The 72,089-nt window shown below is 34.3% G+C and overlaps 1 protein-coding gene across 5 annotated transcripts; it reads right to left on the bottom strand.

Moving 5' to 3' along the window:
• Positions 1–19,424: 19,424 nt before the first annotated feature.
• On the bottom strand, positions 19,425–47,793 carry LOC125646617 (homeobox protein Hox-D5-like). Of its 5 annotated transcripts, none has more exons than XM_048873024.2 (4): positions 47,436–47,793; positions 30,461–30,566; positions 29,093–29,747; positions 19,425–20,502 (listed from the first exon to the last, which is right to left on the bottom strand). In XM_048873024.2, the coding sequence occupies exons 3-4, from the start codon at positions 29,625–29,627 to the stop codon at positions 20,213–20,215; spliced, it is 825 nt and encodes a 274-aa protein (XP_048728981.1). In that variant the 5' UTR covers positions 29,628–29,747; positions 30,461–30,566; positions 47,436–47,793; the 3' UTR covers positions 19,425–20,212. The 5 variants fall into 5 exon arrangements, with proteins under 5 accessions (XP_048728981.1, XP_048728980.1, XP_055998406.1 ...); XM_048873023.2 differs by lacking the exon at positions 47,436–47,793 and adding an exon at positions 35,137–35,263; XM_056142431.1 differs by lacking the exon at positions 47,436–47,793 and adding an exon at positions 34,142–34,602.
• Positions 47,794–72,089: the final 24,296 nt, after the last annotated feature.

Genomic DNA, 72,089 nt, shown 5'->3' with positions numbered 1-72,089 from the left:
TTCATGGAACATGGCACTCGCAAAATACTTTGTGTTGTGACAATGGACAAACGGATGACCGGAGGAAAAAGGGCAGTTCTGGAGAAAACATGTTTTGAGAAAGGCCTCCAGTTTCTACTGCAGAAAAGCATGCAAGTAGTGGAATTAATTACAGATGCTTATTCATATTGAAGCTAATGAGTAAGTGCACAGGTACCGGTCTGTGAAAATAATGTTAAATATGAAAAGTTATTTATAAAAACATTGTTTAAACAAACATTGTTATACACAATTTTCTTCGTGTGCAGAAAAAGAATACCCTCATATCAAACATTCATTTGGCATGGCTCGAAAAATCTTGGGGGAAATTGATACAGGTAAGATTATATAATGTTTTACATAATTGCAATCATTTGTTTACCTATATCACATACTGTTTTTATTGAAATCTTCATTTTCAAAGGCTGTGCTAGAGAAAACTAAGAGTTCGCTGCTACTATGGACCTGGGAAGTTGTAAACCATTTTTGGTTTTGCTCCGCCACAGCAAAAACAGACGATGAATTTATTGCAAGTCAATGAATTGAATAAATCAATATAAGGAAATACTTATATGGGTGTTATGATTATAGTATACATTTAACATGTTTGAAATAACATACCTAGTGTAAATTGTATTGACTATTGCTACCGGTATGTTGAAAAATTCACAGGGTATGTGGCTAGGTGTCATTCATCATGTCGTGAACCAACATGATTGGGTCATACCATACAGACGAGGAGCAAATTGTTCCTGTATGCATGGCCCACTGACAGAAGAACGTGAGGGGGGTTGGCTAGAAGCTGGGTCACCAGACCGTGCTGCTTTGAGGGATATACATGTAGTAGAACAGGGATAGACATTAACTTTTCATCTCACTTGCCTTTCGGGCAAGTAACCACAAAGTTTTACTTGTCCGAATGAAAAACTTAGTTGTCCGAAATATTTTAGACTCTAATAAGCCTGTCAAACAGTAATTCTAATTATCTCTCTCTGTCAATTAATTGTCAATTGGTGATAAAGTATGATCTACTAGAATGGGCCTTTGCTATAATCTGACGGTTCGTTAGACAACAACTCTATATGAAGTTGGGTTTTACTTTCTAATATTTTATATTCATCAAGCTTAACGCAATTATTATAATAATAATCACATCTCCTACTTAAATTATAAGTTTCACTTGTCCGAACTGGGTTTTCACTTGCCTCGGGCAATCGGACAACCGTTAATGTCGATCCCTGTAAAAGACAAGAGACTGCTCAAGATAATTCCATGTTACTTAATTGGAGGTATGTGCATCAATGAAAATAGGGTATAGTGGGGGAAACATGAAACTATTTACAGTATGTTCTATTGATTAAAACAATCTAATTATAGGAGCACAGCTGCATTAGATAACTTTCAGATTTTAATTCTGAAATATGCCGCAAAGCAACAAGCATACACTCCACCTGCGTACAAGGCCAGGAACATTATTGCAGCACTAGAACACAATGAAAGAAGGATTTGATTTGATATTGTTTAACGTCCCACAAGAGACTGTTTCACTCATATGGAGACGTCACCACTGCAGGTGAAGGACGGCAAAATTTCGGCGTATGCTCGGCGCTTACGGCCTTTGAGGAGGGAGGGATCTTTATCGTGCCACACCTGCTGTGACATGGGACCTCGGTTTTTTCATCCGAAGGACCGCCCTATTTAGTCGCCTCTTACGACATGCAAGTGTGTATTGAGGACCTATTCTAATCGGGATCCCCACGGGCTGGTTCAGAAAGGTATGGCTGAAATGTTTCTTTGGGGTGGAGAATATGTTGTGAGCTTTTCTATTCGAAGATCTATCGTCCACTTGTTAGGCATTTTCACCTACATAAGTAGAGTTTTGATTATATTTAATCAATATCTTATCAAATATGCTTGACCTTAGTAACTCGGATTTCAATGACAGTATATGTTTATACATGTAAATGTCAGCCTAAACATTGGGACATATCTGTGATAAACATCATACGTATTGTTGCTGAAGATGGAAACATAAAATCCAGATAACACCTGTGATTTTATTGTCAAAATATTTTAAAATTGTGCATCACCTTTCTTGTTTTATTGAATTATTTTGAACTATTTTAACTACATCCAGGTTACCGATAAGACCTGTTGGCCTCTTGTAGGATATATATGCATATTCAATTATTTATCTCTTTGTTTAGATACTAACGTTACTACAGTAAGAAGTGCCTTGAAAATAGACAAATAGATTTTGTCGGGATGACCAGCCAACAGCTTTGAGTGCAGATGATCCTAGAAGGGTGTCCTCGGTTTTGGCATCAGTTCCTCCACCTCCTACAGTTGTCCTTGTTGCAGAAAAGAAATCAAGATTTTGGGAGATTTGAATTCACTTGTTTTATTTTTCTAAGAGTTATTTCCTAAAACTTCTCCTAATATCCCTTCAAGATATCCGACATGTTCTCCTGATGGTTCTGGGTATTTTTCTCTGATCCTCCACAGACAGCAGCTTGGAATAACCTTGCGAACTCCTGTCCCCAATCTTCCAAATATCCACAACACACACTGGCGATATGGTGTGCGTCAGTACGATCTGTTGTAGTTTTCATCCCTCTGCTGGGCCAACACGTCGTGGTATTGCATGGCTACCCCAAACACTAATTAATCAAGAACTGTTTGGAGGTCCTTAGAGAAATAAAATGTTTAATATAGAAGTAATTTACATTGTATTTTGTGTAAAATATTTGAAATGAGGTTAATACTACAGTAAAAGTTGGTTATAAGGAAGTCACTGGAACCTCCAAAGTTTGTTCCTTATAATAGAAATTCTTTGTATCCATATGGGTATCAGTGTAAATTCTTCATAAGCAAGTATTTTAATAATTATGTTTTACTGTACAAAGTGTGTGGGCATGCTTAAACCTAATTTAGAGTGACAACTCTGATGTGACATGTCGCAGCACACTCTCTCCCTCTGTATGGGCATCTCCCTACAATTGGAGCATGTGCACCAGCTGGGGCTGTACGACTTGACTGTGGTTGCTCTGGATGCCCTGGAATGAGGACTGTCTGGAGGATTTACTGATAGGTCGGACCAAAACAAACTCGGACTACAAAAAGTCGGACCATAACAAACTCGGACCATAACAAACTCGGACTATACTTATAATTGTGAATGTAAATTGAAATTAACAAATTAACTCATTTAAGTTTTCTTCTCTTTTACATTTCGGCGATATCATGAACTTGAAAGTGACAGATTTACCTGTAGATGCGACATTTACAGGATCCAGCGAGGTGAAGGGGGAGGGGGTGTTGGAATTTCACAGTTTTTCTGTTGGGGGACCTGTAAGTTTACTCTACTTGGAATTTAAGCAGGAAAAAAAACAACGGTTTCGATATAGAATTCTGAACACAATTTTAGCTTCAAACTCATACTTATTCTAAATCGAAATTATGTACATTCTGCCAGAAACAATTGAACATTTGTTTTGGGGATGTGCTAGTGTTCAGCATTTCTTCAGAGAATTTGAAGGTTATTCAAATATCAATAGCAAAAAATAATTTTATGAAATTCAGAAACATAAACATATTGCATATAAAAATGATGAAAAAGATATATACATATATACAGTACCTTCAGTAGCTTGTTATAAACATTATGTAATGTACAAGTTTCTTTGCAGAATGTACTGTATGTATATAAAAAAAGAAATAAATATATATAAAAAAAAAAAAGGTTTTCTATTAGAATCTATATACTTGCACCCCCACAGTGTGACACCCCTCCCCCCCTCCATTGGAAAATTAACCTGGATTCGCCCTTGTGATTGATTGTTTATACGACTGATGAAAAAATAGATTATTATATGCCTAAACTATTATTTACTAGATTGCTATATGCGTAAATGATGTTTTAGAATGAGAAATGGCCAACATATGTTTTCAAAATAAATATTTTATTTTCCATGGTTTTAAGAATATAGTGTGATATTATACAAGACAGTCATAGAGATAAAAAGATATCAGGCTTTCAATCAAGCACATCACAGTATTATACACAAAGTTCAGAGAGTAACACAATGAAATTCAATGTATTGGCATATCACACACACGGACACATCAGGGATTATCAGTCACTGTTTGGCCCATAGATTCCTCCACACTCCCGCAAAAGCTGCGATACTGTCAGGAATTGCTGCCACTCATACCACCCAGGATGATGGAAACATCAAACTCCCCGTACATTGTGGTGTTGTGTCCAAAGACTCTATGTGAGTTGAATCCCTTGGACCACTGTAGGAAAGGAATATATATATATTTATTATATACTTTCAATTTCATCTCTTCGTTTTTCTTTAAAAGTTTGCGGGCATATAACACACGATATATGCCCGGAAACATTCCGGCCCGCAAACATTACGTCACAATCAAATTTCTACGCCGTTAATTTTCAAATTTTTCGTGTTTTTCATCTTTTACTCAGTTAAACTGATAAAGTTATTGTTAAAAATAAAATTATTGTTAGTTTCTAAATGAAATTGAAAGTATATAATAAAAAGGTTATAGACTTTGTATGGGAAATATGACGACCTCGTTTTTTGTCGCGGACGGACCTCGCAAGCTCGGTCCGTCTACGCGCCAAAAAACTCGGTCGTCATATTTTCCCATACAAAGTCTATAACCTATAAATATCCAAAGTCTCTATTTTGTATATTGTGACGTCATAATACGTTGTTCAACGTTAGTTGCTAAGCATTTTAATAAACACGACTGATGAAGGCTGGTGAAACGGCTGAAATATTTCGAAAAGTATTTTAATGTTTTTTTAGTATATATATATATATATATATATATATATATATATATATATATATAATAAAATAGTACCATCATGTAAAATCAGCCCTCGAATGTATACAAGATTTATCGATAAGTATAAAAAAAGATATGATATATGATGTGGATTTTAGTATGTAATATTCTCTATATATAACTCAAAAATTTTGCGCATATTGCACGTTTTATTTCATACGACTTTTAAAATATTACCCAAGTTTTAAATTCCATACCTGATTGTTTCTTCTTGGCTTCTCTTGCATCTGGTGCAGGTGAAGTGAATTGTAACATCTGACCTGATCATCTCTCTGTACTCACGCACAGAAATTCTATAATATAAATTAAAGTATTATTTCATGAATTAGCTCTACGAATGATTGATTTTGAAATAGTTATTCAATTTCAATTAACATAATACGATTACGGCAAGGTATGCCATTCAATGTGGACTCCGTAGATTTGTAACGTTTTGAACGCCAAATTATCATTGTGACACATAGCTATGCATTCGATACCATCGTAACTTTGACAATAAACTACATGCGGTGTTAAAATTTTGTTCAAAAAACCTATTTCTAAAATCGTTTTAATTTAACAACGACCATTAACTTAATATAACCAAAAACTATATTAACAGGCATTTTAGAATTGTGACACATAATCTAACTAGCATAACCGCAATCCACATAGCAAACACCTATGCTACAATATTCATAGAGTTGTTAAAAACTCGTTTGACAGTCTGTCATTTGGACTAACTGACAAGTGAAATATTCCAGTCAAAATAAGTAAGGCAGTCCGAATAGAAAAGACTTGGCAATTTTCTTTAGTAATAGTTTAATATCAACAAAATAGGTCCTTTTAAAGAGATAGATTTATCATTTTCGTAAATATTCATTTCTGAGTGGTATAAATTTTCATAATGCCGATGGTCTTAAAAATCTGTGAACTTAAATACCAGTGGTCTTGATATCAACTATAATAAATTCTTGTTTTAATTTAAGAGGGATTTTGTGCAAACAGTGGTGCTCATTGAATATATTGAATTGATTTACTGATAGGTCGGACCAAAACAAAGTCGGACTATACTGTTACTTCAATAACTTGTGTTGTAACGAGTTTGTTATGGTCCGACTTTGTTTTGGTCGACTTATCTGAAAGCCAGTCTCAAAGGTGGCAGGGGACAGTTTCTTTGGTTTTGAAACATGTGGATAGGGGGTATACACCAAAGTCAGATTAAGACAGACTAATGAAAAATCATATTTCCCTTTTATGTCCATACTTGTATTTCATATTAGTGTAGTTAATAAATTATGACCCTAAATTACATGTAATCTATAAATACTGGTGCTGGTGCACAAAACATGCTCTGAGCAGGTTCCCCTTTTTTGCTTTGATTTTCCCTCATTTGGGCTAATCCGCACCACCCCCACACCATCACAGTACCAAACATGGGGATTTAGACACTGTGCACAATCAAGAACCCTATCTGCCCTTCTCAAAAATCTACCTCTCATATGGGGCCATCCACCTTCCCTCACAGCTACAGACCTTTTGCTAGACCCTGCATGTTTTCACCGGAATTTCTTCAGCAACTGACCACGTGTCTTAGTTTCGTATTTGCACCCATCTATATGCTAGGAATCATGGTGACACCTACATGTTGTATATCAACATTTTTACTAAGCACTCAGCTACATTTGACATGCATCCTAAAACTATTGTATACATTTTTACACATGTAATATCACTTCAAATACGGGGTAATTCCATTTTTTGAAAAAGTTGACCGGGCCTATAGTGCGAAACTGTCCCCTGCTACCAAAGCATTCCTGAGACTTTCACTTTCAAGTAATGAAATGCAAGTCTGAAATAGTATACTTGGAACATCAATGTTCAAGTAAATCATTAATTTGCTGTAATAATAATAATAATAATAAATTTAAAAAAAGAAGAATAATATATATATCAACATCGACAGCAACTACAGTTAAACATTTATAACAAAACAAGGTTTTTTTTTGGTGTTTTTTTTTTTACCAATTTACCTCCATATAAGCCTCTCTATTCTGCCGGGCCGTAACTGCTAACTCTGCGTGGTTAGGCCCTCGATCCCCTCTTCCTACTCCCTGTCTTCTGGCTCTTCCTCTGCCTCTTGCTCTAGGTGTAGGGGACTACGATATAGGATTGATACTATTGAAATGCCAACTATATGTGACAATTTTTATTTTGATGGTGTTCTTTAATTATTTTTTTTACTTTGCTAACAAGAGATGAGGAGTGTAAGCACTTATTTTCATAAGTTTGCAGTAAGAATTTGCTAATGTATGGGGATAAACACGAATAAATGTGGATGTCAAACTAAAAATTGTATATATATTTACGTTTGATAAAATGTGTCTCCCTCTTCCTCGTCCTCTTTTGGGGGCAGTAGGCATATTGCAGTCATCAGATGACTCAAGGCCTACGTACCCGGAATTCCAACTCGACCTACTTCTTATTATAGAACCTCTCGGTGCAGGGGACTACAATTATTGACCAGTAAGGGGCAATATAATGAAAATTACGGACATATACAATAGTAGATATATATACTCGAGCCACTCTGACGAAGAAAGGAAAATCATACGGTTGCAGAAAGAATTTACACTCTGCTGTTCGATTTTTAACTTGATGTTTAATAACTATTTCGTCGGTATTGAAAAGGTTTGAATTTAATAATTAAATTCAAACCTTTTCAATACCGACGAAATAGTTTTCTCCTCAGTACTCGTCCATTGATGTAAATACTACCTTATATGGCATATGCAAATAACTTGACAATCGGAAGTTAAAACTTCAGTACATCAAACATGGCGCACAAATATGAATCAAGAAATTGGAATTTATCGAAATTGTTGAAAACTGTAGAATAGAGCCTCACAAATCGTAAGTTGCAGGTTGTAGATTTATATATTGACTAAGAAACATTGAATATCATTTTATTTACGTAAAGAAAGTCAGCAAATGTTTAGACTGATCGAAAATGTTGCGAGTGAATCACTCCCGCATGTGCACCATCACGGAGATCCTAAGGACTTGTAGCCCTCTCCCCCCGAAAAATCGGAGAGGGCTACATTATTGCAGCTATTATTTGTCGTCTTTTCGCTTGGCTTTTGTCGTCTTTTTGAGGCGAAAAGAGGACAAAACGATATTTAGCAACTTTTTGCCTCGAAATAACAATAACAAAAAGTCGAAAGGACGACAACATTCAGGTTTCCCTGTTATTTTTGCAGTGTGGTTTTGGAGGAATTCAATATGAAATTTGCTGTATTACATTTCATTACTGATATTGAGATATACAGGCATGTAGAATCGGGAGGAGGGGAGGGGGGGGGGGGGGTAAATAGAAGAGGGGAAACCGGACTTCACTTCACACTTGCAATAAAATTCTGGACAAGTAAGAAAAAATGGATTTAAGGTCCTGCCCAAATCTCAATATCCTATAAATCGTAGGAGGGGGGGGGGGGGGGGGGGTAGCTCATTACACGTATTCTTGAATTCAGCACTTCAAACATCAACTACCTTTCACTACTACTTTAAAAAAATAAGAGGGGGGGGGGGGCAAAATCAATGGAACTTTGCATGTAGAAAATATAGGATTTGTATGTTAAAATAATGGGAAGTGTAAATTGTAAAAAGGGGACAGATCAGACCCCCTGCTCACCCCAACCTATTTCAACATGCATGGTATAGCATTTACACGAAAAGATTTCAACCCTTGACCCCTCCCACATGATTTAGAGCTTTTGATTTGAAGTCGCCTCAGGTGATCTAATGATATTTGTGCCATCGTACGTTACAATTGAACATTTTGATCTTCTTGAAAACCACCCTTCCAATTCTTTTCAAATCTGGTATGAAGCATTATTGGGACAAGGGGATCATCAATTCAAAATTTCAGGACTCCTTCATCCCGGGGCATTAGAAGCTGGGCAAAAGCAACAATTAACAAATTTTCAAATCTCTTCTTCTCCACAACCGCACAATGTTTGTGAACCGATGATGCCCTCGTGTGGCAGCAAAGTCATTCTGATCTTGTCTCGCGGAATATCACTAAGCATTCAAAATTTTAGATTAAGGTTTTTTAAAAGTAGGTCAGAATCCAAAGTAAAAGTCAGGAGGTCAAACATTTTGGTACCTTAAAAAAGGTCTTGTTACAAGGAATACACATTTGAAATATGAAAGGCATTTCATCAACCATTCAAAAATTATGGCCAGGGGTAAAGCTTTTGAATAATACGTGTAGGTCAAACTCCAACGTCACAAGGTCAAACATTTTGGTACTACAAGAAAGGTCGTGTCATAAGGAATACAGACGTGAAATATGAAAGCCCTATCACCATCCATTCAAAATTTATGGTCAAAGTTAAAGAGTTTGCAAACAGACTAACACACAGAGGGTAAGACCAAAACTGATCTCCGATTACTGAGACACAAACACTAACTGCATAGTCAAATAAAGCAGGAAATTGGAACTTTCATTATCCCTAGGGTAGAAAGTGTTACTCCTGGGCGGGGCCAAACTTGGCATATTTATAGTGTGTATGTGTAAAACATGTAGGTAACACCTTTAATGTTATTGATACCGAATTAAAACTACTTAATAGATAATTAAAGGCTGCTTCCTATTTAGTATTTCAAACAGTACATGGGAATGGGTTAGATAATGCAGTACATTAGTATTTGTTACATTTGAATAAAAAGATTAAGCCACGGTCAACGTAACCAACAAACCTATTCATAGTCAATACTTTGCGTAGTACTGCACCCATTTACTCCGATGAGCGATCCTCTACTAAGATAAATAAAGGTTAGTCTATCGTTTTGAGGATGCTTGGGTACGTAAATAGGATGTAAAAAATGCCGATGTGATTTCCTCCCCGTTTGATGTCATCAGGCGCCCTTTCATGTCGAAATTGCTCACTAGTTGAACTTTCCAACTAACATTCTTTTTTCACACATGGAAGGGTGATGCCTTCTGATTTAAATCTACCGTATCATCTGAGAATCTAAAACATTTGTAAGATAGATATGTTTTACCCCCCATTTAAACTCGACCTTGCATTTTTCTTGTAAGTTAATGCATTTAATCAAATATTTAAGATGAAAGAAAGATAACTCGGATCTTCAACGAGAAAAAAAACATCAGCATCCAGAGAACAGAAAACAATAATTTTCACCATGAATAAGTTTTGAAATTTTTAAACTTCTTAATGAATTCAAGTGGGTCGTCAGCTTTCACAATCATTGCAGTAACAATCTGGTTTTATAAAATTTTAAATGTGTCAAACTATTAGGAGTAATGCCGCCTTCATTTATCAAGCTCATGTAAGACTGATATATTCACACAGATTAGCGCGGCACGTTCCTAGTTACCAACGTAATCTACATGATACAAAACACAACCGCTCCTCGCCAAAAAAACATCCTGCTTCAGAATCTGAGCCCGATCAATCTTGCTCATCAGGCTGGCATGGCTGCTAAGTCTGAAATCCGAGCTGATTACTATTTAATTAACAATACATAAAGTTTCATATACATAACGTGTTCAGTAATCAATTTCGACTTGTTCACAACAGGTGACCCGAGGTATCGCGCCTTGACGTCTTCATCACAAATAGTCACTATTTTTCTCATACACTCGTTTTGTCGGAAATGTATGAGATAGATAGTGACTATTTTTGTTTTGAATTTAGAAAGGGACAAAACGGGAATGGAATTTTAAGAATCAAGAGTTATCCTCCTTTTCTCGTCCAGTAGCACATGGACCCCCAATGGATGGCTCTGTTGTTATATTTCCGTCTACTTTTTATCTAAACAAAGTAGCAGTTTTTATATTATTTTTTTTCTTCTTCTTGGTTCCTGAAAAGAATTTTTTATTTACATTTAAACTGCTCAAATCATTTTTAAAGGTATCGACAAAGCTGGATGTCAACATTGCCAGTCATGAATATTTAACAGTAGGAAAATGTCGACAGCCAACAAAAAAAATTGGCTTAGAGTATGCCCCTCCCACAAAAACGGTATAGGATTGAGTGACTCATCCGAGAGCTTCTAATCGATCGATGATGACGAAACGGTGAAAACATTCGTACAGCAGCAATTTTATTTATGATATCAATGAAAATTTGATTTCACATAAGCCCATTAATCAACGCGACACTGTCAAGGAAGATTTATGTACCCAAGGGAATTGAGAACTCAACAATGTCGCGTTCTACCGTAACACCAACAGTTTTTTACATCTGACTTTGAAGTGGGACATTTAATTTCTATGAGGGAGAAACCCGCATTTAAAATTTATAACAACGTTTTGAGAAAACATTTCTATTGCGTTTTTCACACTTTGAAAAATGTGTTTCACGCTTTTAAAATTCAGTAGCTGACAAAAGATTTTTTTTTCCCGTCGAAAGAGGTCTTGTTAGAAAAAGATCTTTTGAATATTGTGCAGCTTGACTCTGAATTGTGATCCTGGATTGATAGGTCAATGACATGTGATATCCTTGCAGATTAAATCACACCTGATGACGCGATGATATTTCCCTCTGACATACAATCTCGGCGCTTCAGTTCTATATGCTAGTATTTACCTGTAGTATTAATTACATGTAGCGCGCGATGATATAATTTGAACTTTGGAACGCATACATAAAACAAAACACAAATTTTAAAAAGTGAAAACAAAGCATTTTTTCATATTTTCTATTCCTTGATTTGTGCGAGTAAGATGCACGCGATGTGCATGGAAACTGCAAGATTCGCATTTATTTGACCTAGTGTATATAGCACCTCGTTAGAATGAAACGGAACACGTCATCTTCTGTAGTCGGTGTCCTACCCTCCTTAGTATCATTTACAAATTTGCCTGAATGTCACCTGGCATCCTTTCCTCTTCTTTTTTTAATTTCACGGTATTTGCGACTTGGCGATCTGCTGCTCATAAATTCAGGCTATTAACATTTTACATCGGCATTTCAATCGTGATACGTAGTCTATCACTATGGTCGTGATATTGCAGTTAGTTATTTATAGCATTGCGAAAATCAGCTATTTTGAGATGTAGGTTAAGATATACATGGGTATTATAATGTTTTACAAATTTGTGAAATGTTTCGATAAATGACTTTAAATATTAATTACATTTCAACGTTTTGTGAAACTGAGAAATGATCTACCTGCTCGAATCTTGTATAAAGTATATAAAACGAACATGTACGGTGTTTCTATTTTTCTGGCACTATTCAGGTGACAAAGATCTCTGTATTCATTTAACTGTTCTATGGGCTCTGGTGAAGGAAATTTGATAGTCATAAGGGCCATATATTGAAAATGCGGAAGCCTCAAAAGAATCACATTCTCCGACCGGCTGGTTGTCATCACTTTCGTTGTGACAAAATATTTTGAACATAAATCTTTCATGTTTTACATGTATATAAAGTTCAAATCTACCTGAGATGTCAATCTTTTGAATATGCAGTTTCAGACAACTACTCAGTAATTTTTATTTTTTTTATTTTTTTTTTACAAACCCCCTCAGTACATGTTCCCTCTGTCACTATAGAACTTTTAAGTTTTTACAAAATGTCCTAATAAATTTCCAATTAAAATTCCAAATCCATAGACGGGAATCAAAGCTTAGAGCAGGAAGGCAGAAGCTCTATCCACTAAGGCCAATGACAACCACTGAAAAAATTAAACAATAAATGTTTTATAATACTAGAATCATATATTTAGTATTTAATTGTATTTCTATATTTCATTTAAAACAAAATTTTATTAATAATATGAGTAAAGTACAGTTAGATTTAAATTGGGGTGGATTTTAAGGTACACCAATATTCCTCGTACCTCTCCATTCCTAAAAAAAAAAATCAATTCCTTCGGAACTTTGGTTCCATTCCTTTTAAGGAATGGAAAGGCACTCGGACATTAACCGTAATCGACCATTAAAGGAATACACTTATAGATTTGGGGTCATGAGATCAACAGTTGAAACAGACTTTCAATTTCTAACCTCAATAATATGTTTTCGTGTTTTAACGATAAGTTCAATTTCCCCCCCAAACTTTTCATGTTTTAAACAAAGGTACACTGAGAAATCTTGTGTTCGTACGGTCAAAACCATAGTGTTTGTACTCCAAAGAAAGACAGTTGTTTATATAAAGCCATCTACGTTATAACTATATATTTTTCCGCCATTAATTTTATTATGATTCGATATCCTGAATCAATGAATAAAAATCCTTTCATATTTCATACAAATGTAGTTGATCATTAAAGGTAAACGCTTACAGATTTTTGGTCATGGGGTCAAGGTTACAGCATACCTTCCCACTAAATTTACTGCACTTAAATTTGCATAATACTACTGTTGAACTAGAGAATATCACCAGTCCACTTTCTTATTACAAACATCTACGATGTTGGTTGTAAATTGTTTAACGTCCCGCTTGAGAATACTTCACACGTCACCATTGTCGTTGAATTTGTGTCAGTAGCACTAGTACATAGAAGATATGAATCAAAGTTTTCATAAGGATCCTTCCTGATCCGCTTTTCTAATTCCAATACTGATAATCAAAATAAGGTAAAAGTAGTATCTAAATCTACTTTTTAATAAAAACTAGTATTATGTATGTTCATTCTGATTTTAACGCAAGACCTTTTTCTTGTATCACATATTATTAGTCCGATTGATTTATGTAGAACATTTACTTCAGCTGTACTATTGTAAACGACTTAAAATGGTTACGCGCGTAGAGTAAATAGTTAGATGTAGAGTGACACACGTGATACATTTATTATATTATTGGTTTACTGTAGCTTAAAAAGGCACACGTACATGTTGGTATTAATGTACTAATTTACTATGTATAAGGAAGTAATTAATTATGAAAATTTCTCAATAGGCGGTTAAGAATTCAAAACACGGTTCATATCTGAATGCATTGAACTCCTAATGCTTATTGGCTCACAACTTTACAAATAACAAGAGAATATCACACGTTCGTAACAACACGTTTGCATTTTCATTATATTGACTTCCGGCACAAAAATTAAACCAGTATCACTTAATACCTTTGTTTCACCTAATATTGTATTCCCACAGAATCGAAGATTATAGGGGTATTTTTTTTTAAATGTAATAAATGTATTTATTTATTTTGGAAAAGCTTTTGTTGTTTGCAGTTTCAATCTTGGTTATACTTTCCAAATACCCCTTGAACTGAAAAACAATCATTGGTCATTTATCAAAGACAAGATGACCATGGCCGGGGCATAAACAAGGTCATAGCGTTGACCTTGACTTTTTCAGTTCAATACCTATTAAGTCCAAAGTTAAAATTATGGACAGAGACAGAATGGCCGAAAACAATTTGTCTTCCCCGTAAATTATTGATTGTGCATTTCATTAACCAAAATCAAAAAGCGAAGACTTGCAGATTAAAACTATTTCTTCATGCTAAATTCGCGATGACAGATTTAGATATTGATGGATATTTTCCGGGTGGGAGGATATTAAACGGAAGTTGGTATTTTAGATAATTTACAAATGACCAAACAACATTATCTTTTAATTGTGTTTGTTTATGTAAACTCATTAAGACAGCGTAATTCGAATGCACCCGGTGACATGTTTAAATGCCCGCGAAAATTTCCATGCAACTTTGAATTAACCAATATTACGAGAAGTGTAGGGGTACACGTTGAAGGGTGTTACGTGTAAGATTAGGAGAAGTTTCAAATTACGTGGAATAGTTGGAATAAGGATTATGGCTAGCGAAACATTGTTTCCTTATATGCGATGACACGGCCAGACTTATTGCCAGAATGCGTGACTGCTGTGAGAGGTACCGCTGCTGTCAGTGCACGGAGCGAAATTAGCCAGGCCCGATGGCCATTCAATCTACACCAGGTTTACTTCAAAATGTAGCCAAGCATCCAAAATGAGTTTTTCCTCAAATGCTTGGAATAATCGTGGACTTTGTTACAATTTAGTCACTTGTAATACAAGTGGTTTTGTTGGAGACGCCATTGAGTGTAGGATTTATTAGGTGCAAAATGGTAGCTGAAATTGAACCCACGACCGATAATGTGTTTCTGCCTTAGAAACGGATGCGTGCTGTAGAAGATAAACACAAACCACACAATAAAATTAATTAGGCAGGTAAAATTTAAAAACAAATAATTAGTCACCTTATCGGTCGTAAATTTAACTTGGGAACACATCATAAACAACCTCTTTGATCGGATGTCTGATAGAAGGACTAACACTTTTGATGTGTGTTACGAGATACACTATAGGGTTCTAACTTCGAATAGGAAAAGTAATATCGACGATAATTGTTTTACAGTTTGAAGATATATGACGAATGACCACGATTTAAACAAATTTGTTAGAATTATTGTCATTCCAATCTCTGGTGACAAATAAAGTTAGAATATCTAGAAATAATTATTTGTATTGGCTGTCATTTGCGCTTTTTTTTAAACGCATTCAAAATCCTCCATTTTTGGCAAAACTGAGGAGGGAAGGTATATTTTATCCATAGGTTACGAAATATTATGTAGTTCTTCTGTCAGTGTGTTGAATTACAATGTACTAGTCCCATCGTACATCAGTATCATCCACTTCTTTTAAGTATTTCAATTCAATGATAGTTTCTGATGGTCTGCGAGTTTACATAAATGTGTGTGACGATACGCATGGAAGTGAATGCATTTTTAATCTCGAGTGTATCGTTGTGTCTATTGTAATTATAAGGGAATTATTGAAGATTTAGTTTTTTTATATTGTTCTGGAGAAAATTGTATTTTTGCATAGGGTTCACTAAAATATTCCAAAACAGAATAGGAAGATGCACCTGCCAGGATTAAGCGTATATTGTGTCTTTTCTTCCCGCATTATTTTTCGTTATCACACGGATATCTAGCTATGTATTGTCTAATTTGAGTATCTTGGTGTAGCGTTTTAAGGTGACTGGTAGCTCTTCCACATCACATCCACACCGTGTTCTACTGAGGCCAACATCCATTTCTAATGGCTTTGTTACAGCGTAAACTTTGCCCTTACACCTTTAGAATTGCGTTGTTATTATCTGAAACAAATCTCTTGTAAAATGAAAAGAACACAATTGATTAGTGGAGTTTATCTGTTTATTTCCATACAGTTGGATCGTATAGGTTACGGTATCATTCGATCAGATAATTCAATCGGAGCTGTTTGTAATTGGTAATCAATGCGGTGTAAATAGGTAAAAACTCGCACCTGTTTACTCGAGTTTGTGATGTCACGTCATCTTGTACAACTAACCCAGTATACGTCTTCAGCTAGAGACGAGATGCAAAAATTACATGATTTTTGTTCTGATAAACACGCAATCTGTACAATGTTAAATGAATTGGCTGATAAGGAGAACTCTTTCAATTGTCATATCGTTCTTTCAGCTAACGATAGGTTGTTCAAGTCATGTAAATAAAACCTTTTGATTTGATATCATGTTTTCACGAATATATCTCTTTTTTTTGGACAGTAACCGTAAGGTAAGTAATTTTGTGATATAGGATCCGTTATCAAAAGAACCGTGTTCAATCCACTATACACAGCTGTTTTTACATACACCTAAAAAAAAAACCCCCAGAAAACACGCTGCGGGGATCAATGAGTAGTAAACTAAAATTGTATGATAGTTCCTCCTTGCGTAGGCATTCAATGTAGTTACATCTCACCTCTTGACCTTTTCATGATGACTCTGCTTATTTACATGGTCTCTGTAGCATTTCTATAATGCCTCTCTGATTGGATCCCCCCAAACATTCCAGAAACTCGGTGATTTTAAAACAAAGGGGGATTAATGATTTATTCATGTAATGTTTGATTTATACATATTTTCTTGCAGCGAGATTCACAATTTCTTATTATTTATATTTTTTTAAAAGAAAGTGCACACAGTAATTGGCGGATAATCGATCGTCACTGGTCTGGGTATTATGTAATCATTTATTTCATCAAATACAATATAGTTCCATAGCTTTCCAATAACATATTATCCTCATTACATGCAATAAAATTTGCTAGGCTTAGATGAAACCAATTCCTATTAAATTTATGTAATTTCCGCAACTTTCAGCAGGTATTGGAGTATTTTAAACTGCCTCGCATATCCGTTCACAAGAGGGATATCACAACTAAATAGCCTTAAATATAGTCGAGTAGTATTGTCCCAATATTGAACTTGCGGTTGACTAACCATGAAAAATTTTCTTCCATTATTCGTGTACATGATTTTCATTTTTCGCTGCAAAATTTTAACCCATCAAATAAAGCCTCACAATTCTGCTTGAGTTGGTGAAGGTTTTGATCAATAGGAACAAGCCAGCCGTTCGAAGGAAACAATGCCCCTGCTGAAGTGACCTTTATAAAAACGGAAACAGCGTTTTTAAATGCACTGGTAGTCAAAGCGTTGTTCCTTTACTGCTGTGGCGTACATTCATTATTACGTCGTAGGAAACTCGGGCGGATGTTGTTTTGGTGTATGATCAAGGAATTGGGAGTCCTCTGCGCGAGTACTGACAGTGCAAGTAGTCCACTTGGAAACCGATTACCTAGGAGACAATTTATACACCTCAACTACTGTGTGTCATTGTTGCTGATCTCCACTTCGTGCAAAGTTACAGATATGGGGTCATTTAACGATAAATTTTATAAGCATTATTGATTACACTCGGAAAAGGAAAGAGAAAAGATAAAGAGAATCACCCACCCACCCCCGAAAATGGTTGTATTACATTAACATTCTTAAGATATATGAATTGTACCTGGAATTTAACTATATCAAAATATTTGCACTTTCTCTGCGAGATTGTAATCTTAAAAAAAAAAAAAAAAACGCTCGTATTTATTCAATAAAGTTGTTTTTTCGTATTTATTAATCGATATATGTGCAAAAAAGGTGACGTCTTTATATGAATGAAATATTCTCGAGTGAGATGTTAAACAATATATAATCAATCATATATATGTTTAAAACTGACGATATCCCGTGCTACATGTATATTTCTCATAAGGATAAATTTATATTGCGTGCATTGCCAAATACATGTTTTAGAAATTAAAGACTAAAATTATATAGACAAGTTTATTATTTCTGATCGCACTTTAAACAAACATCCATACTCTTTAACCGAAAAAAAAATGAAATTCAAAATTCAACTTAAATCATCGATTTTTTCTTTTCAAACGATACATTAATCTGTACAAACATTAACCCATGTGATATGATCTTACAAAGTCAATTAACAACTCTGTAGTCTGGATTTCATGACGAAAATCTGTTTATAGCTATCATAGGAGTAATGTATTTGCCTATAGCGCTATCTTTAGGGTGATTTCCCCTCCTCAGAAGGTGAAATTAACCATTCCTCCTGCCGACAAAAGGTACATGAAGATTTAACATACAATGAATTTCTTATCAAATAAAGCGTTTTGTTTCATACACGAAAATAGATGTTTTGTTTCTTGTCTGGACAGTCCTCCGACGACGTTGGGATGACAGCAGACGACAACAGGCGGTAGCGAGGCTCAGTCAAACGTCATAACCCGCACGAGCTCTTGTGGACGAGGTCAAAGGGTTCAACCTCAATTGATAACCCGTACCATGACATGTCTATTTATGAAGTTAAGGCGTTAAAATGCGACACAGTTATAAATGTGTTATTGTTTTAACTCTAGATATCCTTTATCATTACAGAGCAGGTGACAAAAGGCTGCGTTTTCTGTATCATTTGTTTTATGTTTTATAGTTAACGAGTAGGATATTCATGTAACCGGTACACCAGTACATTCGGAGAAACATTCCAGTGTGCTTTTACATCACATTTCAATAACTAATTTCAACACATTTATTTTCGGTAATTCTAAATATAATAGATAATTCTTAATATAGCGAAATTTTATCAGGTATTTAATAAATTTTGGAAATTTTTAAAATAGGTTTAACCCCAAAATAATATGGATAGCAAATTGGTAAAACCTTAATTTGAAAGTAACAGATATAAGTTACAGATTATCCAGTGTAACACTGGCAACGACCCGCTTCCTGTCAAACATACCCCCGCACTGGGTATCTCAATCCCGTGCCAAATCAAGCAGATGTTGAACGCTATACCCCGATCCATCCTTCACGTCTGCTAATCACCAGCTTCAGTGCTCGTTGTAACGACATTGTTCAAAGTCATCGGCAGTTTATATTTTCATTTTTGGCTGATTTTTATTTCCGTGAGTAATTAATGCCATAAGGTTTTTGACATCCATGTCTTGCGTGTATCGGCTACTCCGAGGCTTGACCACGTGACCCCCTGACATATCGATGCTCTCTTGGAATGTTTTGTAATGATTTTCTGACACCTTATTCCTGAGTGCAACATGGCAAGGAATTGTATTGAATTTCGGTTTTTCTCTCCCACTTTATACAGACTCTAAACGAAACAATTCAAATATCTATCAAAAACAACATATTGAACTGTGTATGTCTTCATTTTTTATTTTACTGCGTTTTATTTCAAATAACATAATAAATTCTACTTTGGCAGTCTAAATCATAAATGAAGTGACTCGAGAAGGAAGTAAAAAAAAAAAAAAACAGAAAAGAAAGAACTATATTGATATGTTTAGCTTGAATATTGAGGTATCTATCGATCAGATCGTTCATGAAATGATCTAAAATAAAGTTGTCGACACAAAATACACTTTATGATCATGACTTGAGTCCTATTCACAGTGGAATTCAGACGATCCTTCAGCATGCAGTATGTGTCGAATCCTGAAAGATGGATATTTTTTTCTAATGACTTTAGATCCTTTGCAATAATTATAGAGAAAGCAATGTATTGCCGGTATCATAATGTTCATTATGCAGGCATTGTTCAGTAAATGTACCAAGTATTCACGAAATATCACAAAACTACACTCAGAGAAATGACTGCTCCTCTTACGAACTTCAAAAGTTTCGTACAAACATTTAAGTGAAAAGAAAACAGATACAAATATATATGGCGTAATTAAAAAAAACACAAGCACGTGGTTTTGTTTACCCTGGTTCATAAACCGAGTCTTTGTAGAGTATTCGAGTTCTCGTTTTGTTTTCTATCAGTTTTTGTCTTCTTCTAAAAGTGTCATCACAACCAAAATCCATCTTGGGTTACGATGATAGCAGATTTCTTTGGCTCTATTCCGTTGGAGGAATCCAAACTGTGTTTGAATGCATCCAATTGTCGAGATTGTCAGCTTTAATATTTGAAGTCCGACATTTCACAGTGCCATTTTGTTCTCATGGGCGTGTTCAGCAGCAGCCTTTTCCAAAGCATTACAAAAATTCATATTTTTCGCTATATGTGAGAGTTTGTGTTCCTTTTTCCACTTCATGCGTCTATTTTGGAACCATATTTTTATTTGTCTTTCCGTGAGGTTTAACGCATGTGCAATCTCGATCCGTCTTCTCCTAGTGAGGTACTTGTTGTAGTGAAATTCTTTCTCTAACTCCAGGGTCTGGTGGCGGGTGTATGACGTCCGCGAACGCTTAGATTCCCCATCATTTCCCTCTAAAATACAAAATTTTGTCTATTAGAAATCACAATATGTATTAGCAACTTGTAAAATTCAGCTAAAACTTGGCTTAAAATCTTTTCAAATGATTTGAAATCAATTAACACGAATTCAAGTCCACGACAAAGATGTTTGTTTTGCAATTCAATCGATTTGCTAACTATAAACTTTGGGGTGATTTAGTCTAAGGTACATGTAAATTAAAGAAATATAAAGGGGAAAGGTTTATCGTGTCTAAATATGAAATGCATAAATTTACATTACTCTACTGAAAGCTGTGCGAGATTTAAGATAGAGGTAAACTTGGCAGTTTTTACCTCTTCGCAAAAAAAAATTCCCAATGTCAGATGAGTCCGAAAATGGAATACTTTTGATAAAGTGTCAACATCTTAAAATTTTGAAGTGACATATATTTTTAGTTTTGGCAGCTTATATAAAATGTGTTTTTGTGACAATATGTGTCAAGCAAATGAATCATGAGACATCTAATTAAGAGTTGTAACGCATGTGGTCTATGTCTGCTCCGTCGGTTCGTCATTTGTATAAGTAGCGAGTCTCACTAATGCAGCGTTCCCAGGGTAGTTTGTTATATACTGACACGTGTAAAAACAGTATTTAGACAACAAGAATAAAACGTATTTTTTAACATGAAAATAATTTTATTCAGGTTTTTTTTTTTTTTTAAATCATGTTTTACTTGGTTTCCGAATCTTGCAAGTGCTTCACAATTATATGCTACAATTCAGTTTAACCAAGCCATCATTCATGTCGTCCATTCTACGTGTGAGTGACATTAAAAAAAGATAACATCTGGACCAGCGCAGCTGTCAGAAGGGGTCCTTGTGGTCAGTTCTATGTCCGAGTCCGGACACCTGTGTTCATTCTGCTATGATCAAGACTTGGTACCAGTTCCTGTCCAGACATTTAAGGTCCACGATAAGGTGTACATGGTCTGACTTGTATAACCTGAGTTATGAGGACAGAGACATATTTTGACGCCTTCGATGATGGGCCGTCAAAATTAGCATGAATACATAATATGCTTTTATGTTAACACCAACCATAAATACATACATTGTTAAGCAGTTTAGCATATTCTTATAAAGGATGAACAGTAGGGGTTCTACACATACGTCCAACACATCACAAAGTTAGGGGAAGCGTCTGGTTTACATGCATGTCAGAGGGACAGTAAAACTGTAAGAAGTCGCCATAAACTAACTGTTGTTTTCATCGTGTCTGGTGATCCATGAGCCCCGTACGAGACATGACGAATCATCCCTTTCTTACAGAACAAAGTTCCGCTAAACCGTCATCCGAATCTATTCTCCTACCATAATAAGCCGATTATGCAAACAAATACGTTAGGTTATAAAAATTAAGCGGATATTTTACAAGTCAATCAAGTATAAACATGAAGGCATCTGTTTCATGTACATAGTCAGCACAGCTTTTTATCAACTCTGTGTTGATGCCGCAGCTTTTCAACCATACCCAGTATATGCATGTACCACCGTGTTCCATATTCCACGAAATATAAACACTCGTCTCCTCTAAACGACTTGAAATTTACTATGAATAAATGATATTTTGTCCATAGAAATATTGACAATTAAGACGGCTATCATGTTAGCAAATTTGAATATATTTTTCATAATTGATTGAATAGCGCAAAGACTCGTGCTACCCAAATCAGATAGCACGGACACAAATTTGGGAATATGTGTTTACTTAGAGTGTTAAAGTTATTTTTTAAAAGGGAGAACTAGTTTACCTGAATGGTACAGACGATGTCGAGATTACTTTGATATCAACCATCAACTTGTAAACTTTGTCATTACAAGAAGCCTGAAACCGTTTTATGACTATGGATTTAAAACCAATCTTAAATAAAACGTATTCTCAAAAGGAAGAAATAAAAATTTGTGTAAATCACGTGTAATAGGTTTCAACTAAACAAAATGTCGCTAAATCCATAAGAGAGTGTCATTGTTATTTTCTTGTAATTATTTTAACTGAGGAAAATTTAAAGCGATGCATTGTCCAAATCTGGAAATAACTTTATAATTTATTGTATATTCTACAAAGATGACCTGAAATTATAAAGAACAAGCATTGCGGTAAGGACATCGGCTAGTCTGTCATCACTAGAACTATATAAATCTTTATCACACACCTACTTCGACGCTGACTATCATGGAATATTTATTTTTTATGGCTGATTTGGCACCTCACCTTGAAGCATCTAACAATAATGTTGTCACACGTTTCAAAACTCGCCTGATTTATCGGTAACCTCCATCGTTTCCAGCAATATGCTCAAATATTCTGGAGTCTAAATTTGTACATAGAGTTTGTTCATTTATTTTTTTTTTATTACTGGTATTGGTGCGGTCGTTGTAATAATTAGGTGTTGTTGGTCTACTTCCGTTGTCATAGTATTATTAATTTGGTATTCGTGTCCCATGTTCAAGGTCTATTAGAAAATAAAATTTGATAAGTCATTTAACGGCTCAATTCAAATAGACTTATTATAGGAAATGGAATTTAATCGGTTAATAAAACAAACTGCTGAAATTAAAACAAGGCTGGTGAATCTAAGTGGGCCAAATTGATTCTAATATATTCTGCCTCCCTACACCAGAGCAAACCGCACTCGCGAAACTCATCAAATCGTGTCAGCACAGAATATTAATTGACAATCTTAATTAACTCCTAAAAGCTTTTAATGATAATTTACTTTGTATATAAATTTCAATCTGAATGACTCTGTGTGAGAAAACACAAGAGATATTTAACGTTTTCATAACAAAGTCGTGCAAATTTGATATACATTATTTCATTCATACTGCCTATGCAATCAGATTGGTACTTTTAGCAGAATAAATTTAATCCTAACAAAATGTCTTTAGATTACAACCTGTAGAAAACTTTATGGTAATCTACAAAGTATGTGGGCATGACCCACGTTTGTTGCGTGAACGTTTTCACTCTAAGTGTAATTATTAATAATGTCTGCCAGTTCGGCCCCATTGCCGTTTGACTGCGCGGGGCAAACACCTGTAGACTTCCACCAACAGTAAATCTTAGTCAAAACGTCATTTTTTTTCTGGTCAAAAGCAAACTATTTTAGTTATTCGGCAAGTTCACTCTCACGGATGTTGCACCGAATTTCTGGAAGCGCTAATATTGCGCTTTGTGAATTCTACATTAAAACATGTCAACAAATTAACCTGATTGTTTTGTGCTTTTATAGTGATGATCCCAATCAATTTCCAATAACACAAATCTGAATATTTAGACAATCAAATGGAATATTTGAGTACATTTTAAGATATTGCAAATCTAAACTGGTACATATAGATGTTTTGTACATGTACGTTTAGACTAAAGTTGTGTGTGGTTTGAGAAACCATAGTGCAATGATCCCTGGGTGGACGAGATAAAACTGAGATAGGTGTAATTCTATAACGTTGAACAGGGGCTGCTTCTCTTTCAGGCTGTGTTTAGGCTATATTAGATCTGCCCGATTATTTTTCTGAGGCGACTTTTAAATACTAGTGTTGATTCAGGAAAAAACATTCGAAAATACACTCCCCCATACCATTTACTTTGGGGAGACTATTGGACATCTGACACTGCTCTTAATCTGTGGAATAATTTGTATTCACTTTTCGTTCCCAGTTTCCTTTCATATGCGGAATTGAATCAAAGTTATCTCACTCTACCAGGAGCGTGTTTTGTTTCTGTTCAGCACCACGGAAGATTTATGTTCATGCTTAATAGGAAAATAATGATAACTGCAATCAAATATTTTTATATTAAAGAAAAACTTATGAATTCTTTAAATTCACAGATGAACGCAATAGTCTAAGCGATAACACGCACGAGGTTCTCTAAGTAATTGGAGCCCGGATTTCTGACCCTCTCTTGTTAAGTCCAAAATCCCTCGCATTCAAAAACGGCTTTATACAGTCGTTGGTTGTGATCGCGACCATTGAGGACCGCTGTCTGTTTATGCATGTAGTGGTGTATACCATTAATTGTTTTTCTATGTAATTCTGTACATGAAATGTGATCCACTCTGATCAAAGGTTTAATAATACGAGCCTGAAGATCTCACTAAGTCCGTCGACCATTTATCATAAAGAACCTGTCGAAGATTTATGCACTAATTTGATATAATGCAGAGGACTCATTTTTACCGTAAATTGCTGTAATCGACTATTTTTATAGTCTCCGGTTTAGTTTTTAGTCAAATGCAGATCACAGAGGTTTTGTGTTTAGATTTTAAGATATCCAGTCTTTGATATCAATTTCAATTGTAGACAGTAATTATTATCTATTTCATTTGTGTGGCCTTCTCTACTCTATAAGGTGGCCACGACAGCACAGACTATATCACAATCACTATACAGATCGAGGAAAATTAGCAATTATTGCATAATGTACGTTATAAAGGGGAAGACGACGCGTGGTTAATGTCTTTTGTGCTTCTAATTAAGGCCTTAAAAGTCTTTTCAAGACATACTGTAATACTGTGATTCATGAAGATAAGTCCTGAGCAGATCACATTCTTTTGATCTTTAAGAAGGAATCAGATTGTGTTTGTGCGTTATCCTCCGTCTTATAAAGCAGTCGCGGGTAGCCGAGATTTTTCATACTTTGGATTACACCGTATAGCACAAAGCAACTGTCTTCAAAGAACAATTCGTTTCGAGTTGATGAAGAAAGTATCTAATCTTTAACAAATACTTTGCGCTCACGTAATTTGGAAAAAACATAAACGACACAGTGATGAAATACCCCGGATTAAAAACGACACACTAACGTTAATGATGGAATATGTATTGCAGCAAATGGCCCATAACTGTCCAGGATTATCTCCCTTTCAAAATAAATTGATACTGGCATGCTCAGAATTTACTTCGTAATCTATTTAATATAATATAAACTTCAAACTAGATTATTTAAGTAATTATCAAAGCGGATTTTTAAAAAAAAATTCTATAGACAACTTTGGGCAAGACAAATTACAGGTATTTCATTATGTTTGAGAAGTAGGGGGAATAGAGTGACGTTGATGCTTAATAAACAGATAGATATAACAGCTCAATACCATATTAAAGATTTTATTACATGTAGTATACTCTGTTATTTCATATTGTTTTGTTTCATAGTATGTATGAAATGAATAATTTACACTATAGTGATGGAAAATTACATATAAAAATGGTATTTTGTTTTCAAAAGTATCACACATTTTCTCTGGTGTATATAGTATGCGAGGTCATCTTTCACAAACTGTATAGTTTTATTATATGAATGGCAAATAACTTAATTTTACTGTATTTTACAATAAATACATACAATTTTCTGTCAATTATCTGTTGATACTCAGTCGGTATATCAAATATTATTTTCATGATAAACACCCATTATAATAATTTAAAAATATTAGAAATAATTATTTGTCAGATATTTCAGGATAAAAAGCATATCTCTATATATTGCTTGATTCATGTCGGACTGTTACATAGACTGTTGTACACGGTACTTGTGTTGTATATTTTGAAATATACTGTATGTAAGCAGTACAAAATGTGGACAACTGATTGTTTCATTGTAAATTAGTATATTTCAATCTAAAATTTATCTGCTGACGTTTACCATTTCACAGACATACAAATAATTACACATTACAATTTCACACAAAGCATATATTTCTGACAAACTTGCAAAACTTTAAGTGTCCGAATTACAATAATTTATCCTAGCTGCATTAAATAAATATATGACAAGGATTTTTTGGGGGTTATAATCGGGTTTTCTTGACAATGTTTTAACAACGGAAACAATTTATAATCAATCCAGATATATGTATTTAAATAATGTGAGCACAGTTTGTTGTATATACCAAATCATAAATTAGATATGACATAAATATTAAGTTTAGACAAAACTTTAACATGTAATATCGCAATGTTTGATACGATTATTATTTTAAATTCGATACAAAACATTAATTTCTTACTTTATCAAATATTTGCGCACTAGTTAATATGAAATAACCCCCTTCTGTTTCAATCGTAAAAACTTATATTCTAACCCTCCGGGTTATTTATCTAGATTTGTGTAAATAGTATTCCTCAACATTTTTCTATGGAAACCATTTACATGTTGAATTATTATTGATTTTAATGCATGTTTATTATACATGTACATTAAACTATCGTTTAGACATTTTCTAAATATTAGCGATGCAGGAAAGAGGAACTCGAACGTTCCAAGCTAGCATTTTAATCTGGAATCCAAATCTACACCATATTCAAATGTGTTTGGAATGGAGGAATATTTTCAAAATTCAAAACATTAAAAAAAACTGTTTTGTTACTGTAAGTGGAAACTAAGGATATGCATGACTACTAATTTATAAGTATTTTTTCTTGCTACTGCGAATTTTTGCATGCCGAGATTTTGGTAGATTTCGAAACTTGCCCTTGCTGGCTAAATATTCTGCTCCTGATTCTCGTAAATATGACTTGCATCAGAATCATATTGCAGGATCTTTTTTCCCTGTAAAATTTATGGGTCGTGAAGATAGCCAAGAGAAAACTGCCAGATTTACGGCGAACACAAAATATAAATCACAAAGTGAAACAGAAAATGTGGCTGCACATCCCCGCCGATCTCAACTAGGATCAGTGTTTTAAGTTAAGTCTCTTGTTACAGATGTCAGACCATAAATAAGAATTAAAACTCTACTTCTTATATCGCAATTTCAACTGGTTTGTCTTCTCCCATGGTCATCCTCAGAATGTGGAAAGTCTAGGGTATGAGGACCGGCGCCTTCCATACAATAAATCTCGCTAAACCGACACAGTAGCGTGGTACCCACAACCTATACGGAGATGGGATGTTTTTTGTTTATCATTCAACCTTCAGTAGTTTATGAGAGGATAACAGAGGCTATGTCTTTTTTACACTGTAATAAATGGCGCTGTAATTGTTCAGAATGCGGGATACATCCCTGGGTTTTGTACTAGTCCGAGTTCAGGGTAGTTAATAAACATGGATTGCTTCTCATTCTCGTTTATCTGATTGTTCCTTACTGTCATGTCCGTCAGATATTGTCGAGTCTTACATAAAATCGCAAAAATTTATCACTGAAAACGGAAGGAAATGGTACTGATATATTGCATTAAAAATTGAATTTTTCTTATTTTAAATGGCATCTATTTCTTGGTGTATAATTTAAATTCTGATTTATAAACAAATATCTCGATAAACTCAGCATGTTAAACATGTTCGACGTACAACGAAAGCTCTTCAGAAAAAAAAGGTTGTGGAAAATCTATTTTATGTGGTGTTCCCCGGGAGTAACAGTCATTCGTGCAATTAAAGATCCATAAAAATGAAATATGGCGCGTTTTTCTAAGTGATGTGGAGCTAAGCATCTCAGAATGTAACAGTATGAACCGAACAATACTATTCACAAGTGTTCACCCAGAAATGAGTCACATGACCGATTAAATATATTGTAGGAGAGCATGTTTACCCTGTTCCTGAATCTCAGAAAATTACAGATTTATTCTAAATAAACAATAGGTTATATTAATCTAGAAACATAGACACCAAATAATGAAATCAGAGCATCTATCAAACTTCCCCCTAAAAATGACAAAAAAAGTTTTATTGCTGAAAATTTATGAGAGCTTAAAGAGTAAACCCTAGAATTTTAAATTTATATGAATAAATTAAAATTTATTATCATTAAAATAAAATTTGCTGTTGCTTCCCTTTTGAATTAAAAAAGAAGAATGCAATATATCTAAGTAAATGTAAATAGTTCAGACAACTTTGAGGGTAAATGTATTGACCACTCTGCTAATTTTACGTGATAAAGGTAGCTTTAATTCGGTTGATTAATTTCTATATTGATAATTGTTTTATTCAAACATCTTGTTCACGCCATTTGTGATATTTTTGGAATGTGGATTTATCCTTTTTCTTGTTAATTTCGCTGTCAATTACGATTTTAATATTTACCAATTGAATATAATAATTTTGTAAATTTTGCTTTGTTACTTTATAATTTACATCAATATATCCGATTCTGTTTGCTCGTATAATTTTTTTTAAACCCGTAAAATCCATTCCCTAACATTTAAGGATTTTGGTCATATGATTTATAGAGTATATTTCATTTGCTTTGTGGTAATGTTTTGTTTATGTTAGATTTTCAATGGAGCATGGGTTTAAAATCACGCACTTAAACAATGTTGTTGTATTTCAACATTATACACTAGATTTTAAATTCCAATATATGTCATTCAGTGCGAAAATCGTGCTATAGTTTACATAATTGTAAGATGGTGAGTTAGACCAAAAACAAAAACAAAAATATAACGAAAACATCCCATCACTCTCAGGTGATGTTTATGGTGTGATAAGCTGGTGTTCTTATTAAAAGTATCAGAACTTACTTTTAAAAAAAAACACTAGGGTATTTATTTTCTAATTTCACATACTGTACCAAAAGAAATAAACAAAACACTGGCAATATAGAACCATGAGAAAACTCACCCTGAGTGTACTGCATTCTCCTCATCCACGGGTAGATCTGAGGGCTGTTGTATTGCTGATCTGATTGAGACCGGGGAGAAGTGGGTGACGTCGGCCCCGAGCCCTGCCCCGGGGGTGGCTGGGAGGAGGGTGAGGTGGATGGGGCTTGTAATGAGGGGGACGATCGATTCCTTTCCCCGATGTGTCCATTATGATAGTATGAATTGTTGTTGGAACCAGTTCGAATGTTACACGAGGGTCGTTCGTGCATCGGGTGCACTGTTTGTAAACTAGGGGTCCCTGTATTAAGACTATGGGGGGAACCGCATGGACTTGCTGGAGGTAAGTGGCTTAGTCTGGGACCCCCATAATAATCATTATCGTCCAGCCGCTCCTCTTTCGATGGGTATGGGTACCGTGCACTTGGAAATCCTGGATAGAAAGCACCCGTGTGTTGGTAATTTCCATTTCTATGAAAACTTCCATCTGAACAAGAATCGATTCCCATAGTTTGACCATAACATGCTGATAAAGAATTAACAAAATAAGAACTCATTTGGCTTGAATAAATCGAGATCGTAATTCTGTCGCTGTCGTTAGTTATAACCACTCTGACGATAAATTATGGTGATGCCGGGAACAGAGGAAACTTGGTACTCGGGAACTGCACTCTCCACTGAAACGAAGCCATGATGGTCACGTGAGAAGAAAATCCAATCGTAAGTGTTATAAATGTCAAGCTATTTTCAAATACCTTTAAATGTAAACAAACCATCTCAAAAGTAGACAAAATAAAATCTACAATATCTTACTTGTAATAATATCGCCTTTCACACGCAAATAATTGCTCATAAAGAGCTATGCATCCGGCAGCTCCTATATTATGGTTTCAAATCGTTTTTAGCACTAGGGATATTAATCGCGAACCACGTGGGTATTGTAAAATTAACTTAAATGGCCCAATGAATTGGAAGTTATCGTTTCATCTAGACTGTGTTTGATGTTGTCATTTATCGGCTATAGACGTTAACACGTATTAAAATATGAAATAGAAGAAGATATTTGGACCTTATTATTTATTCTTTTTTTTTTTTTTTTTTTTTTTTTTACATTTCCATGTGAAGAGGAAAACATTTGTGTGTAATTTATAAAATTGTCAAGCCGCCACATACACGTTTTAAGAAATGTCATTTTGATGTAAAATTCCACCAAATTGTTTTTGGTAAATGTTTTCTAAACAAAACGTAGCAACAAACGGGTTTTTTTCTTTTCTAATAGTATAAATAAGTACGTTAATGCTCTCGCAACACACATCGCGTACATAATATAACAGATTAATCCAATCAAGTGGTCAGATAAAAAAAATGTCCCAAATTCTACAGTACTTACCACACATTCAGCGAGAACCAAAGTTAAATTCAGAGTCCTGACGGTAAAAACACATGTCTTCGATCCCGGCCCTGTAGTAGACCATTTACGTACAGTCACACAGACACTGGAAAAAATGATAAAATGTGCATATTATATCCACACCTTAACACCATTACTCATGTCGGGCGGAGTTCGGGTTTTCTCTCCTAGCACGTTGACTAGGTATATATTTTCTGTTGTTTGAACCGTGTTGTATATAGTGTTCAAATGTGCGAGGAAATGTACAAGTTGAGAAAAATCGTAGAGCCGGCTCCTTAAATCATCGCTGACGAGAGAGGCCGTTAGTTTTTGTGGAGGCCAGTTATTTATTCATTGACCCCAAGTCAGGTAGCGAGGCGTAATGAAGCATGGAGCATCCCTCGTACGTAATGTGACAGATGCACAGGTTTCTGCACGACAACCCCAAACTCTTACTTCCACGGGGATCATTAGGGAAATACCTGTAAATCCGATGCCGTTCACATTTTTTCCGAACTCGATATGAATTTTTCGTTTTTGCCTTTTAACACTTTATGTGTGTCTCGCACTTTCCATTTCCAGAATAATAAGCCATCCTCGTTAAGTGTATCATGTGTTTTGCTTCCGTTGTTTTTGGCGATATTAGAATGATTTATCATGTGAAAAACAAATCGACAGACGAGATTTTAAATGAGATGCAATAAATTAGAAAAAAAATAATTACATTCCCAGTTTGATGACCTTGGTTGCATCCATACTGAGTGATTCGATTACGGTAAATTATGAAACATGTATGAAGTTTTGTAGGTCAAACAGTTTGATAATTAGGTTACACAACGTTTCCCTTCAATGTATGAATATTCATATTTTAAAAAATAATACATTAAAGATCGTGAGAGATTTTCTGTACATTTTATTATAATTTTCTATTGTACATATAACCCACGTTTCGGTTATTCTTACTTCACTGAATTTAAATTCTCTACCGTAGCGTTTAATTTCCCATGGAACTGTGTCGAAATGCATACATTGTTGTGGGAGAGTCTTTGAACCCCTTAATTCCCTATAAATAAGAGCAGTACCCGTACCAGTTCTCCTGATCAGACATATTGGTAATTGTAGCGCCCATAAATCTATTTCTAACAATACTGCAGATAATAGATACCCCGTTAATAAATACTCCCGGGCTATAAAGTATGTGCGGGGTCTCGATCCTTGCAATTCTACTGAATCGCCTTGACGCGTTTGCAAGTGGGGAATAATACGCAAGATGTCTGAAAACCCATTTCAAGTTGTTTATGATGTGATTTTTCTTCACTTTACAGAAATATGAATGTATCTTACTGTTGGATACAGGGATTTGGGGAAAAAGAAAACCAACATGTCGGATTTGGCGTCTTGTCTTTCTTTAGATTTCACCCAGTACTGGAAATTTGGAACTAGAAATTATTTACTGCCAAATGTTTGTCTCCATACACATATTTCTGCAATTAGTTTATATTTCTATGTTTGTCTAGTCGAGGAGGAAACACATTTTTCACCCTACTCACAAATTAGAAACAGTTATTTTCTTCCCAAGAATAATGATTAAATCATGTTCCAACTTGGGCATTCCACATCCAGCAGCCCGAATTTCAGTGATGGATATTTTTTGCCAGATTTGTCGAATTTGGTTTGAAGAAATGTCCGCTTGAGTTTGAAAAATGACTCTTAATAATACCTTCTTCTTTATTACTTTCTGGAATGGAACAAATTTATTTTCTCGTGCAGGAACTAAATTGTATTTCTCCCAGGAAAAAGGCCTTCCAAAAGAAAGTTGTTAGTCTCCTAGACGGACAATGGTTTTCGTTATTTGGTAGAAAATTAACATTTTCGCCACCGAAAAGACATTTATTTCGCTGCCAGCCAAGGTCCATGAAAAAACATTTAGTCTTTGTGGTCCGGGAGAATGAGGATAGCGAGTCCGCGGATCTATTTGTATGGAGTCCACCTCGACAGATCAGATCAGATCATTTACAAGAAATTTCCATTTAAAGAAGCTTAATCAATAATTCAATTACACTTTCAAAATTGTTTCCATTATTGTTTTGTGTTAGAATATTTTTTAAAAGAAATGTTTTATTTTCATATGCGAGAAATAAAATATTTTGATTCCATTTCTCCTCTGAAATAAACGCCCACCATATATGTGTATATAAAAAAGAATTGAACAATTTTTCACTTGTCTATTTAATAATTCCGTGATTAAAAACTGTCAATTTATAAGTATAATATTTTCGTGTCATCTATTTCACTCATGAAAAAGAAACAACTAAGATGTCCACATCATTTGCACCCACTAATTCAATTTAAAATTATTACACTTCTGAATTTGTTTCTAATGTTTAAATAAATTTCCCCAATTTTCGAAAATAACGTATTTAAGCTTGAAACTTATTGGTCGAAATGGTTGATTTTATGTAAATTACGTATACTTAAAAAAAATTACCTGTTTCATTGACGCACACTTGTTTAATACAAACCCAAGCTTTTCAAATGGAATTTATATTATGAAGGTATGTAGTAAATTATAACCTTTAATTTCGAGTCTGGTTCCTTAAACAACTGTCTTGGCCAAAAGCTTGTCGTCAATTTCAGCACAAGAAAATTTAAATGACCACAACACACAATTTATTGAGCATGTTAAGTAACTCCTTGTTTGTGGTTCTCATAAAATGGAAAATAGTGTCACAGTTCAATGTCTGTAAGTAACCCACACTCACGCACACCTACGAAAATATTTATGCAGGAAATTCCTGAAAACCAGTGTCACAAATCAACTAAAATCAGGATTTTATTCTCAAAATTCTTACAAGTATTCCTTTAAAAAAAATATCGATACCTTTCGGAATATTTCTTTTTCATCGACATGAAGTTCACGCCAAACTTGCTGCAATTATTTATGTAATACCCCCAAAACAAACTGAAAAGCATACACAAATCAATAGCACATGTGTACTTCAACGATAACTTAACCAAAATAAAATTTCCAATTATTGATAGTAATACTATTCTGAAATATTGATACATTTATTAAGGTTACACGGTAAATCAGGCAATAACTATCTGACTTCTCGATAAACACTTACTGCCATCATGCTGAGAGCGAAATCCACCTATTGAAAATATAGGAATCTTAAGCACCGAGAAAGCCTGGTCGTCCCTTATGTCATCTATTAATACTGCAATGCAGTAACACACCGGTAATGGGTGGGGTTTGGTAAACGTGCAGTCTTATAATTTACGACGGGGACTTCGGCATTCGTATGTTCACGTTTGGCAAAGTTAGTGGATGGACATTTGCCATTTATTTCAGAGGAACAGGAGTGTAGCAGCGTATCCGAAATTCAAAGGATTGGGAAATTTCAGCAGAACGTTTGACACGGGGAACGGTTTCCCCAGGAGCTTTGCCCTCGAAATTTGGATGACCATAAAATTCTGACTGACAACAACAGACCGAGAAGTAACTTTTCTATCACTTGAATTATTGTTCAAACCAACGCGGTTTTTCTACCTATAATACAAGGACCCCGTTGTCCAAACTTCAGCTCCATCACGGCTGAATCTCACACCAGAAGGCCTGCTCGATGTAAAAGTTTTGATCATTGTCAATGAAATCAGAACGCTATAGATAAAACAAACCTGCATCACATTGTTGTCCATCCGTCTAATCATTTATTCATTCCACGTTGATTTTAACGGATACCGCGATGAAGCAAGTGAAGATCCCCGGCATAGTCCCGGGAGTTTGAATGTAACATATTTTATGACTGTGTGATCCTAATGCGCCATTATTTTAGTTTATGGCCATTATTTGCCCCTAAAACTCGCATTACATTTTATTCGCTCGTCATCATTTATTTATAGCCGACAAACTGTTATCTTAATAAAGCCCGCCGTGGCATGCCTTGTTTAGGTCTCTTATTGTTGTTTCACTGTCAACTATAAACTCCCATGTTCATATGACATCAACATAAATCTTTGAAAATAAAAACTACTCGATATTAAACCAGGTATTCAGAGACTGACAATCACGATAATATTTTCAGGGGATTAGCTCTGTGTACTCATAGAGTAAATTATCATGTCTGGTATCATATATATTTTTTAAAAATATTATTTTTCTTCACATATTCTTTAGATGCACATGTATGCACTTTTTGTATGACTTTCAACATTGCAAAATTTATCTGAAATAAAAGAAGAAAAAAATGACTTCAGAATTCATTTTCCTGAAATAATCTCTCGTAATCCGTTTTTTATTTAAATTACAGAATGTCTTGACGATTGTTCAGCAGTTTACATTTAATATCAGCTGAAGGTGGTATTCTACATCTATATGTATCAGTGCTTTTCCTTTTATTTTGATAAATTTTACATATGAAACTAAAGTACATGTATAAAAATGGCATGGATAAAAGTGGGGAGGATTGAAAACATTTTATACAGAATAAACTATATGTTTGGTATTATATAAATGATATTCAAATTTTTAATTAAAAACTTGTAAAAAACGGTAGAAAATTAATGCCGTAAAACTTAAATTAATACTTCGTATAAGGAGTTAATATTTTTTTAATGATTATATTAAAAATTCGCATCAAACACGAACGTGGTGTAAAATGTACTACACAAACCTTCCTCTCGCCTTCCCTCTGTTCCTTCGTTGTGTGGGTTTCGCGCTTCATGGTGCATATTGCAAACTGTGAGAAGAACCCTCATTTATGCCGTCGTTTGACAAAAACAAGTCAAACAGCTAGTGAATTTTGAAGTGTTATGTTAACATCCATAATTCCATCAAAGGGTTGGGTTAAAAATACAGGGGAGCGAGACGACGGGGAATCGAATCAGCAGTAAACCCTTACTTTCGCTAAAATGCAGAAACTTACGAACATGATATATTATTTTATAGTTTTGCTTTTTTATATCTTTACAAGCTGTTGACTGCGACCATTAACTTTGACCGATAATTGGTCTGCATATCATGTGAGTTATTCAGGGAAAGAGTTTTAGTGAAGAGATTTCCGTTGATAAACCATTGGAAGCTTTGTGCAGTTGTCACCATATATAAACTTGGCGCATGCATTAGGACATATTTGAAGCAGATTTTAATTTACGACCTAGAAATGCAACACCAAAGGTTTAAACTGTTTGGATTTAGTGGTGAAAGACAATCAAAGATTGTAAACTACACGAGGTCTTCCCGCCTTGAAAGGGTCAAACCCACCAGTCTTCCACCTTTTACCTGGTTAAGCCGGGGCACGTGAGATAGTCTTCAGAACCTGTCCCAAAGTTCACAGTTTCACGCTTCTAAATCACCCCCTGATTATACTATCGAGACATCTCCATATAATTGCCAAACTTCAAACATTTTGAGACTTATTATTTTCCATATTTAGCCATTTGTGACTGTTGCCCTCAATATGCCAATTTAAAACTTACTCGTCTGATTAGCAATAAGACATGAAAATTACTCTATCATGATCACATATTAATGACAAAGACGGGTTGTGTATTTCTGTTAGAACGCAATAATATATCGTGTATACCTCTGATCGGTATAATTATGATGTTCAATAATAAGTAGAAATTGCAGGAAATTGTCACGAACTTTGTTTGAATTTAGTATGCGTCCAATTTGACTGTTGCAAAATTAAATGAAGAAATGAGGCGTTATTAAACTCAATTGAAAAATATGAGATGTCCCTGTAGATTTTGATACCAAATACAGTGATTGAGAATTAATTGAATAGTAATGAAAACAAATGTAGGTACATTTGTACCGGAAATATCAAGTATAGTTTTTTCTTCACCATCTTTATTTATAGGCCGTATAAAAATACTTTTATTTAAGATCATTTAGTAATGTTAAAAAGGGAAAGCAGGTGAAGTACTTTCTTTTCTGGTGCATTTTCATTCTTTTATGAACATTTTCAATGTGACTTCTTTGATAACAACACAAATCCGGTTCAATGTGACTTCTTTGATAACAATACAAATCCGGTTTTTTAGTAAGTAATGTAATACATATCAGAAAAATAAAGTGACTTTTTCATCAACTTGATAAAAACTCTTTCCCGAAATTTGAAGAATTTGATTTTTATATTGTGATATGAATGTGCAACCCCTACAAAAGACTGGAATATGTATGTACATATAATATTCAACGATCAATTTACAATCGAATGCGTCGGTATTTTGGAGACGTCTGTCCCTTTTCGCTTCCCTCATTTAAAGGGAAAACCTAGTCCTCCTCACTACAACCAGGTACAATGTCTGGCACGGAAGATGTGGTTAACCATTTCTGAACAGTCGACAACTTCAAATAACAGTTCATATTTTGGTAAACAAAAAGCAGGTGATCGATAAACAACGATAAATCATCTGTTTCTGACGCGAGTTATTCACAGCACTGAAAGATGAAGCATATAAAATTTCCAAAACAGGAAAAGCTGTTTCTTAATTTTGTATTTTAAATTCACAATAAGGCCTACTCAAATATTGATGAGTTTCTTATTATCTACAATTGAAGCATAGTATTGATCTGAGATTGGTTTCCAAAGATGTAATTATTAGATGTAGGAGGGTCAGATACTGCAGCAATCTTATAACTCTCCCTTCTCTACTCGTACACAGTCCCAATGCAAACGTGAATAATTAATCAAAGTCATTATGTAAAGAACGGCCTAGCAATTGGTATGAAACGTCACACATCTTTCGATCTATTGATTGATTATTGTTTAACGTCCCTCTCGAGAATATTTCACTCATATGGAGACGTCACAACTGCCGGTGAAGGGCTGCAAAATTTAGGCCTATGCTCGACGTTTGTGGCCTTTGAGCAGGGAGGATCTTTATCGTGCCACACCTGCTGTGACACTAGACCTCAATTTGAATGATCAAAATCTTCAGTCTAATATGTTTAGGTTTCACCATAAAATCAAGTTTATTCATCTTGACAGAAAGAAGCTCATCATAGAGAGTTTATTATTTGTTTTGAAAGTAAAGATGGGGGTGTGTTATTGTTTACGAGGTTTTCAAAATAAATGGATATTGGCCAAGTTTATTATACTTTAGGTAAAATGTGTCATTTAAAAGTTAAAATTTGTGATTGTACAAATTGAACATACTTTAAATTACAGCGTTTCACTGGTTCGTTTGTTTACATAAAAAGGCTCGAATCTTTGTTTACATAACACAGAATCAAACCTAAAATATTGCTCATATCCTTGCATTCAGATGATCCAAATTTTGGTTGTCAACATTCAATGAGCTATAATTTTAATTTTTAACATAAAAAATGAAAAACATTTTTTTTCGAAAAACGTGAACCAGTCCCTTTAAATTTGAAACTTGGGGAGGGGTGCTTAAATCCGCCACTGAGATTTCAGAGACATCAGAGAATCGCACATATTCGTTAAACAGCATAGTGAAAAGTACATAAAAACTGGTTAAAATGACAAGATGTTAAATTTAACAGTTATGAAAATTTGTCACTTTATACAGTAAATACACGTACATTATATGTGGATATCGGGGAGATCATTGTATAATAAACATACCATAGAGAAAATACCAAACATGAGTTATTGCCATTGACAATATTTTTTAATAAAGATTGATTGAATATTATTTTACGTCCCTCTCGAGAATATTTCACTCATATGGAGACGACACCACTGCCGGTGAAGGGCTGCAAAATTTAGGCCTATGCTCGACGTTTGTGGCCTTTGAGCAGGGAGGATCTTTATCGTGCCACACCTGCTGTGACACTAGACCTCGGTTTTTGCGGTCTCATCCGATAGACCGCCCCATTTAGTCGCCTCTTACGACAAGCAAGGGGTACTGAGGACCTATTCTAACCCGGATCCCCACGGGAACTAACGAAAGGTTGTATTTGCAAATGAGATCATTGAAGTTGCGAAATGCTGACTTTAAACGAGACTGTTGAAACCCCGGCAACATCACTTTATTTGTCAGTAGCCTGCCTTGGTTTGAAACTTGATCATACCCAGAACATGTTCTTGCGTATTGAAGCAGTTGAGAGAAATAAACACCACATGCAGGTGACAATAGAATATTGCTATATAGATATGGAAAGTGCAATCATCCCGTTTGTCTCAAAATTCTTAGTTTGCTGTTAACGTCTATCTTCAGTACAATATCCAAGTATGAAGCATATGTGAAAGACTCTGTAGTGCCTTTTATTACGAGTTCACGAGGATATATCGAATAGATATACGTGTACATGTATGTTGTTAATTGATAAAACGTCGTCGATGTATCTAAATGTCGAGTTGAAAATGGAAATGTTTACCTTTAACAAGACACGTTTACTGGCAACACCACAGGCATCCACAGCATTTTAGTCTGCGGTTTATCGGGTAGTTTGTACCTATCGACAGAGCACTTGGGTTTATCTGTATTTCTTGACTCAAATTCAAAACCCTGACAAACTGCACACATCCCCTGTGACAGACAGAAGCCTCTACACGTTTGGCAGCACAGTGTAGTTTTTAGGAAGGAGAAAATCGTGCAAATATTTCAAGGCTCTCAGAATGCTAACGAGAGTACGGACAATTAGTAGCCCGTCAGCTGCGAACAATATTTCAAATTAGAGAAGGAAGTATCGGCATCGTAGAACTATAAAAAATGTAATATATAGTAGAACATCTGTGGTCCGATTCCATTTCTAAGTGTCTGTCATTAGTTATTGCATGAAAGAATTTGTTGGGAAAAGTTATATTCTGTTTTAAATCTTTGTGTAATTGACACAGACGTGAACACAGCAGCTAGATGTCAAACAGTTCGTCTAGAGGTGTCATGAAATGAATATAAAATAAACAAGCAGGTACTCTAAAACCAAACTTTCTTAATATTCGCAAGTTTCGTATACGGTACTTTACGTTTTGTTCGTCAATAGGAGGTATCTGATCAGACTGTTATCGACCTCTATGGTTTATAACGACGATATATTTCTGTTTCGAGTTTGATAAATGGTTTTTCACATAAAACGCAAATACTTTTATCATATTTGTTCTAAATTAAAATATTTTACAGATGTTTTAATAGGTACAATCGTATAAAGGAGTTCTAAAAAGGGATTCTCGTGAAGGAGAGGCGACTTTTTAAGATCCCTTTAATATAATTTCTATCAATCTACAAAACCACATTCCGTGGCTTAATTTGATGTTGATGAATACATTTATTTATGCGTAATTTTCAGTTTGTAATACAGTATCGGGAACCTTGGGTTTATAAAGTACTCTATCCAATAAGGACCCTAGTTGCCTACTCAAACTAACAGTCGTGGTTTTTCTTTACTTCGAAACTAAGCTTCTTTTGTGCAACACATTTGTTATTCGCAAAGTAACCAAACTGCCCTTTCCCAATACCTTCGATATATTATCGTAAAAAGAGCTTGGACAAACGGTATATACAGTTATGAATTCATCTTTTTAGAGTCCGTTCGTGAAAGAAACAATTCCGCACTTTGTGTTTTATGAAAGAAAACATCCCCAAAACTTATACAAGTCTAATGGACATGGGCTCATCAACAAAATCTGATTTAGTCAGTTTTAATTATTTTTCCCCGTTTATATAAAATCTTTCAATTGCATTTATTATTTTAAATGACAATATAAACATAATAAATGTATTCATCGACGAGACAGGGATTTTTTTATGTATACACATACAACACCAAACAACATTAAATGACTTACCAGGGTAAAAAAGAGATAACAAATTTATTTACATTTACATTTGTAATATGAAAAAAAAAACACCTTGCCACTCAATAACAAGGAATAAAGCTTTGTGTGAAATTGAAGTGTTCTTCGATTGACACTTTAAAAAGCTGAAGTAGGACAGAGAGCAACAGTATGTTAGTAAGAGGACGGACTAAATCTGAACCCTCGTGCTAATCGAACACTATTCAGCAACTCCTCATCACGTGACAAAACTCTCAATTTCATTGGATAAAATTTTCCCGAATCAACAAAATCATTTTCCGCTTTTATTGTTACCGTTGAAAATTATTTTTTATTTATCGCTGTATAACTGTTATGGGGTGTGTTAGACTCGCTTAACACGCTTTAGTGCGTTGTGACTATACATTCTGTTTGTTATATGGCCATTAATAAAGTAATAATTCTTTACGAATGAAACTTGATGTAAGATCAGCTGACATGAAACTGTGTAACATATCTTGTGGCTTTATTTGTTCGCCATTTTATTTGCTTTGGGTTTGTTTTGAAACTTTTTGATTTGTCATCTTATATCGTACATTATTTTTGTTATTTCATCTTCTTTGGGGGGGATCCGATTTAGAGTCATTTAGCTTTGCGGGGACATTGATGTAGAATTGTATAAACTTAGCTGATTTCCCTCAGAATATTCTGTTAAAGATTTATTTCGTCGATTTTAAGTAATAAATGACAATTTTCAATTTCAGTCACTTCCGAACATCAGATGACAGCATAAACGAGTTATGGTGAGCAGAGAGTTGGGTAATTGAAGCTTGTAAACATAAATACAGTAACTATTCTTAATGTAAGATCAGCGACCGGTCGACAGGGGATGCTTACTCCTCCTACACACCTGATCCCACCTCTGATGTGTCCAGGGATCCGTGTTTGCCCAACTATCTATTTTGTAGGAGCTATGAGATTTATCACTGTTCGTTATCTTCACCTTTCATGTACATTGTATAAATTAATGTTCAATGTTCTGGTCTGCATTTCTCGATCGATCGAGAGAGAGAGAGAGAAACGTGGCCTCAAATTTTGATCGCTCAAATCAGAGAAAACTCAAACTTAAAGGCGTTAGCCCAAATTTTTCTGAAGCAGTGAATTGTTCTAAGTACTACAGAAACATGGAAAAATACTGTGAAAATGAGTTTCAATGTAAAGGCATAATACTTTGTAAATGGATAGTATACGATACTGGTATAACACGGGATGAAACCTACATAAGGCTACATTTGTTATTTTACGTTTACTATTAATTTGTTGATATGTATTTGTTCCATACTTTTAAATTATGATTAGTTGTCGAATGCAATTGGAAGATTGAATGTATGTGTGTGATTTTATGTGTGATATCATGTGTATATATTATTGTAAGAATGTTGAAAATAACGCATTAAAAAGTTTTTGAGATTTATTTTCGAGAAGTCCAAGCCTGGGACTTGAAAATTAATCTTCTAAGATTCATTAATTCAGAATAATCTTTAGCAATGTTCATGATTACTAGGATTTCTTGTTCATGTCATACCTTAATATATTTGTAGAAATAAACGTAAATCACGAATCATAATGATCGAACCGTTATACAGAATTCATAATTTTATTTTTTGTGCATTCATATATTTTTTTATTTGTAAAACTACCCGGTACATTGACTGCGTGTATGATTTCGTTCGTTCTGTTTCAAGATTAATTGGTTAGGTTTGCTTTGTATCCTTTTCGATTTTTCCTACAGCCTTGTAGTTGATGAGCTGTCATGAAGTGTGTAATTTCTGCAGGAAATAAATGAAAGTAAGGTACTCTTGGATACTCTTCAATAGAGATGATTTCTAACGCGACGCTTTCCTAATCCCAAGTGGTTCCTAATGGCAAAGATATTCATTATCAACTTTGAAACGGCAGAAAATGCAATGTCACCATGCCCAATGTACATGTATTTTCTCAGTATTAATCTGTAAAGTTAACCTGTACCAATTTTCAAAGTAAATGTCGCCTACTTGGACAGATCTCTAGATTCCCTCTGGAGTTGCATAGTAGGAACCAGTCGTTTGTATGGGTTTGTATTACATGTAATTTAGGTCTGAACGTCACATATAGCATGGATACTATGTCGATGAACCCTGTCTGTTTCTATGAGAATAAGTCAAATACGAAGCATCCGAAAAGAAAGATAAGGAAAAAATCGCACGTGATTACCATGTCTCAACTGATTGGTTTATCTGATCACATGACCGATGATTCCTATCTCTACCAAACTATATTGCTGAAAAACAAAATATCTTATTACGTCACAATCATACTGTCTGCCACTATATTCAACGATAATCAACGTGATAAATTATATAGCATGTGTAAATATATGTACTACTGTTACATCTTGATCTGGATTCGGTGATAAATGATTTATTGCAAAAATGAAGATTTGTTTTCAGCCATGAAAACTCATATTTCCCCACTGGTTATTTCTCTCAGCGAAAATTACTTTTTCTTCTAATGGTGCGAACAGTTGTGCAATAAATTGGCAATATTTTGGACCACTTTATGACTTTGCAACATCGTATGAAGGAAATTATTTTATCTCAGGTCAAAGCTCTCAGGTGTCGCAGTATGTTCTAAAAAATTTCAGTTGCCATCAAAAGTCTCTGATCATTAAAAAAGTATGAATATCTAATTCCTTGCTTAAAATGATCATAAATATCTGTATCGACCTTGCCTATAATTTGACAGGTAACTCTTATGCTATCAGGGATGCATCTCTATGTTATCAACGTTTTTCTTCTGTAGATTAAAATACGTCAGAGGGTGAAGAAAGAGAGCTCGAAACTGCATACTTCTGGTCAGGATGGTTAAATCCTGACACAAGAGATATATCTAGTTTCTATTTCTGCGTTTTGGTATGCCATCACCAACAATACACAGAAATATAAAACCCACGACTGTGCATTACCCAACAAACGATACTCCGTATTAACATAGCAATTAAGGCGGAAGATTATCATTGCAAATGTACAGATATACAAAACGGTAGTCAAAAGAAAAAGCAAGAAACAAGACGAAATCAGAGCGGGTCTTTTGAGGACTCTTTGTTTGGTTGATGCTCGGATTTTGTAGGGCGAAGTAAATAAATACGTCTGATATCCCCTCGAAGGTCTGGGATTAAGTATCATGAGTTATTGGGCTTTCTCCTATTTATGGCATTTCGGAATAAAGTGTATAAAATTGATAGGACGCTGCACTGAGGTCAGACTTTGGAAGATCGTGTAGATGTCATTTCGTGCTTCTCAGTCAGTGATGTTATTCTGATTTCGTCATTAAAACAATCATACAGAATTGCTATTGGAAGAACGCGAATATTTTATTTCCCAGTCAGTTTGATATTTGTTTGTTGCATAAATCAATTACTGAGTATAGGAGAAATCTTGCTACTGGTGGGAATGGTCAGCAACTCTTGTGTTGGGAAGGATTAGGAACGTCAGAGCATCCGTTTCTGTATATATATATATATATATATATATATCGAACTGGTGTGTATAAACAACTGCAGCATAACATTCATACTCTTGTCAGATATATATATATAAAAGGTCAAATACAAGTAAAATACAAAGCACGAAATTGACCAACGACACGAGCAATTAGATTGTCAAATTTTCGGGACGACCTATCCCTTGCTCAGGACAAACGAAAAGGTTTACATAAGATGGCTAAAGATAAACAAGAAAAAACACTAGCATGTTTGTAGATGTAGTGTAGTTTTAGTGCAAGAGTTACTTTTTCTTTTATATCATTAGCCATCTTATGTAAACCTTTTCGTTTGTCCAGGAGAAGGGACAGGTCGTCCCTAAAATTTGACAATCTAAAGTGTGTGTGTGTGTGTTACGATCCTGGTATTCTTCAACATCTTATGTACCCCATTTTAAATATTCTTTATCTTTGTGGATGCCTATTGTACCTAGACAGCATAAAATACCATTGGGAACAATATTTAAATGAGTAATGCATTTTCGCGATCACTGCCATAATTTTCGCGTTTAACACAACTTTTACGATCAAGTGACTCGCTTGATTTTCATGCATGTTCCTTTCCGTTCGAAAATCATGCGAATACCGTGCGATAATCACACGAATAATCACACATGCAAATTTAGTTGCATGATATTCTTGCAAAAACCATGCGATTTTTATGCAATTTTTGCATAATATTCTCATATATAATAGCTTTTGGCGAATTTCATGTGATAATCTTATAGTATTTGCAAGAAAATGTTTCAATATTTGTTACAATTGAACAATGAAGAAATTAAGAAACAATAAAGCATTTTATGTATTTCCATGTTTTAAACAAGGAAAACCAATTTTAAAACAACTTTTATAATAACGGTTTCTATTAACATTTACTATCCTAATCCTGCTCGAAGTCATACTTTATATGTTAGATTATCATCATCAGCCTTGAAACCATCATATAATTGATGACCGATCATGTCCAGGTGACTTCACTACAATACATTTTGCATGAAAAACCCATGTGAATAATTCATGCGAATAAATGTATCATGCGTCTTACTTTTCATCTTGTTCTCATGCGAAATATTCTCAAGAAATTCATGTGAATTTCATATCAGAGTCATGTCAGCCACTTTTCCATTTGTTTAATGTAAACTTTACTAATTCAGTAGAAAACGCATAATCTGTATTGAGATCGCTTTGATTGAGGAAATAAATATTTTCTCCATCGGTGCATTACATCTTATTGAGTGTTAATGTTATGGATTCTTAAGACAATGATTTCATTTTTCCTTTCTGTGTAAAATCGCCCAGGTGAAAACCCGGTAATTACAAAAGTGGATTAAGAAATTCACGGTGCTTAAGCTGATTTTCAGGACAAATATCAAATTATTCAATTAAGAGATCGGACAGTAAGCGATATTAGCCTTTAGCACGAAACAACAGGAATTTTTTGCTAAAAATTTGTAAAGCGCCACTTTATTCATAACACAAAACGAAACAAAAATAATACTTCATCAATATTTCATATAAAGTTCTGATATAGTATAAAACTGTAAATAACGAATACACTTGTATTTCTTTCCAATGGTGTTTTTGTGATACAGAACATTTCATTTCTAGACTGAAATTAATAGATAATTTTACCTCTAAGATCATTGCTACGTATCGTCAAAATACAAGAAAAGTCAATTGAATTTTGTGTTTTCTATTCCAGTTATCTATCAGTTATTTTCTTTAAATACTTTTTTGTTTCTTTGCGCCATGTTTCGCGATTTACCGTCCCATTTCTAATGCCAGACAATTTTTTTCCTTCTGAAAATAGATTTGTCTTAATACTAGATAAGGACCCGGTATATCGAATTGATTGATGAGACGAATAAAATGAGAATTAAGTTTTAATCAAGTCACGGTAGGATCACAATTAAACGAAACACGAAGAAAGCAAATTTATTTTTATTTAAGCCCCCTGAAATCCAAAGACAACTCAAATGATCCACGAGAGACTGGAACGAAACTCAGGATCTAACAGGACAAAGCTTCTTCGAGAGAACAGAATAATGGGAAATGGACAGTTTTCACCAACTTTTTAGATTACTTGATAATTTCTTTTTTGCGCTCATCATAAAGATATTTCATATGAATATGAACACAAATTCTGTGATGTTTCTGCGGATCCTCAGTTTAAATACGAAAGATCGAATAAATAGTTATATAAAGGTTGACATTAATAAACAAGAAAGGAAAACATGAACTTCGACATTTCATACATGTTTGTTGATGTAACCACTATTCCATCTCAGTCGTATGGGGAAAAATCCCGTAAGACAACAAACTTGAATCAAATAACGACGACCTTGCATAGGTAGGAACAACCACGGTAATTCTGTTTCGGGTGAAGCAGAGAGGGGAATCCTCAACCCTTGTCAGAAATTGACCCTCCAGAAACAATTTCATCATTGTCTTCTCTCGCCTATCGCCTTGTCTCTCATCGGCTGCAGAGTCTTTCTTATAAACATTTTTCTTGTGGTTGGTATGCCGCGATAGGACGGGTAAATTTATAGCTCTACTCTTCGGCTATCTTGAATAAATAAGTGACACATGGTAACAATACTAAAGATCGCGAGATTTATGCGACAGGAGAAAAAACGTGTCGGCGATAAGCGGATAAAATAGCAAGCTTTGTTTATTGCGACAAGTACAGTTTTATTTGCCGCACATGGAGATATGCTACACAAAATTAATAAATAATCAGATAGTTTAATTGTCAACTCATTATTACAGATCTGTTTAAAATGCGTTTTCCTGGTTCCAAGTCTTGATTAATCATAAAGTGAGATCGGAATTAATAACTGTTGTAGGTCTACGGCTTGGATCTACATCATCGTTTGATTAGCATTTATTGTTTTCGAGTCAGTAAGTCACTTTGTTTACTTCTTACCAATGAACACGATGCTTTTGTTTGTCCGACGTAACATTATCTAGTTTGTTTATGGCGGGAGTATTAAATGCCTGATTGTCTTAAAAAGATCAAAGACACTTCATAGTATCGGAGAAAAAAATCTTTTAGATTTTTATTTTCAAAGTTGAAGAATTACTCATGCGGTACTTTGCATGTAACACTAGTCCAACACTGATCCTCGTGAACCTAACGGAATTGAGCCTTAGTGTTTCAGCGACAATGTTACCGCAATCTTTTCAGTTATGCCCCATTTTCTTCTACGTCCTTTACCGATAGAAATGTTATATCCGGACTAAATTTGTTTCGCTAATTACAAAAATTGAACATGTACTGGTAATGGGTTTTACACTTATGCGTGTTTTAGTTGCATGCAGGAAACAAAGCACAATCGATTGGCCTTGCATCGTGGAATCTAAGTGTCTTCGCTTGCATTAAGTACAATTTGCGCAATTGCAAAACATTGGTTTTCACTCGAAGAGCCTTGCAAGTTCTGTCATGATTCAGTTGCAATAATTGAAATTTGAATAATTAATTCGTTTTTCTGTTTGAACAGGTTTCCATAAATCACAGAAGACTGAAATTGTTTTGGTCATAAATTGTTCTCGTCAATAAGCACACAGACAGCAGTGTCTGATCGCACTGGCTTCTTCATAAAAGAAACTCATCATTTCAATTAATGCATTGAAGGAAACTTTGGAGAAAATAACGTATGACTTACCCAAAATCTGTAAATCTTCTATCGATGACGGTATTGTTTTCTGCAGCGGTTAGGAAAAATAATTTGATCTCGCACAATCTCCTGTTGAGATCTCGTAATGTATAAGGAACGGACCAATAGAAATGCTGGTATTCGCCAAGCCGCATAAGTATATTTTTTCCATGGGACTCTATATAACTCAAACTACTAGTCGACACACACCCAATTCAGAAAACTTAATGTGGCGTGCTCTTTTCTACAGTTAATCAGTTATAAATGTCAAGAATCACACGTGTTTCTTCTTGTGTAATCCAATAAGAAGTAAAATTCTGCATGACTTTTATAGTTATCATTTCGGGTAGTCTATCTAAGAAATTATGAATGTAACTGTCGTGCGCGGAATAATTATAAATACTACATCGGGATTTTGTTATTTTTATGAGGCCACAAAAAGCGGTAAACTATGAGAGTGTAAACTTAAAAATTCGATGTGAGTGAATAAAATTATAATTTATTATCTCTTGGAATACCACTTGGTACAATAAAGTCAAGTGTGCTGTTGATATCTTCATGAATCTTTGATAATTATAGATACATAATTTCATACATCGTAAAAATTATGAAATAATGTGAAACAAAACCGGAAATGAATTTAAAAAAGAAAAAGATAAAATTCTAATTAATCTTATTTATAACGATAAAACAAGGGGGGAAAGTAATTTAAAATATTACGATGGTTATTTGATTTTTTGTTCAAATCAATATTTGAAATTTTGAACCATCCAAACACTTATATTTAAATTCACTAAAACAAAATAAGTATTATAGCCGTGAAAAATACATACGCACATTTGTTTTTAAATTTACACGACGCCAGGTGATTTACATCAACGAAATGTGGATGAATGTCTCATAACTGGACGATACTAAAGCAAATGTATGTTTTGGGGCTTTCTTATAACATGAAAATTTGGTCAAAAGTGTCACTTGATTTTGGTTTATGGATATTTCTAAATATCTCTTCGAAAGTAAGTTTTTATCGCGGGCGAGATATCTATTTTCGTTTGAGGGTTAATTAAAGTAGGAATTTCTTTCCAGATGTTAAAATAATGCTATAAAATATGTCCGTTTAACGATGTAATTTATGATGAAGTAATCTTTCTTTCCTTGAAATTAATGGAGAATATATAGAAATATGAACAAATAGCCAAATCACTATAAGAAACAAAGTAAAAAACCCAAAATTAATGTAAACAAAACGCATTCATATATATTTGAGTGTGAGCGTGTACGTAAACTGGTTTTATGTCCTACAATGTACAATATATTTAATTCAAAAACTACACGCGTTACTTATACCATCATATATATATATTCAATTAAAAAACCCGATATTTTCCCCAAAACTGTTGTCATGAATACAGCAGAAGGACTGATAGGCACTGAGATTTTCAAACAGAACATATTCGTTGACCTCCAATGTATCAAGCTTTTTTCGTGTATCGATTCCTTTCTTCTAAAGAAAATAAATACCAAAAAACCCATCAAAAACAAAAGTAAATAAAAACAAAACTAAGCCAAAAAATCCCACCATCAAAACGAACGGCACATCAATCTGTATTTATACGATTCAAATAAAGAGGTAAAAAAAAAATGTCATTTTGGGAGATTGTAATATCTTTTTTTTTTCTAAGAATAAATGCATGATCTCTGCGCTTTTAACTTGTTACGATATACATTTTCATGATTTGGGTTTTTATGATTCCTTTGTGCGTCTTGTCTTCAAATCAACTGTACACCATATTTCCCACATCAACCAATATTCTTTGATTATTTAGAACATACACATACATGTATAATGTACATTATCTTCGCTCTTTTACCTGTCTCGAGAACAGACTTAGTCGATAAAGTATAGAAATTGGTTACTTTACTGGACAAACCAAAATATACATTTCTTTCAACTTACATATTTATATATATATATATATGTATATGTATGTATGTATGTACTTGTTTCCCCAACATGCTGCATCCACATGCAGTTTGCAGTCTATGTAACCTGTAGTTAATGTTGTAAACTTTCTTTCTTTTTTGAATTTCCTTCTTAAAAAACTGTCTTATTGTTATGCCCTCTGGGCCCAAAATTGGATTAAAACTGATCTTATCTATCTTATACCAGTATTTGACATCCAGTTGTATGTTTACGGGGGTTTGCTTGACCATCTGGGTAGAATTGTGATTTAGATGGAAAGGTTTCATGAATATTCAGATTGTAGTGGGAACTGCTGCAGTGTTTTCACTATTTCACACATCTGTGGGTGTCTGTTAAGCAATTTCACAGAATCTTGTTCATTGTAAGCTGATTTCTTATTCCGTCTCTTAAATATATGTTTTGGTAAAGGAGTCGATTAATAATTATTTAAAGTGTTGTGTTGTTGTTGCATAAATACTAATATATATGTTTTTACATGACGCAGAATGCAGTTGTTTTCTTTAACAGGTTGGAACTTTCTCACAAATTACACGTGACGAATAACTTGCAACGGTTACTACGCCTTAAATTTTTCATATTATACATATAACATGAAGATTTATTGATATAAAAAGAAGCAATTGTTAACGGACGAGATGTAGTAAGCGAACCACCTATAGATATAACACTGCATCAGGCGATTGCTGACGAAATTTCAAGATTTTCTATGTTTTGTCTATGAACCCCCATCTCAACCCCAAAATAAATGAAAGCGCAAGAATTCCCAACCAAAGAACAAGTAATGTCATAGGAAGATGATCAAGATCAAACGTCGGGCGGTAATTTTGTTGGTAAAAATATACTAAAATCTAACATAATGCACACAAAATCATTTCTGTAAATAGTATACACCTTTGAAATATTATTAGACATATGAGCAATCAAACATATGATATACATTTTCCATGATTATGTAATGCTGATAAAAAGGATTGTCCTGGTTATAATTGACTTTATATGTACTGCAACCAAAGACAAAATCATGTATAAGTTGATGAAGTTTATCAGGTATTCATTTTTGTTAACGAAAACCTAAAAATAAGTAAATTAAATTCAGCATTGATTAATAATAAAGAAAAAAGAATACATCGAGAACATCTACATTACATTACATTACATCTACATTAAAAAATTAATACCATTAAACTATTGATTAAATTTGTCACTTGCAATTGTTAATTCTGTTAAAGCAAAACTAAAATTAAGTATATTCAATTCCGCATTAATAAATCGCAAAAAAAAGGGAAAGAGAACATACCGAAGAAAAGGATCTACATTTGAAAAACAGTAATATTAAACTACAATATATACGAACATATGATGTAAACAAAGGAACCAGTCTGTAATCTTAATCAGAAAGTGAAATCGAAAGTGAGGAATACCCTTTCAAATTTGTAGTTTTTACTGTTGCTAATTCGTTGCAAATTTATACCCCTGTGGTTTAATTACGAACTAATTTCTATTTAATTCCACTGGAAGATATTAGAAACAATTCCTCCTAGGCTTTAAAATCATTTATTTAATTTGTCGGGGGGTCTGATTTGGATGGTAGAAGTCTGCATTGACAACTTACTGACTATGATGAATGCAGAGTCAGACCGGAGTTCTTGATCTATTTATCTACCGCTACTCACCCAAGCTTACATGAAATTCTTTTAGTTTGATCTGTGTTTTATCGCTACTGGTATCGACTGACCCCTTCTCTAAAATCAGCGATCCCCCGTGTGATTATAGTCTGTATTCTGATTTATGGGCCGCCGGGTGTCGCATTTCAATATTTTACGAATAAATCAAAAATTGGAACCAAATATTTATTTGAAATGTGCAAATTATCATTTTGCATGTTGTCATGGCAAAGGTTGCAGGGATGAGAAGCATATTTACACATGGGCTATAGGGAGCCGAGAACTTGAATTGGACAAAGCCAGATAGTGGACAGAACATGATGAAGTCTGCGGCAAACCATAGCCCCTGTCATGTCATTAATCTATACATCGGAAATTTTAATTAAATCTGGAACTTTCTACTCATGAATAGAGATTTCATGTTATTGTTGTTCGCGTTGGGTCTATGACATATTATAGCATATAAAGTTTACGTTTTCATACAATTTATGATACCATTGATATTGAAGCACTGCCTTAACTAATTTCAGAATTAACAAACAATTAACCTTTGTAGGTCAAGCAATTGATATGCATGTGATAAATTAATTTTAAAAACTCAAAAGTTGTTTTACAAAAATAAATTTGTTACTTAGTATTTAAGTAAGTTTAGGGATATTTTTAAAAAATCTTGAATCGACATTAAACACAACCACTGAATAAATCCCTAACGCTATTTTCATAAAAAGAAGGATTAAATTTTGTGTTTTATCATACTGTATGTACAATTTTATCAAAGAGAAATAGTAAATCTACATGGCCCAATATTAGTCTGCAATGTATACAAAAAAATTCAATTTAGATATTTTCACTCAAAGGAGCCACAGACAAAATATATCGTCAACTAATGAACAAAATATGCCCTGGCAATACATTACTGCCGACAAATAATGAAATTGTGAGTCGCAAAAAAATACATCAGGGTCTTCTCAATGATGATTAATACGTCTCGATTACAGCTTTAAACTTATCTTTACCGTTTTCTGATTTATTTGCACAATTTATTCAGCATCAGTCTGTAAAATGTTTCACGTTCCGAAAATTAAGTTAGTTCCACCAAAAGAAATAACAAATTCACCGCCTACTTTCTCTTTGTACATGTGCATCCTGGAGTTATACTACACATGTACATATATGCATATAAGTATATCCATGTAGTATTTACTTTATGTGTTGTCAGTAATAAACCGATCCTGATTTAATATAGGATTAAACATTCTTTTTGAAGAATCCGGACATTTTACTCACAAACTGAATAAAAGTGCGAAGCACTTTTATGTTAAGTTTGTGAGTAAAATGTCCGGAGTTTACACATCGATGAATTCTTCAAAAAGAATGTTTGATTCTTATAATTCCAATTCATTCATTTTATTAACAATTGCAAAAATTTGAATAGTTTCCCCGCACTATGTTATTTGTTTTTAGGCGTGTATGAATACATCGCATTTTCGGATTTATTGATGTATAAACTCTTGTTCAGCTTTATTTTTGTCCAATCAAAACAATTGTAATAAATAACATTGGAATTATTGTCTTGTATACATGTATCTCGATAAATGAACTTACCTTTAAACTTACATGTATATATTACAAAATATAAGGAATGGGTGTCTAAGTTATCTGTCTTATGGGGACAACAACAAAAAAAACAACCAAAAAACGATGGAAGCATGGGGCAGTTTCGGAATAACCAGATGTTATAGTAAAATGGTAAATAATTGACGAATAAGAATGGCTTTAAGATGTACAATTATACCATGATTTCAAAAAATGATGGACACATACAGACAAAATAACACTATAGTCTCGAAAATGTATCAGTGTGTGTCCCTATCGACGATACTTGTTAACAGGATTGTTTAACAAAACCAATCGACCAGATTAGTAAGTAGATTATTACACGCTATAAAACCTCATCACATTTATCAGGTACAGAAATAACAGGATTGGTACACAGAACTATATTGAAGATGAGTCCCCATCTGTATAAAAAAAAATCTACACGCATCAATCCGTGCTAAACAAAGTGTATATAAACTGATGGAGCTCTTGAGTGTAAATAATGTTAGAAAACTTAGCAATTTAGGTAAACATCACGAAACTAAGTACATTTTAAAAATACTGTGATTGATTAGTACTGCATATTGTATTGTAGTTAACGGTTTATAGTGCATGAATATATGTACTAAATACATGGTTGCATTGTTATACAATGGTATAGAGCAACATTATAAAATATTATTAAAAGTTTATGCACTTTCCATTTGCTGTAATTATTGTACATAGTGTTTATATAAGTGAATCAAACGAGATGTATGACTTGCGGAAATAAGGAAACTAACACTGAGGTGATGTACCACAAATTTAGACCTATATAGGTGGCGTTCTGAACTACAATAGGGAGGGTTCTTTGTTGTGTCAGAGCCTGTCGCAATACGTGATCTCGTTCGAACGATCCGCAGCTTTCACTTCAAAATGCCGAGCGTTTGGTGAAGGTACAGGCAATACCTATTAGTTTGTATTAGATTTGACGTAGCTAAGTGTCATATTGTAAATTTTGAATTTATCTGGTGGCAGTAAATACAAAATTTACAATCTGACAACTAGCTGTACTCACTGACACACGAAGCATTCAAAATTTACAATATGATAAAAGGTACGAGCGGGACTCGAACCCACGACCTCCTTGTCACGAGGGGAACACTCTTACCCATTGCGAATGTTCAAGCAGCAGATGTGAGAACCGAAGTATAAATGAACCCATGATATATACATGTATATACGGACTATAATCCAAATCGCTCAAAGTTTCAGGAAAGATTGTGCCTGTAATAAATGATGGCCACCACTCCCTAAAAAATCACGGATCCAACCCGTATACTAGCTCAAATGTAGCGTCAGCCCCTCCTGATTTTCGGGTGCAGACAAAGGTATTTATCGGAAGTCTTATAAAGTCTACATATGATGTAGTGTATATTTAAGAAATGAATTTCATTTGAAAATACACGAGAGCATGACCTGCGACGCGTTACGTCAGCATACGTCACGGAGCGCCAACAGTTCATATCTCGTGTATATTTACATTCATTTCTGTCGGAATTCCCAACCGTTAACATAGACGTACTATATTTATCCAGGTTTATACACAAACTATCGCATTCATGAGGAAATGGCTATTATTAATATTGACAAAGATATCGAAGGCAAAACATTGAAAATGTTGATATTTTGAAATGTCTAGAACACTACAGGGACCTTCATTTGATATAATGTGTATGTCATTAAGATCGATTTCTTTCAAAAAGTTGCTTGCTATAGTTATCATTTTTCTAACTGTCCCAATTTTGCTTCTCTAAATCAACTGGGTGAAAATGCTACATGTAACGAAATGTTACAGGTAGCAAAAATGCTACATGTTGCGCAGTGCATCAGTGCTGGCAGAAGGAGTAATATTTAGTAAAACAGTGCAATATATGGCAGTTGGCGAAATCTTTAGATTCACATGTTGCTGCGTAAATATAATCATAAGTATTTGTTACACTGAAATTAAGTTTTCTCGGTTAAAGTACGTGTGTATCATAATTTATATAGGTCTAATTTTAACGCCTCGAGGGATGTCTGTCTGCAGAAAAAGTATGAATTAATAACAGGAAGTGAAAGGCTCCAGGATTCATTACTGTGTTTCCATATTGCCAATTTTGCTATTTTTCATCAGGGTATAGTTTGTTTTGTTTATCTGGATATGCATGATAAAATTAATTGAGACATAAATAAATAAATTCAAGTTACCATTCAAGCGTAAATTTTCATTTTAAAAAACCATTTAAAAAAACGGTTTCCTGGATATGTGAAGTAAAATATGAAATGCAGACTTTCTTTCTTACATTTATTATAGGATTAAACATTCTTTTTGAAGAATTTATCGATGTGTAAACTCCGGACATTTTACTCACAAACTGAATAAAAGTGCGAAGCACTTTTATGTTAAGTTTGTGAGTAAAATGTCCTGAGTTTACACATCGATAAATTCTTCAAAAAGAATGTTTGATTCTTATAATTTCAATTCATCCACTTTATTTACAATTGCAAACATTTGAATAGTTTCCCCGCACTATGTTATTTGTTTTCAGGCGTGTATGAATACATCGCGTTTTCGGATTTATTGCTGTATAAACTCTTGTTCAGTTTTATTTTTGTCCAATCAAAACAATTGTAATAAATAACATTGGAATTATATGCATATAAACATAATTAAAGAAGGGTTAATTACTCTTCTTTGTTTTAAAAAAAAAAAAAATCTACTCAAGGGATACTCATAAAGGGATTTTATGAATTAATTATTAAAGATGGCCACGCCTCATATGGTACTTTTCATGCTTATGAAATATATGGTGTAAACCTAATTATAGCCACATTCAAAAACCATCTTTTCACCATTCCAAACCTAGATACTGGAAAGTGATACCAAAACTAACATTTGATGGAGCTCCAGGGAGCTATATTTCTTGGCAAAGGGGTCGCAAATTCTACGGAAACCTTGTTCTGAAAATTATCTTCATTTACCTTCAGATCACTGATTGTACATTATCAAGATATTTCCTTTCGACTTCTTAAGTGACAAACTATTGTATTTGATACAACTCAAATATATCCTAAGCAAACACGTGTTATCATTGAATAGTCGGGGGTGGGGAAAACGTTGAATTTACAAGTTATCTTTCATGCTATGTATTTTTAAAAAGGACACTTATACGCCATGTATATGTTTTGTTGTTGTAGCAATTAAAATGTGAATTGTATAAATTGAACAAAAGAGCTTGATATTAACTTAAAAATATCACGTTTCAAAATTCTGTGGAAGAAATTTCTAAACATGCCCAAGTACATAAGTATTATCGAAAGACAATTACAGGGTAACAATATTTCATATTTGGTCCAAGTAGTTAATGATAAAATCAATTGACGTCTAGCCTGATTGTAGCAATTAAAAATCCAAAACCTCTCGATAGAATCCTGCCCAGTGATAACCCTTACAGTGAATAAGTACATACATGTACATTGTGTAAATAAATAAACAAAGTTTGCTTAATTGTGTTGTTTTACGTCCAATTCCAGAATTAATTATTTCATTCATTTGTAGAGACCTCCAGCGTTAGGTAAATTGTCACTGTTTCTGACCTAAGCATGCCGCCCAAGGCATTGAGGTTTCCTTATCTTGTCAACGCCTACTGCTTCACTAGAATTCTCCGTCTACACGACATGCGACTTTCATTTCTAATGCTGGGTATTTGGCGGAGAAATAATCACTAGCTATGATAAAGTTTTAGAGTTTAGCGCGACCCTGGGATCGAGAGTCAAACCCAGGACCCCCACCCCCCCACCCCAATAACTAAGCGATTGGCCTAACCCGTTAAAAACCAGGACTGTCTACGAGGTATTCAGTTAGCGGCAAATCTGTTGCTCTCTTAAGAAAATGTTACGACAGACCAGATTCGAATTGAAAGACTATCTACATATAATATGTCTATGCAAGTAAAAAAAAAAAAATTGAAGCTGTGAGTTTTTGGTTCGCATTGGGCTTTAATGAATATTTGAAGGTGTGTTTGGACACAGGTATAGCGGGAAAATATGTTAGATAATACTTGAAGATTAAGAATACAGCGATACAGGGCCTCAACCATGCGCAGCTTTTCTGCGCCGTGAATTCAATGTATGATATCTGTAGTTCTTTGGTCTGTTCCAATATTGTACCAGTGAGCTACAAATCGGCAGTTATAGGCAATCAGCAGTAGAGGGTAGTAGGGATTTGCTACGTGTTGTTGTTCCTCCTCATTTTTAAAGAGGTTGACTATATTACTCATTTTCAATGTAATGTCACATGCTTGACATGAGTGTACATGACGTGTAAATGACAGGTTGCGACATTATGGATTACAAAATTCTTTTTTCCGAGTTTATTTGTTGTCCACTGTAATCATTCTTGGATGTATGTGTACGAAATAAACATTTACAACTCATACTTAAAGGAAATCCAAATTAAGAATCTTTGATTATAATATTATTGAAAATAAAGACATTCCCTTGAATTAACTATACCGGAGGAACTATTTTAGACAAAGCATATAAATTTTAAAAAAAACTCAACATTTATTGCATACAAATAATCAATCATATCAGCAATTTTGCGAAAATGGTCATAAAATAATCTGTAGAAGTATGTCCATATTTATGTTCGTCTACTTACATGCATAGTCTACGGTAATATACATATATAGTTTCTAGAATAACAAATATAAACAAAGCTGACACTATTTGTAGAATGTAACAACTCCTATCGCTTGAAGTGAACTATCATTTACATGTATATGGGTTAAAGATATGAAATATGTTTTCTTCAGAATTTTTTTGGTCTACAAATCTCTTCCTAAAAATCACAAGGAATCTGTGAGACGGTTCCCCAACTACAATGGTTCGATTTTTTACTCTGGATTATAAGTTATTGGTTTGGTAGCAGAAGTTCAAAAAGTCTAAGGTATCTGCCTCGGTATCGGCAAGTGCTGATCGTTTTGATCATGAAAGTTTTGGAATGTGTCAAATAGTTATATTTGGTTCGTTATACATTAAAATGCATTGAGATGGACATTCATGTATATACGGCGTGAAAAAGTACATGTAAGGCCAGCTACAGCTGTATTTAATCACTGGTGTATGCTTTAAGAGACTCTATACATAACTCTACAGTTTGCTAAATAATTTAATGTGAAACGGCAATATTAAGCCATTTCAACGTATATGTATATGTTTTATCTTTTCCCTAACAAAATATACACTATAGTAAACTATACACACTTTTATTTATGAAAGTAAAACCTTGCATGAATATGCTTTAATTAACTAGCCAAAATTGTAAATCCTTTGATACTATACTTGACAATAGTAGGCACCCTGGTTTACAAAGGCCGAATCATAGTACGAATGTATCAGTATACACGTGGTGATCTCACTGAAATATAGGTGTCATTTCCTACAAAATGACGTAAATTATTTCGAGTTTACCATCGTCAGCTACAAAGATATACATGCGATCAGAAGAGTCTACGTTTAGTATATTAAGTAAAGAATCATGGAGAAATTTATTTTTGCTATAGCTTAGAATACACTAGTTCGAACACATCCCTGTACATGGAAGAGTAGCCTTACGTATGCGTCACTGTGTTGCTACCTATCGCATTGTTACATGCATGTGCTCTCATCACTAGACAATGATATAAACTGTAGTTGGGCTTTTTTGGCAAACTTCCGGTCGTTTATTTGGCTGAAGCGGGTGTTGCGGAAATGCGGAATGGAGAACGGAGCGGAATGGAATTTAAGAATGATAACACTCTAAAATATTAATCGGACAGGGAGATTCATGGGTCGAGCTCTCGGTCCTCAATTGGTAATTATAAGAACTATGATTTGTTAATCCACTTCCTCTTCAGCACATGTAGGTAATCTATACAGGATGCAGGTTCGTTTTGACCCTGTCATGTGAGTGCATCTGAAGACCTCTCCGACTGGTACCCGGAAGTAGTAAATCGAAAGTGAAAGTAAACGAGACTTCCCGACCCTGTTTCGACATTGTCAGAGAGGCTAGCGAGTAGCGACACCTATGGGTAAAGACACAAGGTTTACATATTTACAGGCCGTCTAATAGCAAAACATATTTAACACACATGTATATATTTACATATAAGGCAGTATGTGTGTGTGTGTGTGTGTGTGTGGTATGTATAAAACAACGATGATTCATGACTTTATCGAGTCAACAAGTTCAACATTTTTGTGTTTGATTTATTACTTTTTAACTAACAGACACCGAATAACCACAGCACTCCAATCCTAAATCGACAAGAACGTATGTAGTTGCTTTTTTCTAATCTAGATACTGGTATCTTTAGATTAATACATGTAATGAGATGACCTTTTACTTCCATTCAACAGATTCCCTGTTAGCCTTTTTGCTATTTCATATGCATGTATTACGGAATGAATCAGTTCATTCCTCTTACTATGGTCATAAACTTCACTTTGGTTTTCCTTGAGATTCTATTTTAATCGTTTTCCCCCGTTATATCTTTTCGGATTCAATACTAATCCACAGGATACCGATACACGTACGAACTTTCACTGCAACAATCAATCCCAAATTATTTTATGTGATACATAATTATATATCATGCCAGCCAGGTTTATAGAACTAAATCAATTTAAAGTTCAATTATCTTAAAAAATATCTAGTTCGATTAAAAGCAAGTTCGATTCAAAAAGGCTAAGTTTGGGCAAAATTGTTGATAAAATTATTTTATCCTTTTCAATGTTCTTTTCAAGAGACTTGGGGAATTGGTGGACTCATCTTATTTATTGGATAGGCTCATAAAATCGTTTGTTTATTAAGGTGGCAACCAGAATAAAGTAATAAAGGGGTTACATTATGATTCAAGTCTTTTTCTTATATTTATTTTATTTTTGTGAAACAACATACTGTCAAAATTGGGGGTGGGGTGTTTCGGAAAAGGGCAAAGCAGGGAAAAGAGGGTTGTACCCACAGGCGATTGCTTAATATTTTTCATGATAAGTTATAATGGTTTTAAAATACATATATGCAGTAGTATGAAGCGGTGGATTCTGAGGGTGACTTCCCGTTCTCTCTGTAATTTCTGCTTTCCTTGTTCATAATAATCCTTTTGATTTTACAAAATGCCGACCTCCTGATAACATTATTACATACAATATTTTCCGTTTTTCGTTCCGCGTTTTAGAAACATCCGGCTGAAGCAGTAATTAAAGATGAATTCCCCCCCCCCCAGTAGCATGCACATCACGAGCCCTTCTCTCGATGAAACGAGAAGGCGGGGTCTTGTACTAGTTGTTTACATGTGCATATCGTTTTGCAAAATTTTTCGTCCCACTAACTTTGAAATGGAAAACCACTTAATTATAGCTTGCTTGAAAGTCATGGCAATTCATCCAAGACAAACTAAGCTTTGCAAATCTCTACAGCTAAATCATGCTATGCTACTTGCAAAGCCTCGGTAGCGCTCACTTTTTGACATGTAGGCCATGGGCTCGAATATCGACCCATAAGAACCCGAGCCGTTAGGACAGCGGTTGTCTGTTCTATAGTCAAGCGCTCGGCATTAAAAGTAAAAGTCGAGGGTTGTTCAATGTATATTGTTAAGGTCCCACTCGAGAATCTCTGACTCGTATGGAGACGTCACCATTGCCGATGAAGGGCTGCAAAATTTAGGTTCGGCATGTACGGCCTTTGAGCAAGGAGGGATCTTTATCGTACCACACTTGCTGTGACACGGGGCCTCGGTTTTGGTGATCTCATCTTAAGGACCACCCCATTTAGTCGCCTCTTACGACAAGCGAGGGGTACTGGGGATCTATTCTACCTGAAACCCGGGGTATATACATATAAAAAAACTCCATTAGTGCATTGTACAATGAATATAATGTCACATTCGAAAAACCGAACCAAGGATTTTAAGTTCGTCTTCCGGACGCGTAATTGAATACGAGAACTTACCGTGATAGTACATACAAATCATGACATTAATACGAAATCACCGTACCAAGAAATGCATTTTCTCTGATTTCTTTGTGTGTGTGTGTGTGTGTGTTTGAAGTGGCCATATCAACAAAAACTTCGTACGAATAAAATAATGTAGAGAGAAATTAATATTACTTTACAAGTTGATCATGATGAATTATTCAAACCAAAAAAAAAAAAAAAAACCAATAGTGAGAGCTATAAGATTTGTTTACTAATTACAAAGTCCTCTCTAGCTTTATATAACTGTATTGCACGCAAAGGAAGTCAGTCATAGTAGACATGCTTTCAGCAAATAAAAAGTATATCTAGATAAGTCAAAAAATGGCAGTACACGTCACATGGTAAAGCTTATTCTATATCGCAAATAAGGCATACCTTATCGTCAAACAGGAAATGTCTACGACAGACAAGACATTTAGGATTGCTACAAGTTACTGCCCCTTTAAAAAATACAGCAATACGGGGACCATGGACATGCGTTTCTCACAGAAATATAATACTCAGGGTTGAAATAAAAATGTGTGTTAATACAATTTTTTTTCAATCGTGAAGCATGCATGTATTTCTTTACAAATCTTATTCTTATAGCTGATATATGGGTCTAATGGATATGATATATTTGTAGCTTTTAATTTCAGAATTAAGAATTTAATCTGGACCTTAAAGTTTAATTCTACAGGGAAAACAATCTGTTCTCGATATTTCATACCTTAATCCAATTAATCAGATATAAATCTGGCAACAAAATACCTTTATCCAATGATATAAATTTGGCAACAAAATGTTGATGCTCACAAGCTTGAATGTCGTTGTTTTTTTGTTTTTTTTATTTCAAAGGCTCAGTGTAACTTTACAAGTGATGTCCATCTTAAGAAATGAACAAATATTACCTCCTATGTTCAGCATCACTGAGGTGACTATGTATACATGACCCCATTATGCTAAATCTTTTGTTTTATGAATAACACTAAAAACTGTTTTTCACAAACCATACAGATCCCTGTTAAACTTCTCTTGACAATTGCTAATGAAACATTGCTGATTTTGATAAACATGTACAAACTGATCCCCCTATTGGGTGTGTGTATACAATCACGTGATACCTTGTTCGATTCCCATCTATTTATATGTATGCACAAGCTGACTTTTCCCACATAGCATCCCATTTAGTCTCATTTATTTATTTTCTTCGTGGACCCTGAATGATCCCAACTTTGAATGTCTTCGCGACGGATAAATTAGAAATTTCGCATACGAGCCACCATAACGAAAATTGACTGGTTTGCATCGACTAATGGCCTAGCTAGTATATCTCTTACGCGTATTGATGGGTTGTGGAAAATTCCCATGAATGGCATACTTAGAAAGAGTATGGTACCAAATAGGAAGAAAAAATGATGTGAATAAAATGTATTCAACTATAACGCGAGACATAAGACTTGTAACTGTTGATAGTTTTTAAATGATATTTAAATTATATAGATCAAGTGTTTGTTAAATGCGAGTAATTAAATGTAAAGTAACATATTATGACAGTATTGATCATTAAATTCTACTGTCGAAACTTTTTTATATTATTATTTTGCATGATTACTCCAAAATTTCATAGGCCTTTAACCTATTAATGGTAACCTAGCACATTTAAGATCAAAATAACTTTAATAAAATTATGCGAGGTATCAAACTCTTGACAAGTCTGCGACCCGGCGTTCATTAAAAGACATCCTATGATGTTCTGAAATTTAACGACCTTCACTTTTGATGCAGACATATCAAAAGATGCGTTAATTGTTGTTGTGAATGAAGTGTCTGAATTTAAATAGGCTAGCACCGACGGCTGCTCAGTCTATGTACGATGCTGCTACCACCTGGTGGCAGGCACAGGCTGCTCTCTCCTAACATTAGACGTTGATTTATTTGCGTTATGTTGATGAAAATTAGCAAATGACTTTCCTAATTATCTCTAATAAATACATAGACTTCTAACCAATATAATTTATAGCCAACAAAGAATGAGGTATTATAAAGCGTCCATTCCGTTAGAAAATTTATACAATAAATTCATTAGAAAATATACATGTATATGAAGCCACTGATTTAAAAAGGAATCGAATTACAACAAACTATTCAAAGGTTTTGACGCAGCCCTTCTCTGGAAGAGTTGTTTCAGCATCAAACTCGATGCTTCAATGAAAATCCCAATCGTATGGGGAAACTGAGAATTTGTCTAATGATTTAAATTTATAACTTTCCATATAAGTACAATTATTCATGGAAGATTCAATACTTCTTAATTAACTTGTAGAAATGAATTTGAAAACAAAAATGCATGTAGTTTGCCTATGGTGACTAATTTATGGCTATGTATAACTACAATAAGGAAAGTAATTCATAAGTCAGTACAATTTGTTTCCAATTCCCTTGGTAATAATTCCCAATGTGTTCAAAAACCAAATATTTCTTAATTACGTTATTTGGACGAATATGCCACACGTGAATATGTCTACAGAGAATGCTCCTTTCTATTTCTTGTTAGGCATTCACTGAATGCTTCACTGTCCTCGTCATTAATTGTAGATCATGACCTATATACACAAGAAGAAATTATTGTGATTAATTACTTCTTGTTACGTTCTATGCAGAGAGGGACATTGATTATAAAAAAAAAAAATCAAACACCGATATTAAATATTCCGCCACTAATTATAAGATAAAGTCCTATAATATTGACAAACTATTTTCATATCTACTAATGTGCATTGTATTTTTTTGTAAGTTGATTGTACACTTCCCGAGGCATAAGCCATATTGTCCGCCCTTCTCTGTGATTCTATACAGACACTTCCCAATGACTGTTTCTGGATTCGAACCAGGATCTTTGGAACGACTGTGGTCATATCTAAACTATTTTGCGACTGGTGCTGTAAATACACAGCACGTTGTTTTCACGTGCAGCTAATAACAAACAATTATAATTCAATGTATGAAATGAACGAATAGTACGTCTGTTTGGTAGTTCTATGTACTCTTGTCATTTGCGGTCTCATAAAGAGTACATTAGAAGTACAAATTTTGAATAAAGTCGATATTCTATTACATATACAAGACCTAGACAAACAATCCAATTTCTTTGCATCTCTTAGAACACTTGATTCTTGAATTCATCAGATGATAATGACCTTCACAAATGATTTATTATATGTTTATTCACAGTCTTCACGATGTAATTCGTTCAAAAGATGTTAATGAGGAAAACATCATGTGAATTTTTAGGTCAAAAGGTTCGTCACCGTGCTTTAGTATGTATTGTTTATAAGGCATTGCCTTCGTTTTGCAAAATCCCCTTACTGCACCAAGGTCATGGTTGAAAAAAAAACCAACCCTTGACTTTCATGCAAATTTAAGAATTAGCTATTTACAGGTATGATTTTCCTTTCATATCTGGCATCCGGGATCAAATCCATAGTGACGGCACAACAGTAACTATCAGTATGTACTCATTTATCACCTGACCCTGAGGTCTGACCGAGGTAGGTCATGCGTTTGAACGAAACCACAGACACAATATTAATTATTGTTCATAGAGAAGAGTTGGTCTTGCTATTTGGACACTAATTAAATGATAAAAACAAGGCAGGATATCCTTTTCTTTAAATTTACAAAATTTTATTTTTTTAAAAGAATTATTGTAAGGGTGATCAATATACTAATTGATCATTTTGTGACAAAGAAAGTGATCCCACCTCTGGTGTGCCCAGGGGGGCATGTTTGTCCTACTCTCAATTTAGTATTCTTTATGAGATTATGCGATTGATCACTGTTCGTTATATTCACTTTTTCATTACATCTTTGAACGTACAATGCGTGCATGAAAATTATTCTACTGCGCAGTATTTTTGTCGTGCTAATTTTTCTCACACTTGTTGCTAAAAAGAATAATAGTTTTTATAATCCTCTCTTGCTTCTATGTCGTCTTGGCCATTTATAACTTGTTCGGTCATTGCTTGTTTATGGAAAGCTGTTCAATGAAATTATTTCATTAGTTTCTATTTCATTTTCATCAACTGACGGTGCTATCAATACTGATTCTTATATACAATGTACATGTAGCTGATAACAAATTAAAACTCTATAGTAAATTGTACTTGACTATTATAGTACATCAATGTTTTCTCTGATGGTATACTACACGTATCCATAGCGTCAAACGTTTTACTGTACATGAAAACCAAAGGTTTTACTATTATAGTGTTGAAGTTTTCTATGGTTTACTATAGTATTTGTTAGGCAATTCTTACTGATCAAATGTTACTTTCCTCCCAATGTACATTGTGCTTATTCATATATCAGCGGATGGTTTGTAAGGTGGTGTTTCTTCACTGAATCCTTTCGGAAGCTTCCACCCCATTCGCTTTAGTACTACTTTCTGTAAGAATTTTACAGGGATTAATTAGAAATGATACTCTGCATGTACAAATCTATAACGTTATAAAACTAACAATGTAAATTACATATGTGGAAATAAACTGTATTCACCAATTTACTCACGATATTCATGGAAGTTGTAAACGGTCTCGTAACGAGTGTGTGCAAACACTATGGAATGGTTCTGCATTCAGTGGGCAAAATAGAGGGATTATAACTAAACGCAGTGGGAATGGTTCTACAAGCACTGAGGTAAATGGAATAGTTCTACAAACAGTGTAGACAATGGAAGGGTTTTACAAATACCGTGCGTAATTGAATCAGGAATCTTCAAATACTGAATAAACTAAAACGGTTCTGAAAATAATGAACAAAATGGAGTGGTTCTATACACACTGAGAAAAATGGAATGGGTTAACAAACAGTGAAACAATGGAATGGTTCTTCAGAAAATGAACAAAATGGAATGGTTCTACAAACAATTAACACAGTGGAGTACTTAAACAAAGAAGTCCATGGAATGTTTCTTAAAAATGGTTCTACAGACATTGAACAAAATCTTAATGATTCTACAAACAATAAATAGAATGATTCTACAGTGAACAAAACAGAATGATTATACAAACAGTGAACACAACAGAATGGTTATACAAACAGTGAACACAACAGAATGGTTATACAAACAGTGAACTCAACAGAATGGTTATACAAACAGTGAACCCAACAGAATGGTTATACAAACAGTGAACACAACAGAATGGTTATACAGTGAACACAACAGAATGGTTATACAAACAGTGAACACAACAGAATGGTTATACAAACAGTGAACACAACAGAATGGTTATACAAACAGTGAACACTACAGAATGGTTATACAAACAGTGAACACAACAGAATGGTTATACAGTGAACACAACAGAATGGTTATACAAACACTGAACACAACAAAATGGTTATACAGTGAACACAACAGAATGGTTATACAAACAGTGAACACAACAGAATGGTTATACAAACAGTGAACACAACAGAATGGTTATACAAACAGTGAACACAACAGAATGGTTATACAGTGAACACAACAGAATGGTTATACAAACAGTGAACACAACAGAATGGTTATACAAACAGCGAACTCAACAGAATGGTTATATAAACAGTGAACACAACAGAATGGTTATACGAACAGTGAACACTACATAATGGTTATATAAACAGTAAACAAAAACAGAATGGTTATACAAACACTGAACACTACAGAATGGTTATACAAACAGTGAACACAACAGAATGGTTATATAAACAGTGAACACAACAGAATGGTTATACGAACAGTGAACACTACAGAATGGTTATATAAACAGTGAACACAACAGAATGGTTATACAGTGAACACAACAGAATGATTATACAAACACTGAACACAACAGAATGGTTATGCAAACAGTGAACACAACAGAATGATTATACAAACACTGAACACAACAGAATGGTTATATAAACAGTGAACACAACAGAATGGTTATACAGTGAACACAACAGAATGGTTATACAGTGAACACTACAGAATGGTTATACAAACAGTGAACACAACAGAATGGTTATATAAACAGTGAACACAACAGAATGGTTATATAAACAGTGAACACAACAGAATGGTTATATAAACACTGAACACAACAGAATGGTTATACAGTGAACACAACAGAATGGTTATATAAACACTGAACACAACAAAATGGTTATACAAACAGTGAACACAACAGAATGGTTATACAAACACTGAACACAACAGAATGGTTATACAAACAGTGAACACAACAGAATGGTTATATAAACACTGAACACAACAAAATGGTTATACAGTGAACACAACAGAATGGTTATACAAACACTGAACACAACAGAATGATTATACAAACACTGAACACAACAGAATGGTTATACAAACAGTGAACACAACAGAATGGTTATACAAACAGTGAAATCAACAGAATGGTTATACAAACACTGAACACAACAGAATGGTTATACAGTGAACACAACAGAATGGTTATACAAACACTGAACACAACAGAATGGTTATACAGTGAACACAACAGAATGGTTATATAAACAGTGAACACAACAGAATGGTTATACAGTGAACTCAACAGAATAGTTATACAAACACTGAACACAACAGAATGGTTATATAAACAGTGAACACAACAGAATGGTTATATAAACAGTGAACACAACAGAATGGTTAACAGTGAACACAACAGAATGGTTATACAAACAGTGAACACAACAGAATGGTTATACAAACAGTGAACACAACAGAATGGTTATACAGTGAACACAACAGAATGATTATACAAACACTGAACACAACAGAATGGTTATACAAACAGTGAACACAACATAATGGTTATACAGTGAACACAACAGAATGGTTATACAAACAGTGAACACAACAGAATGGTTATACAAACAGTGAACTCAACAGAATGGTTATACAAACACTGAACACAACAGAATGGTTATACAAACAGTGAACACAACAGAATGGTTATACAAACAGTGAACACAACAGAATGGTTATACAGTGAACACATTGGAAGGGTTCTATGAACAGTGAATACAAAAGAATGATTATACAAACAGTGAACGCAGCAAAATGGTTATACATGGTTCTGTAAACAATGGATATCTAAAATACATGTACTTCAGTAACGTATGGTTATACAGTGAACACATAGGAAGGGTTCTATGAACAGTGAAGACAGGAGAATGGTTCTACACACAGTGTACACAGGGAATGGTTCTACACACAGTGTACACGGTAGAATGGTTCTGTAAACAATGAATATCTAGAAGACTTGTATTTCATTAATCTATTGAAGTTGTAGAGGTACAGCTTTGGTCGATTACTCTGTTACATATTTTATAATGTCGATGCAACTTCACTTCAGAGCAATTTCCATGTGAATAATCAACTGCCACATTATCAAAATATTATTACTATAACTTATTGGTTATATATGTTCTACACTTGATCTCCGTTTCGTTGAAAGTATTTTTATATGTCGTATGTAACCTGTCGCCCATCCCTCCTCCTGTAAACTCAAACATTTCATTCAAAACTCTGGCATGCTTAATTGTTACAAATGTTATTGAAAAGGACAATAAAAGGTTTTTAATGATGCAGATGTTGCACAGTGTAATGTCCTTGGCATACCTCGTTAAGAATCTTTTTCTGTAGATAGTTGTTTTATGTTCCATTGAGGAATCATTCATTCATACGGGGATTGTTTTTTATTTTTACAGAAATGAAGTAAATAATTTACATAAATAGAGAGAGAGAAAGAGAGACGGTGAATATAATTATTAAAAGTCCATTGTTGTGTTAAAGGAAGGCAACGAATATGCATACTTTTCAACTACTTCCAGTCAATGGAAATCTGATAGCCCCCGGAGAGGTCTCTTTCTTTTCAGAGAGGCGCCTGTTTCCCGGCAGGGACTCTCATCCAAGAAACTGATCTGAATAACAATTCCAAACGGAATTGGAAGTTCTAAGCCCCAAAAGTAATATATCAACTGGAGTTTAGGATCAGTTACTTTACCATAATAGCATTTCTGAGTATATTTAATGCATCAAACGTTGAGTGAATCATAGCGAAACTATGTACATTCAATAATATCAAGGAGGAAAACGACTTGCTAGCCAGTCAATGTATACAGAGTACAGTGTGCGGTCATATACTTTGTAATCGTTAATTTCAAAATTTGGGAGAAGTAGGTGTGATTTTATTAGGTTGACGTTTCGTAATTCAGAGAATGTATTTCGTGATTATGCATTCTTTTGATTTGTTTTACAGACCTATTATAACACTGTTTTTCTCTTTGCGGCTCATCATTTTGACCTGTAGTTAAGTTGGCAAAGATGATTTTATGTCCTCCATCTACATGTATATCTTGATTTCCCAATATTGCAAATAACTCCAAAACATATTATTTCCAGTTCCATCTTAAACCCGTAGCTTCGTTAATTTTTACCTTTGAAATAACTAAATCAGCTTGGATGATAAAATGTCATTTATTAATGACGAACTTGATAAACTATATTTACAACTAATCAACTACATTACTGATAGGGATATCCCCGACAAACACAATCCGACTTATTGAGCAAATGCTATGACAGACAGTGGGATCTCCCTAGAATTTAAGGAAAACAATATTACATAAGAATGTATAAGTATAAAATCATGTATAAGCACATATAAAAAATTCGAGAATCACCGGGTAACATATTTACACAAAATAGTAAACAACAATGGCAGGGTGATCTCCCCTTGATGTAAAAACCAAGAACATGTAAAAATTAAGGTGGTATCTACAAACTTCCGCCAATACATCTTTTACAAAAAATCTAACTGTCTATAGGGTAAAGAAAAAATGGGTCGGATGGAGGAAAATATTTTGATACAATTCGCACACCATAAGATGTCGTCAAACAATTTCGTTAAAAGTTTGACGCACATTTCAAGACAGAAATGACAATAACATTTTTTGAGTTGAGTCTAAAACGGTCATAAAGGAACCCTAACACAGATTTAATCTGATAATTATTTAGTTTGAATTCGACTTCTTTATAAATGATTAATAACGTCAATGAGATGATTGTTCTCAGGAAAATGAAGGATCATCATTTCCAAGCATTTCATACATGTCACGGTAACCTTTAGCACCACCAAGTCAACCACCCAAGACAAACACATAGCGGCAATGTAATATTTGTTTGTGTGGTAATAGTTTTACTGGAAATCGTTAGTAAAGGTCCACTGATCTCTTAGATATTTTAAATTTTGCACAATACACAAATTTCGTCTGATGTGAAATAATTTTTGCATGAATGCTTCAAATGTGAATTCTCGGTTACGGGATTTAGTGGGGAATCTCGCGACAGCCGTCATTTGCAGTCCTGGATTTTAAGCGTTCTCTGATTTCTCAGAAATAAAATCAGTACCATGTTGAAATATTGCGAAACGAAAAGAAACTTTATTTTCACTAAAAACCGATTTCTTCTTCAGAATATGACATCACAATGTTTGATTGGTGCACAGCTCAAAAACTGTCCACTTATCCGGTAATGTGATGGACAGCATGTGTCGACCAAAATTATTTTCATACGAATTTGCAATATTGTGATACGATACTAATAACATATCTTAATTTGAGCTTGGTCGATGCATGTAGCTTAAAATATCTGAACCCAAAGAGTTTCAGAATATTGACGATTGTTGCCCATTTAAGAGAAAATGACGGGAAATACATGAATTTGTGATGTGGTGCATACTGAATTATCGATGCCTTACTAATATTATATTTTGTATGCCCAAACCCCGTAATGAATAGAATTTGTATGAAAATATGTCTCAGTGAGAAATATTACAAAGTTTCAGTTAAAATCTAGTTTTTATACTAGCATTCAGTACCATTTCACTGAATGTTATTCCCGTCCGTTAGTTTGCCGTCACTGGAAACCACTTTGGCATGCATAAGAGATAGCAAAGCAGTGTTTTGCTTCTGCAAGGTGTGCAATAAAGTTTAGAAACAGGGCGTCTGAATAGGGAACAAAAGGGTGTAATTCCTACAAATGCTTGACCCTGATCTGAGACTCCTTTTAAGGATTCTAACTTCGTGATACATATTGATGCTGATCAAGAAGCTCTTACCCCTTCAATGATATTTTAAAATGCTAAATGATATAGCAAATATATTAAGTAAGTTGTCTCTGTTCATTCAATGATGATAAACTGAGTAATGTAGTTGTCCATATCGATTTCCATAATGCTAAAAATAAATGAATTAAAAACTTTGGCTTATGAAGATACAACGTAATAAATTTTACATTAATAAAAAATGCAACAAATGGTGAATAAAGGGAAATTTAATTAGTCCGATAACTTGGGGGGAAAACGTTTCTCTATTTAAGATCTACCGCCCAAAGTTACATAATGTATGCAATATTACTTATTAACTTATTCATACATGTAATTTAAAAACTATTCTCGCTTCGCGAGTATGGATGAAGGTTTACAATGTGTCGACCGTGACACGTGTCTGTCAATAACCAACTGAAGAAGACCCCGGGGCGTACAAAGGGATGTACCCCCTCACCTGTCCTTGGGGGTCATAACAGTGAGCGTAGATGGTGTTCAACACGCGATAAGTCGAAGCACCTGTTGTTCCGTTTTTTGAGTGTTTAGTTGACAGAAGATATTAACCAACAAATTGAATGTCGGTGCAGTTTGCTTGACACTCAATCCTCTGCGAAATCGTTTTAAAGTATTTCAACCATACATTAACACTTCATTTTTTCCAAGTTTGGTACAAAGATCTAAGAAGGTCTAGGATGCTCACAAATCTTGCGATTGTACGGGGTGGTGTTCGGGTTACACCTGGGAAACCTGATATTGTGACTTAACCTCAGTTGACATCGTGGATCAGGGAGTTGTTTAACAGATGATCAGATGTCATGTTTCATTTCTATTACAAGAAGTAACCATTCAAAAGTTAAATTAATTGTTAAAGAAGAATTCTCCAGTCATCTTACATGATGAATATTAGGAATGCATGTCAGGATATTTTAGGCAATCTGGATACAGGTTGTTCTTTGTTGATAAAAATACATCCACGACAATGTGTTACCAAATAAGTTATTATTAAAATGAAGACCTTGAAAATGAGCATTGAATATAAATTCAAAATTGTATCAGAGAAGCTTTCATTGTGCGTTACATCACGAAAAACGAAGTTTTAATTCAAAAACTGTAACACCTCTCAAGGCGCTAGTGAAAACGACGAAAAGTGCGACTTCTGCCTAAAATCTACTTAAACCGATGATGAGTTTTTAAATGAGACAGTATTTCCACTTTTAATCTCATCGTCAAAAATCG

The sequence above is a fragment of the Ostrea edulis genome, chromosome 6 (genome assembly GCF_947568905.1).
Source record: "Ostrea edulis chromosome 6, xbOstEdul1.1, whole genome shotgun sequence".
Taxonomy (NCBI): domain Eukaryota; kingdom Metazoa; phylum Mollusca; class Bivalvia; order Ostreida; family Ostreidae; genus Ostrea; species Ostrea edulis.
The sequence above is the reverse complement of the archived record's forward strand: the minus strand, read 5'-3'. Positions and strand labels throughout refer to the sequence as shown.

Coding starts and splice junctions, on each gene's coding strand:
- LOC125646617 (XM_048873024.2), bottom strand. CDS start 29,627: ATGAGTTCTTATTTTGTTAATTCTTTATCAGCATGTTATGGTCAAACT. Junction 20,503..29,092: donor GAGAATGCAGTACACTCAGG/GTGAGTTTTCTC, acceptor TTTGTATTTTAG/AGGGAAATGATGGGGAATCT.